This window comes from Alexandromys fortis, unplaced genomic scaffold (assembly GCF_014885135.2).
Source record: "Alexandromys fortis isolate MF-2015 unplaced genomic scaffold, M_Fortis_MF-2015_v1.1 scaffold_62, whole genome shotgun sequence".
In the NCBI taxonomy this organism is placed as follows: domain Eukaryota; kingdom Metazoa; phylum Chordata; class Mammalia; order Rodentia; family Cricetidae; genus Alexandromys; species Alexandromys fortis.
Genome location: NW_026067942.1, coordinates 6,186,210 through 6,241,734, shown reverse-complemented (window position 1 = coordinate 6,241,734; position 55,525 = coordinate 6,186,210). Strand labels below are relative to the sequence as shown.

The following is a 55,525-nucleotide window of genomic DNA, read 5'->3' as shown; positions in this document are numbered from 1 at the left end:
GGAGGAGGAGGAGGAGGAGGAGGAGGAGGGGTGCACACGCCACCATCACAACAGTCAGCAGGCTGTGGCAGGACTGAGTCTCTAAAGGCTGGGCTACATAGTGAGACTGTCTCCAAAAAAAAAAAAAAAAGAAAAAAAAGAAAAAGAAAGAAAAGAAAAGAAAAACAAACTTTACCACACAAATAAAACCAAAAACCAGAGGTAGAAAAGCTTGGCACCAGACAGGCAGGCATGTGGAGCGGTAGCTGAGAGTTTATATCTGATCCACAGGTAACAGGCAGCAGGGGAGAGCTAGATGGGAAAGAGCCAGTGACACAGCTCCTCCAACGAGGCCACACCCCCTAACCTCCTAATCCTTCCCAAATAGTTCCAACTACTGGGTACTCTAATGTACGAGCTTATAGGGGCCATTTTCATTCAAACCATACACACAGGATGAAGCAAGAATCTGAAAATTAAAAGCACCAAGAGCCATTTTGTTTAGCTTTTCAATTTTTATTTTTGATTGGGAAAGGGTCCCATGTAGCCTAGGTTGGCCTCAAATTTGCTATGTAGCCAAAAAAAAAAAAAAAATGGCCTTGAACTCCTGATCCAAGCAAGTGTCACCTCACCTGCTTCTTTTATTTTTTTTTTCTTTTTCAAGACAGGGTTTCATTATAAAGCTCTAATGGCTGGAACTCACTATGTAGAGCCAGGTGGCCTCAGACTCATAGAAATCTACTTGCCTCTGCCTCCAAAGTACTGGGATTAAAGGCCTGTAAGGGCTGTATTATCACTGCCCCCAATAATTTTTCCTTTCTTCCTTCCTTTCTTTCTTTTTCTTTCTTTCTTTCTTTCTCTTCTTTTTCTTTTGTCAAAATCACTATAAAGCCAAGGCTGACCTTGAACTTGTGGCTCTCTGCCTCTATACCTGAGTGCTGAGATTACTACCATGCCTGACTTATGTGGTGCTGAGACTCAGACCCAGGGCATCCCTGTGCAGACTAGGCCAGCGCTCCATGGAACTGCTTCCCCAGCACTTTAACTATTGTTATTGTCATTTATTGAGACAGTGTTTCTGTAGTTCAAACTGGATATCCTCCTGCCTCTACCCCCTCCCTCAGTGCCAAGTATAGGCGCGTGCCACCATACTCAGCTTCTGTTCGGTTCTATAGTTAGAGAAAAAGGAGTGTGGGAAGCACCCAGAGCCTGGGATTGAAGGGAGGAGGCCCAGGAATAAAGAAGCAAGACAGTGGGCTGGAAAGACTTAGCACAATCAGATGTGCAGAACCCATGACGGACACTGTGATGCCATCCCTGGCACCCTCCCCAGGGCACAGGATGGCTGTCCCTGTGGTCCTTCCCTGATCACAGCCTCACCTCATGGAGCTTGTCAGCTTTCTGGGTCTGCTTCTTCCGGCTTCTCTGAGCAGCAACCCGGTTTTTCTCTCTCCTTCGAACCTTCCTGTCATCGTCCTCGGGGCTCTAGGGGGGACACGTGGCAAAAGGACATGCTCAGTCCGCTCGGCTTTGCTTCCTGGGCTCTGCCATTTCACCTGCTGCTGTGGACAGTACCCCTGCGGCCCCTCGTCAAGGGGCCACCCACTGAGTGCTGGCAGTGCTGGGGCTTTGCTGTATGTCAGGCTCGGCCCCCATCCCAAGACACGTACAATGAGACTGTCATTTTAAAAAAGGTACCCCACCACGTTCGTGCAGGATATGTGAGGCCCTGTGTTCTATACCCAGGACCAAAAAAAAAAAAAAAAAAAAAAAAAAAACCCGAAGAGATGAGGAATAAGAAACTCAGGTTAGGGAAGTTCTCCAGGTATCATGGCCACATGGTGGTGAGTAGGAAGTGGAACTCAGGTCTGCTGGTCTCCAAACCAACGTTCACAAACCTCTACCCCCCCCCCCAGGGCGTTTGCCTGGAAGAGCTGTAGAGGCACTGCTCATCTGAGAGTGGGAAAGACCGGGGTACCTGCTCTCTGGAACATTCTGCACAGCTTTTATACTGCCATACACCGGCAAGTCCTTTTGAAACTGTGCAGACCAAGAACCATGCATTTATTACTAATTGCGACCACTCAACCCTACCAGGGCTCAGAGTATTTGGACCACTAAGGACAATATGCTGCCTTGATCAACGGCTGACATTTTCTTTCAGAGGCCAGGGTTATTCCAAATGCAAATTTGTGATGTATCTTGAAAGTTTTTACCAAATATCCAAAAATTCTTCATGGTGCAGGCAGGAAAATGCAGTGAGAGCTTATGCAGCGGAAAGGGTTCACCTACCACAGTGAGAGCTTATGCAGTGGAAAGGGTTTGCCTTCCAGAACTGCCTTGGAACCATCAGGGGAGAGAAAAAATATCCTTCAAGACAGGGTCCAAAAGGTGTCTAGAGGGGAAGGGAACTCGGTGATCGGGCTCACGTCCAACCTGTGTGAGGCCCAGGGTAAGAAAAGAGCATACACACAAGGGGAGTGGCCGCATGGAGATACTGTTCAGAACACGGAAGGGTCTTGAATTTTGTCTTCTAGAAGTAGTCTCTTTTTTCTTTCTTTCTTTTTTTTTTTAACAGAATTTCATATAGCCCAGATTGGCCCTTAACACTCCACCTTCCCTGTGCCTCCCTAGCTCTGGGATCATAGGCCTGCATCTCTGCATCCAGCAATCCAAAGAGACTTGATACATCAAGGGGGACAGGCTGCACAAACGACAGAGCTTCAGCCCTGTGCCCTCGCAGATCCTACCATAAACCCAACTCACCCATTCTTCCGATGTATTAACTAGGAATCTGCCACATACTCAGAACCCTGCTAGGCCCCAGGAACAACTGTGGCGGGCGAGGCTGGCCTGAGATACACTGACCTCACTCGTGCTTGACAGGAAATAATACCTCGTTATTCTCCAAAGCCAACAGGTCTCGGGGCAGGGGACAGCCTGCCTTCTGTCCTCAGGATCTGTCACTGCAAACTGGACATATCACCTCTCCCAGGTGACCACACCTGCCCACTCAGCAGAAATCTTGAATGGAGACACAAATCCTTCTTGGCTCACCTAATCTGTGCAAACACCCTCAGGAGTTGATGCTATAGGGTTCAACTTATAGATAGGGAAACTGAGGCTCGGAGAGGCAAAGCAAATGGTACAAGACGACTCCATCTAGGTGGCTCAGACTTCAGGGTCACCCTGGGACACAAAGTGTGAAGCATAGAATTGGGAGGCGGGGGACTAGGAAAGATAAGACCAACTGTTGCTAACGCAACTAGCTGGCTAAGAAGTGTCCCAATAGCTGTCTCAACTTCTTGTGGTGTAGCTGTGAGAGCTGGGGACAACGGAGGGGGCTGACCGAATGGGATCGAGGAGTTTCCACCCGTGCTGGGGGTGGAGTCTGCCCACTAGAGGCACAACCTCACACCCGCAGGCTGACCGGTCCCACGGTCCCTCGTTCCCCATGCGAACCTTAGCGGGTGGGTTGGATACAGGGACGAACCGCCCCTTTGGGCTGAATTCCCAGTATCGGAGCTCTGGCCCCCTCCCTCCAGCGCGGGCAGCGGGCAAGAACGCTGTGGCCCCTGGCAGCGCGGACCCACGTGTCTGGCGCCGGCGAGTCGGGAGGGACTGCAGTCTTCCCAGGCTCCCGGGGCGCACGGCGGGGACGCACGTCAAGGGGTACCCACACCCTCCACTCCCCTCCCCGTACCCGGCCCCCGTGTTGACTACCTGCGGCTGGTTCCCAGGAGCTGCCACACTCCTCTGCAGGACGCTGCCCGCCGGTGGCCCTTGCGACATGCCGCGCGCTCACCACACGGGGCGCCCTGAACGCGGGGCTCTGCTACCCGCGCTTCGCCCGCATCCCCGCACCTGCCGCCCCGCCCCGCCGCTTCCCGCTCTCCGGGCTCCGCCGCGCCCGCCTCCCCACCCCGCGCGTCCCGTCCTGTCCCGTCTCCGCCCCCTGCTCCTACCCCGCCCCCGTTTCCTCCTCTCCCCGCCCCCTCGCCGCACCTCGGGGTCCAGGATCCCACCCAAGTTGCTGTTTTCCGCTAGGGGCCCCCGCGCTTCGTGGAAATCACGTGGCAGCTCCGAAGCCCACCCAAGGGAGCGGACGCCGGGTGGGTGGGGCCGGGGTGCTGGGGAGGCACAGCCCCCGGAGTCCTCCGGCCGCTCTCGGGGAGTTCGGGTGAGAAGCACGAGTGAGTGGCTTCCCTGTCCCAGCGCGGGTCACCGGCGATGGGGGACTTTCTTCCGGGCAACGCGGCACCTGGACCGCTTCACTCCCTCCGCAATACCCGGGCAACGGGCGCCCTAGGGCTTCTCTACCGCAGCCTCGCTGTCTCGTCCCGTCCACTAGGAGGGAGGGGGCGGGGTGACTCGGAAGGTGAATTCTCATGGGGGGTGGGGAGCGGGAAGAGGAGGTCGTGAGCCAAAACCAATGAAAGACGTCCCAAGAATGTATCTGCCACGCTAGACGGCTCTCCTCGCTCATTCGGGGATCTGGGCAGACCATACTGAGGTTTCATGGACCAGCTACTATTGCTTCTTCATTAAGGAGGCACCTGGCAAAGGACTAAGCTACATGGTTGCTATGTCCATGCCAGACCAGGTACAGAGGCATAGCGCATCCCCCTTCACCTGCCTGCCAGTTTTAAAACTGCGAAGTCAAGATGATTGTGCCCAGCAAAGAAAAACAAAACAAACAACAACAAAAAAACCCCTAGCGGTGTCAGGTTTGTGGTCTGCGCCTAGGGGAGGAAAGCTAACCACGAGCTGCTGGTGGGTGGGAACCAGACAAGAGGGGCCTTCCTAGGGTGTTCATTTTGGCCTTCTGACTTCTGGGCAGTAGGGTAGGTGGCCTTTCTGAGTCCCAACCCAGTGTGCATGGGTCTCTGCCAGGATATAAGAGGAGCTCGCTGGAACCTGGCTGCCTGGCTTCGGGCACGAGAGATGTGTTAGTAGGTCGGAGGGTGGATAGTGTCCACGTACCTCACCTAACCAGCAGAGCCACACTCATGCTGGGTGTCCTACCAAGATTTCAGCTTTGACCCCCTTCCATCAACAACACCACACAGCATCCCGCGCTTTGTGTAAGGGGCAGCCCAGGTCCCTGAAAATGTAAAGTGACTCTATTGAGTGTTGGTGGCTCAAGAGGCAGGGTGTCCGTGAGTTCAAAGCTAGCCTGGGCTAAACTTTAGGCTAGCTAACGATATATATCAAGACAAAACCTCAAAACAACAGCAAAAGACTAGTAAAATAAGCAAATTTTTTTTGGGCAAATGGTCGTAACTTTCAGAAGCTTCATTCTCACACATTTAAAAATGGGGGAAATTCCTGGACATATTGCCCGCCCCCCAGGCCTTCATTCTAGCCATGGCCCCTTTCCCGTTCTTGCTAAGCTACACCACATTCTAAGTCCTCTGGGGGTGCTCCTCACAGAGCCTGGGGCTTGTATCCAGAGAGTCTACTGATGTGAGCGCTCTTTGTAGACCAGGCTGGCCTCGAACTCACAGAGATCCACCTGCCTGTGCCTCCTGAGTGCTGGGATTAAAGGCCTGTGCCACCACTGCCCGGCATTATATCTATTTATTTATTCTCATAATCCTATTATAGTGCTAAGCTCATTTGCCAGAATGCCAACCCTTTTCTGACCAGACCTATAATATACATCAAGTTCCAGGCCAGTCAGAGCTACCTAGTGAGACCCTAAAAAAAAAAAATCTGGGTGTGGTAGCACAGCCTGGTCTACATAGTGAGTTCAAGGACAGCCAGGGCTACAAAACAGACAGACCCTGTCTCAAAAAACCTAAAAAATAAACAAAATAAATAAATAAATAGGAGAGAAGGAGGAAAAGCAAATAAATGTCTCAAATATCTGTTTTTAAAAATGTATTTTTTTTCCTTGAACTGGGAAGACACACACATGATGTGTCCACATCCTAGTTATGTTAAGGTGGCCCCGATTCCGTCCCTAGGGGTGAGGGTGCTGTAGGTCAGAGCTGGGAGGGGGTGCATAGGTCAGAGCTGGGTGAGTGGCTGCTGGAGGTCAGAGCTGAGAGGGGGTGCTGTAGGTCAGAGCTGGGTGAGGGGGTGCCAGAGGTCAGAGCTGGGAGGGGGTGCGTAGGTCAGAGCTGGGAGGGGGTGCCGGAGGTCCCAGCTGGGAGGGGGTGCTGTAGGTCAGAGCTGGGTGAGGGGCTACCAGAGATCAGAGCTGGGTGAGGGGGTGCCGGAGGTCCCAGCTGGGAGGGGGTGCTGTAGGTCAGAGCTGGGTGTTTTGGTGATTCACTTCACAAGAAGAGGGTTCTGTCCAATACCAAGCGGCTTAGCTGCCTGAAAGTCCCGTGAGCCGTTCCCTCCTGCTGTTCTCTTTGGGAACCGCACCTTCTGCTAAGTGTCCTGTCATGGCTTTTCTCAGAAGACAATCCTGTGGGCTTCTGGGGAGACTCCGGGAGAGAACCCCAGGGGTAGAGAGACCTGCTGCATTCACCAGAGACTGGCCACTGTGTGTCAGCCACACCTTGGGGAACTCACCGTCCAGCTAGTCAGACATAAACACTGTGGAGTACTTTAGACGTGGTCTGCCCCATGATGATGCAGAAAAGCAAGGGCTGGCAGAGAGGGTGCACTGGAAGTAGTTTTAAAACAGGGAGCTCAAGCAAGGCTCCTGTGCAGGGCTGTGGGGACACCTGGAGGACATGGTCCAGGCTGCACCACACATAAATAAGCAAAGGCCTTGTGGAAGAAACTGCAGAGACTCCTGGGTCTGGAGTGGCTAGGGCGACGTGAGCGCCTGGCCCTGATGAGGTCAGAAAGGCAGTGGAAGCCCTTCACCCAGGGTGGCTTTGTATTTGGAGTAAGGTGGAAAGCTCAGGGCGTCTGAGCAGAGGTATGACAGGAACAGACTTCAGATGTTATGGGGTCAAGTTGGTCACCTCACAAAATAGTGCCACCAAGTAGACATCCAGCATCTGAAACAGGAGCCTGTGGGTGTCCTTCCAAACCAGAACAGTAACACTTGCAATGGGATTTTTAAATCCTAGGAACAAACGGAAGACAATAAGGTGAGGATCAGGATCCGAGAAAGCTGGGGTAGGGTTGGGAAGACTCCCAGGGCTGCAGGGAGTGTGTTGAATGGGAGGTTCCTGGTGCCTAACTGACCCTGTGTGGGCCTTACCTGTGTGTTTGCTGGTGACATGTGTTCATGAATGCATTGGTCACTTTTGCCACACAACAAACAAAATATCCATCAGGACAACCTAAGGGGTCTGGGGAGATGGCACAATGGTTCAAGGGAGAGGCAAACCATGGTGTTGTGGGAATTTGACCATTCGATCTTATGACCAATGGAATGACCGATGGTTGGGGTCTTCTTTGAGGATGCATGACCCTCTGAGAAGGGAGGAAGGTCGCTCTTAGATTCCCAGAATCCTTGTAAATTCGGAATGAGTGTGGTGGTCTGCCTGAGATCCAGCCTTCTGAGGCAGAGATGGAGAACAAGCAGGCTAGTGAGACTATCCATCTCAGGGAAAGAGTAACCAAGATTGATTCTCTCCATCAGCCTCAGGCCTTCCCATGCACCCACACACGTGTGCCCCACACATGCAAACATGCATACAAACACACACACGTGCACACCACAAACACTGACCAGAAAATGGAATAAGGAAAGGAAAAAACAGTGAGGGTAGACTTGTTTTGGTCTCCGAGTTCCAGAGGCCCCAGTCAGCCATGCCTCAGAAGACATAGAACAGTTCCTGCCACAGACTGGTCACATCACTGCAGAGAACACCAACCTGAACCTAGGGCAGGGCACAGCTTTCAACAGCCTTACCCTAGAGACTCAGTCTCACCAGTGTGACAGGACCTTCTAAGTTCCATAGCATCTCAACGTAGCGCCACCTACTGGGGAAATCATTCGTAGCAGGAGTCTGTGGGGGATCATTTCCAATGGTTAACATAGCTGTAAAATGAGATCTTTAAACCACAGATGGGTAAGACCATTGTTTCCTTTCAACTCACTATTCCATAGCCTCCTAGAATCTACAGGTGTTGAGGTGACTGCAAGCATCTGAAGGACCCCAGAAAAGAAAGGTTTAACCAGGGAAATCAACATGGAGATCTGTGAATGTGATTTACAGACACTTTGGTGTAGAGACAGGTTTTTTTTTGTATGACCTCCAGGAATATTTCCACTGTCTTCTGTGCTAAACCATGCAACAGCATATGTTCTGCTAAGACAAAAACACCTCCCACACATCCCAGCACCAGAATTATGTGGGCGGTGGAAGGGAAGTCAGATTTGAACCAAATGCCCCAAGCATCCAGTCTGAAAATTCTGTGTCATCAAACAGAAATCTTAGTTAAGCGTCAGAGTCCTTCTTGTTTACAGAGATCGCTCTTACAGAGCTTTAACACAAAAAGCACACACAAGCATAAAGCCCCTCCTGGTATTCTCATGTGTTTCTTGTTAACACAAGTGATACTTCACCAAGTTTGAATATGACTTAACCTTTTTATTACGATTTAAAGTGAATGAGTGTTTTGCTTGCATGTGTGTCTGTGCTTGGTGCTTGTGAAGGCCAGAACAGGCCATTGGATCCTCTGAACCTGGAGTTACAGGTGGTTGTGAGCCACCACATGGTTGCTGGGACTCAAACCTGCCCCTCGGGAAAATCAGCCAGTGCTCTTGGCTGCTGAGCCATCTCTCCAGCCCCTTGAATATGATATTTTAACTGTGATTTGGAAGTACATTAGACTATTTCAGAAAACAAGTTAACAGAGGTAGACTCCTGATCTGTCTGTCCATTTCTGACGGACATAACATGTGTCCTTAAATTATTTATATATTAAAGAACTGGAAAATTTTCAATGTGTGAAACCAAGGAAATGTAAAACAGAGACAACCAGAGGGAATTACAATCAGTAGACATGTCACACCCATAGATCAGTTATGAGAACTCTCAGGTTGTGCAAGAGCAAACTGTTCATTTAGAAAAGTTCAAAGATGATTGGCTGTGGGATGGTCCAGTTGCAAGGAAGAGTGGGCTGTAAAAACACAAAGGCTCACAGTTCTCCTTGCTGTCACCAGGAGCCCTCTCGGGTGAGGAAAACACCCTGCCTGAAAGCCACTGTTCCGGGGACACCAGTTCTCAGAAAGTCAACATGAGTCACAGGAAAAGAAACCATGAAATGTCCTGAAAATTACAACTTAGATATTTCAGGAAAAAAATGAACATGGACTTTTCCAAGTCTGCCAACTCTTACAAATTACACGATGTTTCCTCCACACACTCATGACATTACTCTACACAGAGAGAGAGAGAGAGAGAGAGAGAGAGAGAGAGAGAGAGAGAGAGAGAGAGACTTGTGGAGTATAAAAATTATCTAGATAGTTATTAAATTATCATGCAATTACATGGGCTGAATTATCTTTTTAGTTTCTGTGGAATGAATCTGTTGTACATAGAAACAAAGCAACTAGTTAGAAATGGATAAGAAGCCACCGCAGAAATACCATGAAGTTATTAAATACACAGGGTTTTCTTGATTTTATGGATTTGTCATCTCTTTAAATTTATGATGAGCTGTGCCTTTATTTTTATCCTCTATTATAATTTCTAGACTTATTTCGCTTGCACGTGTGTATGTGCACCAGGTGCACACCTGGTGGTTAGAAGAGGCATCAGATCCCGGGAGCTGGAGTTACAGACTGGGAACTGAACCCAGGTTCTCCAGAAGAGCAGCCAGTGCTCCTAGCCTCTGAGCCAGCTCCCCAGCAATCCCGCCAGCTGGGTTCCACATCCTTGCTGATTTGCTGTCCTGTTAATCCTGTTTATTTTTCTGGTTTGGCAAACTCGGTTTCATTCCCCTGTCGTCTTAATTTGCTTTTCCATGCATTTTTAACAAAACTGATCATGGAATTTAACATTCTCTTCCTTGATTTTACCTCTCCAAACATGCAGCTGAAGGTTTTCCCAGTATCCAAGGCTATGTGAACATGTCCATATGTTCATGTTCTGTGTTTACATGTGCGCACTTTCATGTGGAAGCCAGAGAGGTAAACCTCAGATGTCATTTCTCAGGTACCTTCGACTTTTTTTTTTTTTTAAGACAGAATTCTCAGTTTCCTGGAATTCACCAAGTAGGCCAGACTGTCTGGCCATTGAGCCCCAGGTATCCTCCTGTCTCAACCTCCTTAGTGATGGGATTACAGATTTAAGTCATCCTGGCTTTTTAAGGTAGGTGCTGGGGATCAGACTCTTTCTTGCAAGGTGAGCACTTATTCACCTAAGGAGCCTCTCCAGCCATTGTTAGTCAGGTTTAATCCTTTAAGTGAGCTCTGCTCCAGTTCACCTTGGGGCTTGTTTCCGCAGGGGCCTCGCGGTGGCAGCCCAGCTTAGTGGACCAGATCGTGTCACACCCCGGCATAGTGCAGTGACACACAGGTAAAAAGTCCTCATTTCCTGATCTGTAGATTTGTAACCATCTAAGGCCTCTCTCTGCAGTGTACTTTGGGCCTATGTAATTCATATGTGCCCACATGCTCTTCAAATGTATTTCCTCTTACTCTCCCTTCAGTGGAGGCAGCAAGGTACCAGCCCCTCTATCTGCCAAGAACCGTCAGAGAACTTTCCGGTCTTGGACGCTCCACCGAGCTCTCTCTTGGGATTTTGAGCCCGATTTTCCCGGTTGGCTGTTTCTGTCACTCAGGCGTTGCATCCGTGGCCTGTTTTTCCCAATAATCACTTTCCTGGGCTATTAGAAACTGGCCTCTCTGAAAGCCAGGTGCTCACCCTCTCTGACCTGGTTTAGGATCATCCTGTGGCCAGTTCTTGCTAAGCCTTACAGCCTGTGACTGAAGCATGGACTTCCTATAAGAGCCGCAGAGAACCACACAGGAAGTTCCCAGAACTGGCCAGTTTCTCAGTGAATGGGGGATCAAGAAGGAAAAGCAGTATAGATTTCCTTTTTCCAGCCAGGGCTCCTCCCAGCCATCCTGGAAAGCCCGGTTACAAAGGACAGACCAGGGTCCACGGGTTCCTAGGATGGGTGCCTAACAAGGGACATGTCTGGGGACCATGTTCGTAGAGAGCTCTGGCCACCAGCTGGGGTCGTAGCTCAGTTGGGAAAAGGCTTGTCTAGTGTCCTAATTTCCTTCCTGTTGCTCTGATAAACACTGACCAAAAATAACTTGGGGAGGAGAAGCTTTAGTTCATCTTATTCAGTTCATCTCCAAGGGAAGCCAAGGCAGGAACCTGGGGGTGGGAACTGAAGCAGAGGCCATGAGGAACACCTCTTACTGGCCTGCTCAGCCTGCTTTCTTACCTCCTGCCCCGGGCGGCACCACTCACAGGGAGCTGGTCCCACCCACATCAATCATTAATTGAGAAAATGCCCTGTAGGTTTGCCCACTGGCCAATGTGATGGGGGCGATTCCTCAACTGAGGGACTCCCCTTCTCATGTGACCCTAGTTTGTATCAGACTGACAAGGATCAAGCAGCCCAGCTGACATGCTCTCATTCCTGGGTTCCATCCCCAGCACAGCATAAGCCAATTGCAGCGCGTCCCTGCCTGCTAAGGACAGTCATGACAAGGGCTTCAGGGTCATTCTCAGCTACGCCACCCCTACTCCCCTCCCCCAAAAGAAGCTCTGGTTTCTTAGGGGCAGCTTGGAAGCTCCAGGAAGCTGAAGTTCATCTGCTCCCTCCTGCTTCCTCATTTCTTTGCGAGCCACTTCTAAATGTAGAGCCACTGGGTACCAGAGAAGTAAGGGATACAGCCGTGGCTACTGGGGCCTCAAACTGAATCCTGCCGGAGTAGCTGGGAGGCTGTGTGCACAGAGTCCTGGCAGTGCTGACTTGTGGATGGGACACCCAGTGGGAGCCCAGCCTTTGCTGAGGCACCTGATTGTCCCAAGTGGCCTTCCCGACTTTGTGGAAGGGGGTTCATTCATCTCTATTATTGTCTGGCTCTTGGTTCTCAGGATTTTATTTTACTTCCTCTACCTAGCTCACACCTCCTTCCCAAAACCCACAGTGAGCTTTTTGTGTCCTCCCACTATTCAAGAGGATCTTGAAACCACCTCTTCTAGGAGGTCCTCCTTGACCAGCCTGAATAGGAGACCCTCTAGGCATCGTATGCCTGACCAAGGCCTCCTAGAGCGTCCTGTTTCCACAGAGCGTAAATCCTGCAGTTTCCCTATTAGCTCATTGTGCGTCTCAAATGGATTACAAAAAGGCCCTGATCATAGAGACGACCTTCTGAGAGGCATGATGGTGCATGACTGGGTATGGGATGACCCCAGCATATCAGACCAGCAAGGCTGCTACTGCAGACGTGACTGCACAGATATCTGCTGTCACAAGCCATTTCCCCCCTAAAAATCATTACAGGAACCATCACCCTGGGGAGTCTGCAGGGAACCCCACACCCATAATTATGTTCTATTGACAGAACCTGCCCACACCCAATTAACTGTTATCTGTTAGCGGAACGCGCCTCACATTCCAGCTATCCAGGGAACCAGGTGTGGCAACTTGTGACTTCTTGGCCTACCTGTCCGTAACTTCCTGGCCTATGTGACGAACCTGAACCACGTGACCTGGAACACAGGCTATATAAACAGCAACCATGATCCTAATAAAGGGGGCTTTGACAAATCTGCTTGGCCTCATTCTTCTGTCCTAGCTCATTCCCTTCCAGGTAGCGCCCCTTCGAGACCCTGGAATAACTGATTGCAGGGTGGGTTACAACCCCTAGACTGAGTAACCCACCCAATGCAATCAACAATCTGCCAACACTTTGCCCATGGAACCACAAACTGCATTTCCAGCGGGCTGCTGCTCATGTGTGCAGCATGTGTGCTTACCTCGTGTTCGTTCAACGGGGGTCTGCGTAGGGATCAATGGGAGTCAGGCGTTAAGTGCAGGGGGATGAGTCTCAGTGAAACCTGGGGGGCTTATTTGTTGTTTGTTATTTTGAGACAGTCTGGCTTCAAACTTCTGACCTCTCTGCCTTAGTCTCCTGCGTGCTGGGAGTCATGCAACTGTGGCTTTTTCAAATTTTATGTTACACACATAGGTGTTTTGCCTGCATGTATGTATGTGTATCACATGCATGTCTGGTGCCTGCAGAGGCCAGAAGAGGGTGTTGGATTCTGTGGCATTTCAGACAGTTGTGAACCACCATACAGATGCTGGGAATTGAACCCAGGCCCTCTGAAAGAGCAGCCAATGCTTTAGCCACTGGTACTAACCTCTCTCGGGTACAACTCTCCAGGTGTAGTCTTTGAGGCTGTGGCAGAGGGCCGTGGATCTGGTGGCCACAGTAAGTCACTCTTCAGTATCCACGCCTTTGTGGATTTCCCTGCGTGTCTTGGAATATTAGCTTCAGATGTGCTGCTGCATTTGTTTATGCTGTTGGATATTTGTTTAATGATGTAAAGATGTGTTGCATTCTTTTATGTTGCATTTGTTTAATTCCATAAAGCTGTGTTATTTTGCCTGTCTAAAACACCTGACTGGTCTAATAAAGAGCTGAACGGCTACTAGCTAGGCAGGAGAAAGGAGAGCTGGGCTGACAGGCAGAGAGAATAAAAAGGAGGAAAACGCTAGGGAAGAAGAGCAAGGAGCCAGAAAAGGAGAAGGAGAGAGAAGAGAACACTAGGGGCTAGCCACACAGCCAGTTGTGGTGTAAGAAGGAAAGAAAGACATATAGAATAAAGAAAGGTAAAAAGCCCAGAGGCAAAACGTAGTTAAAGAGAAACGAGATAATTTAAGTCAGAAAAGCTGGATAGAAGCAAGCTAAGCTTGGCATTCATAAGTAAGAATAAGTCTCTGTAATTTTGGGGGAGAGCTTGTGGGGCCCCCAAAGAGTTAAAAAACAAACAAACAAAAAAACACAAAACTACACCTGCCTGGCCCAATTTTGAGTCTGGGTGGGCCTGTGATCTAACAGAACCGAGTGGGGCTGCAGAAATGGCTCAGTGGTAAGCTGCTACTGCATAGGACCTGCATTCCGTTCCCAGCCCCATATGGAAGCTCATAGCCAACTGTAACTCCTGCTCCAGGGGCTGTGACCCACTCTTCTGGCTCTGTGGACACTGCACACACATGCTTCACATACATAGATGTGAGCAAGACACGTAAAAATAAAACTTTACAAATAGTCTTGAAGTGAGGAGTCGTGATAAAGCCACCAGGCCTGGGTCTTCGGTGTCAGACCGGGCGAGAGGCGGGATGCGGGCCCGTGCCAGCCAGTCTTCACAGTTTCCGAGACTGCCCCGGCAGGCTTAACCCAGGAAGTGGACGGAAGTCGGCATGGTGTTCTCAAGGTGATGTACTTGGAAGACTGGTAACGATGGTCAGCTGTCCACTAAAATGATGGCTAGAAGTTTGGTTTCTCTGAAGAGAAAGGATAATTGCTGTGAGCCACAAGCATTGTACAGTAAAGGACAGCTGCCAGCTCACGAGACAGGCTCACGGGAGTAGCGAGGAACCGATTTGCAGAGCTCGGGAGCACCTGTCTTCTGGATAGTCTCCGTCAATTCTGTAGAGATCTTATGAAGCCATGGCTCTTCTCCCTCCCATAATGGGATTCATCCCGAAACACCCCAGCAGTGTGTAAGTATAGGAAGAAATCATTGAGATTTCTCCCTATACAGGCAACTGGATGACTCTTCCCTCACTCAGCCAAACCTTTGTTCTCATAGACAAATCAACACAAAGTTAGTCGGCCACAGTTATCCTTATTGACAGGAAAGGAGCCCTGAGCAGGAGCACTGAACGGGAAAGACAGTATGTCTGCACTTACCGATGGAAAGGTCTAGGTGGCCCCGAATTCTCTAACAGCTAGCTCAGGAGAGTGTAACCCACTGACCTTTGCTCTACCCTAACAAGCTATCAATATTCTGCACTTACCTTCACCTCTCATGTGACACAAGGTCTTAGTCGAGGAAATTAACTCTTTGTACCTTTACTCATAACATATACAGAAAAAAAGCTTGGGTCGCTAAACCAGCCCCAGAGAAAGAAATTCCTTCTTACCTGGGTGCCAGTGGATACAGCACCCTGATGCTTAGCCTGGGGGATAGGGCGGAGTGGGGAGACAAGCTCTATCCTAATCCTCCCAGTGTCTGCTGGGGAGCTCCACAGCCACGCCCCTTCTGAGACACAAGGGGCCTACTTCGTCAGTCTCATCCATCCTGTTAGTCCTAAGGAATGCATGCTTGGTATCACTTATTTACCAGAGAATTGTGACCTATGTCTGTGTGGGTCTATAAACTGGAAACCTTGTGTGATGGGAAGAAGAGCGAGGAACATCAAAAGACGAACATTGAGGAGACGCGTCGAAAGGGGCACTGAGGGCATGGGAAAGAATAAACGTGGTATAGACTTCTGCGAGCTATCTTGTTTACCCTCAGACCTTATGAGTCAGGTTCTCGTCTGCTATAGCGATCCTTCTGAATTCTGAGGCTTCGTGGGACTTACCCCAGCATAAACCTCGATAGACAACGGATTAAATGGGAGGCTTGCTCTGTTCCTAAAGTGTGATGGCCCAGTTGTCTGGAAATCACTTCGAAACTTGAATCAGTTCAGTGATTCAGAGTTTCTTGTAACGGGTGACTCCTCACATCCTGCAATGCAGCCAGCCTGGCTTTGGTGGCTGGTAGACCCCGAGCCACAGACAGCAAAACACACACGACCTGTTTTAAACACCGTTTCCTTTCACAGATGCCTCTACTGCTTTATATGAGCCATGCCTGAAGCCCAGGAAACTCAGAACTTGTCATTGTATGTTGGTATGTATTGCTGAGGAACAAGACAAAACAGTCCCGTGATGCATCACTGGGGACATCTGAGACCTGACTAGGCCAGACGGCTTTGAGCCTGCTCAGCTGCCTGCCGGACAGCGGCAAGGGGCTTAGCCTCTCTCAGCTCCATCTCCTCGCCATCACAGTGCGGGTGATGTTGCCCAACCCCAGGAGGTTCTGAGAATGAGAGATCTCAGCACATGGGGGAAGAAAACAGTGTGTGGGAACCACTGGCCTCTTGCTGTCCCCTTCAGTGAATAAACTGGAAATGAACTCAGAGGCAGGTGCCCACTCACTGTGCCCAAGGCCTTGGCTTTGATCCCTAATACCACAAAATTGAAAACAGGTCTTCAGGTGTGGTGGTGAGAGACTAGGAGTTGGACAGATCCCTGGCAGGAGTTAAGTAGAAAGAGGGGCCACAAAGCTATCAAGATGGCAAACGCCTGGCCCCTTCCTCACACTCCTGACCAGAGGCCTGGTGGGCTCTCTCCCCCATCGGTGGGCTGCCCCTGCCGTAGACTGGTCAGAAAGATCGGGACATGTTTGCTTCGAAGTCTTGGGCCTATCAGCTCCCTGTCTTTGTTCATATTGGCCAGCCCTAACTTAGGGGCTGAAGGTCCCTCAAAGGCCCTTAGAACCCCTCAAGGGAAGACTGGGTGTGGGGCTCAGGAGTCCCCCTTCTACAAAGCAGAGTGTCTTTGTGTGCCTTGCTGTGTGGGCCCTCACCTCTAATAAAGAGCCTTTCTCCACTGGCTGACTCTACCTGCCATGTCTTTACCTGGCAGGGAACACTACCCCAGGCTAGACCTGTAAACACTGAGTGACACACACCTCCATTCTCAGCATTCAGAGGGCTACATAAAAGCATCACCGAAGGTCTGAGGCCAGCCTCAGCTTTATAGTGAGCTCCAGGCCTGCTCAGGCTGCAGAATAAGACTTCGTCTCCTAATAAAATCAACGAAAACAAAAACACAAACTGAAATGGTTATAAAAAAATCTATTTTTGTACAATGGGTCCAGAGGATTCTAGCTAGATGCAGCGACCATGCCTGTGTTCCCAGATACTTGGGAGGCTGAGGCAGGAGGATAACTAGAGTCAAGGAGACTGAGATCATCCTTAGGCTAGAGTGAGGCTAGCACATGCATGTAACAACCCCTCCGGAAGCTGACAGGAAGATGTCAAGTTTGAGGCCAGCCTGAGCTACACAGCGAGACCCTGTCTCAAGAATAACAAAAACACCAAAAGATCAGTCTGGACAACATAACAAGGCCGATATAAATATCATTATTATTCATATGCTGCTTAAACAATGCTATTGTCTGAGCTCAGCGCCCAAGCGGTCAGGCAAGCCCTGTACCACTGAGCTGCATCCCCAGCCCAGCTCGCGCTGTTAAGCCCCTCCCCCACCCGGCACTGCTGGTGTTTTTTTTTGAGCCATCCTTTATTTTGAACAAACAAGACTAGAATCAGCAGGAGACCTAGTGGCTAGAGCAAATCTGTTCGCATAACATTTTCATCGGATTTCAGGGAGGCATGAAAGAGAAAGGGAATTTCATTAGGAAGTTCATATTTTCTGAGGATTCAGATACTGGGCTGCGGTATTGAGCAGTCTTATGCAGCACTGGGGGAGATCTCTGTGGGGGGAGCCATTTTCACAGATGACACCAGGTGAAGCTGGTTATGGGCCCCTGGCTACCTTACCTTGACATCCCGTCTCACTCCACTGGAGACCCCAGCACAGCCCCCCAGCTTGAAGCCACTGGTATCCCAAGGAGGGCAAGCCCAGGGGTGCTGGGGTTGGGCTGGGGACAGAGTCGTCACCCCAGGCAGGGGGTGTTTGTTTACAAATTTCTTCATGCTCTAGAAACAGATGAAGCCATTTCTTGCAAACATTTGATTCCACAGAAATTGCCAAAGCCCCAGTTTCAACGCCCACGTTCCCTCAGAAAGTCAAAGTGCAGGGGACTGTCTCCCTGAGATCCTACTACCCCACTAAGGGGTTCTCAGCTACCACTGATGTCCTGTGGTGTTGGGGACTGCAGACCCTCAGACCCTGAATTTTCTGTGACCCCTGCCTGCCAGAGTAAACAACTGGTTTTCCTGTGCTTGCAGCTGCTCTGGGCACGAGACCCTCATGGGTTCCTGATGGCAGGAGAGTGGTTTCTGGTGGGCTTGCAGCTGAAAAATCCTGAGAGCTAGGGCGTGGCCATTAGTCAAGGAGAGCCCCTACGGAAGCTGCCCTGGAACACAGCAAAGGGACATTCTTGTTTCAAGGATGACTCGTGTCTCTGTTTTGTGTGTGTGTTTCAATCTCCAGCCCCTTGCCTGACTTGCGAACTGTCCCATGGTAGACAGGCGGGACAGTGCACAGTGGAAGGAGCACACCAGACAGGTGGGGAGTGTTTGCACGCACAGGCGGAAGATCTCCACCCAGCCCCTAGTACTGCAGAGTCACTGAGTACGTGTGGTATAAAGGAACACACATGAAAATGACCACTGAATTCAAACTTTATTGTAAAACCTTCTAGCATTAGAAGCAAATTCTAGACTGGACAGCTAAGACTTGGTCACATTAGTCTTATCTATTGGGCGGGGACACACACAGTACTGCCAGGAAGCCCAGGCTGATGGACGGACACACACACACACACACACACGCACATACACACACGCACATACACACACACACGGTATTGCCAGGCAGCCCAGGCTGGCGGGGACACACACACACACACACACAGGGTATAAACAGGCAGAATGCCACAACAGTCGCACGCCAGTACTGATAGCGCTTCCCAGATAGGTCGGAATGGCGCAACAGCCACACCACCTTACACTACAGCTCTCCCCTCAACAGGCTTCTCTGCCTCAGGATGACTGGTCTGGGGCATCTGCCATCCAGGGCAGGTGCGGTGTCAGCTCACTGATGACAGCAGTACCCCCTCTCCCGACACACACACTCAAACACCTTAAGTTACCATAGGCAGAAGCGCCTTGGCCTTGACAAATGCTCCCTTGGAAGACAATCCTCCACTGAGAACTGTTGTACGTGAGCCCCGTCACCTCTCCAAGGTCAAGTCACATTCATGCCAGACATTTGTGAATCGTTCAAAACTCCTCTTGGTGCAGCCTCAGATCCTGAGAACCACCCAGCGGGACGCCTCCAAGCTCATACTCCCATTGGGTCCTACAGCACTCGCCCAATGGAAAACCACCGCATTGCCTCACAGCCTGGTGGCCCAGCCTTGCCTGCTTGGGAACTTCTGAAGTGAGATCAATCACAGAACAGCAGCCACCTCCTGAACTTGCCAAGTGATTCTCAGGCAAAGGTCAGTTCACTCAGAACGCAGAGTGCCGACCTGCTGTCTGGCGCAGGCTGGCACCAAGAATGCTTTGTTAGCTGGAGAGAGCACGAGCCAGGAATTTGGTCTTTATGTGTTATTTTAAAACACAAAACAAAAACATTGCTCTGTAGGAACACTAAAACAGAATCTAAAGATTCCATAAATGGCCTCACCATAAGGCTTTTTCAAATGAGAAAACCAGACAAACCAAGATGTGTATGATCATGGGGACATACCAAGCAAGAGTAATACAGAATTTCCAAGACCTTAGTACATTCCTCTGGAAACGGACAAAAGTGTATAGTCGCCAAAAAGGAAACAGGTGGTAAGCTAGAGGCCCTATCCACAATGCACCATGTGAGACACAATGCCGGCTCTGAGAGGCTGTGGCTAAATCTCAGAGTGTAAGTTTGCTGAGACCCTTTTAAGTCTGACACTATGTCAGATATCAAGGCCCTTAACAGGGGTAGCTCGCTCGGCCTAGATCTGCTGTACATGGCATGACAAACAATCCTAATGTATGCTTTGAACTGGAAGGATCTATTTGGAAACGAAAACTTTAAAAGAAACTCAGTTCCCAGTCAAGTTATATTAAAAAACCTACGGATATGAAAGTGTAGGCAAGAAACAGAGGCTCCAGCCTCAGGTTTGCTGTTTAAGAATATTCCCTGCATAAATAATAGCCTTCTCCTTTCTCACAAAACAAAACCCTAAAACTGTAAATTAACTGCCCCTGGAACAGAGCCAAGGCCAGGCCCGTCTTTGGTGCGCTTGCCTATGAACTGAACGAGCCATGCACACACTGCCGTGCAGAGCCACCCCAGGGCATCAGCCCACACCCCTGCAAGGCCTCAGCAGCTGCAAGGCTGCAGGGACCGATGGCATCTGAGGACATGGGCAGGGCTGTGCAAGCCTCAAAAGGTTTTTACCTAGAGCAGAAGGAGATCAAGGGCATAGAGAACCCGCCACAGCCCAGGACAAGCAGAGTGGAGCACTGTGCCTGCAGAGAGTCACAGGCAGTTGAAGTGACGTCCCCCGCGCAGCAGACTGTGACCCTAACGCTGAGAGCACTGACTTCAATTCCCCAACCCACAGCTTATCCATCGAGATTGATTTTCTTTAGCCGCAGTGGATAGCGCTTTCTCTCAGAGCAGTCCGACGGGGCGTGCTTTCTCTTTAGCACAATGTTCGAGGCTTTCCTGGCTGCAGTCTCGGTCGGCGTGGTTTCTATTTGTGTTATAGACTTGTCGGGCTTGGTATCTGCTCTCCTGTAACAGCTGGAAAAGACTTCCTGATTGATCCTCTGTAGCTGGATGACAGGCTGCATCTTCAAGACCTGGGAAAAGCCGTCTCCTTGTTCAATTAACGCAGGCAAAGCCTTGGGAAGGAAAATATCAGGTTCAAAGGTGAATACAAGACAAAGACACGGAATACACAGACACGGACATGCTGCACTGCAATTTTTTAGGTCAAGTCTATTTAGAACATAAAAGAAACAACACACAGGAAGTAAATGAATGATTCCATCTCTGTTCCAATTAAGTTTTGTTTATAAAAATAGGGCAAGCTGAATACCCAGCCCACCAACTCTGGATCAAGAATTGGATGAAAGCAAAAGATAATCAACTATCAGAAAAACATGGAATCCATACAAACCAAAAATAATGCCACAGGGCATGGCCATCAGAACTAGGGAGGCACTGAAATTTAAAAATCATTTCCATGTACCAGGAATTTACTTTTATGTTTAGGTAAAATAAATGTCCCAGTAGAAACCATGTTAGGATGACCTTGAGGTGACCCAGCTGTAGTGTAATAACTAGAGTGACGAAGAGCAAATCCCATGTCCCATGTCTAGAACACAGCTCGGGCACCATGTGATGAGCGTGTGCCAGACCTGGGTCCGAGCCTGGCACGAAAGCAGAGATGACAACAGACAAGTTCTGAAGCCAGAGCCTGGTTCAGGAACCTGGTTGGGCAAATGATCGAGGCTCTTAGTGCCTCGGTTTCCCTGTCTCTAATTCATGGGTTAAAATACTTATCCTATTGGGGTTAGTGTGACAGCAGACATAGAGCAGACAGCACATGCTCCATAAATGTCACCAACAGTCATCCCGGCACAGCTCAGAAAGTATAATCTCACTAGAGAAACCAGGGGTACACAGCTTACGGTAAGCACCCGCCAGATAGAGTACGTGGCACACAGTAGGCACCTGATAAATGGAACTCTGAATGTTATTGCTGCTTAACACACTCTGAGCCACGGAAGAGACTCCTGAGCACCCTCCTGCAGCCCAGACACGCCCGGCACCCACAGCAAGCTCCGTCTTTTCCACTCTACATACACAGCACAGCTTTTACCTTCATGGCGTCACTGATTTTCTTAGCTATGGCGTCCCCTCGGCATTTCAAACTTTCCACATGAGAAGCTGGAAGAAACCACCAACAGTATTTTAGGTTCTTTATATAATTAGCCAACCATAAAGACACTAAGATGCAGGTCAGGCTGGAATCTGTCAGGACTGTTCACCTTAGTCTCCTTTTTCTTACAGTACTTTGTAATCTACTGAAGTCAACATTCTATCCAATTTATCAAGACGAATAAGAGGACCAGGAGAACAGCAGAGTGCAATTCAAAGGTGTGCACACAGGCTGGATGCAGGGCAGTTCCCGCTGTGCCCCAAGAGCACCTGACATCCGTTCTATACACATTCCTGCAGCTGACCCCTCTGTACATCAAGTTAAGACAAGCGCAGGGTAAGACTTTATTTTTATTTAAACTTTAACTATTTCATGCACATTGGTATAATGATGTTAGATTCTCTTGAATTGGAGCTACAGACAGCTGTGAGCTTCCATGTGGGTGCTGGGAATTGAACCCTGGTCCTCTGGAGGAGCAGTCAGTGCTCTTAACCACTGAGCCATCTCACCAGCCCCCTAAGACTTTATTTTTAAATGATTCTGAACTTTATAAAAGCAAACACGGGCCAGTGAGTTGACTAGGCAAATGTTCGACCCCAGAACCGAGACAAGGTTGCAAGGCTGTGCTCTGCTGAGGATCCCTTCACTACTAGAACCCACGTCTCTAGGGCTTCAGTGCAGACTGAAGACCCACAGTGCAACCGAATTTCCTGGTACCCCAGCACCAGAATGGAAACTGAGTCAAGACTAGCCTGGCCTCTCCGTCAGGAGACAGCCACAGAACTACCCAGACCGCAGGCTGTAGGCCACCCTGGTAATACAGTCTCTCTCTCAAATCCAGAGAACCCCAACACCGCAACAACACGTTAGCATCCTTGTGCGCATGAGCCACCTTCACAATGGTCCACAAGGGCCCACTGCAGTGTGCACACTTGTACGCACACAGCCCTTTCCCTCTGCATGACTGGTACCTGACCGCTCTAACAGCCACTTCCACAGTCAAGGTGTTTTAGGGCTTCCGTCATGTGGGGCAGGGGGCACGCTCTGTCATGACATTGGGAGAAGCAAGTTGAGAGGTGGCAGGAGGCTTACAGGCCCATGCTGGGAGGAACTAAAGTCACTTCTACCAGGTTAACGACCCAGAAATCACAGGGATAGTTTATTGTTTTAGCTGTAACCACAGGTAACCAATCCAACATGAGAGTAGTGTACATTAAAGTTCTCAATAAGTGACCATCTAGAACATTCCAGTGGATCTAGAAGGCCAATGTGTTAAATGCTTGGTTGCCAGGCAAGCATATGAGAAGGTCTTCATGTTTCTGGGGGTGTTTCTGATACATCTTATTCCTCATTTCACTTTCTCCCAGATAAAATACTTCTAAATTTTAAGAAATAGGTTCAACAGTTGACATGAAGAAATGCAATGGACTATTTTCATCATGATTCCAGGATTTATGGAAACTGTTGTATTCCCTGTATACATGAAAACATAATGGGCGCAGCTGAACACGGTTTAAAATGTTTGCCATGTTTCTGGCCACCAGACACTCATATCTAGATGAGTGGTTATATACACATGTACGGATACATAACTTCATCAAGTTGTATACTCTGTCGTTCTATAACAAACACATATGCAACAATGACTCTTAGTTCTCTATGTGAACAAGGCAGCCACAGTCTTTACTGCTGCTGGAGCTTTTGTTAGCAGCAGCAGCCGCTGTCCTTGGCCTGAGCAAAACCTTCTCTCTAGGCTCCTTAAGTAAGAACTTAGCTTACAGAATGAGTTCTATCAGCTCCCAAATACCCCATGCCACCTTTTCTTCATCTTTGTCTTCCCAATGCCAAACAACACCTGTTTTTCATCTGTTGTACAAGCAATGGCAACATATAAGCCCAAGAGGGGTTTGGGCTTGAGTGTAAAATGGAGCTAGGCTCTAGGCTTGCATACTTAGATTATCACACCCAAGTATATGATGGGGTATCCTAAAACTGGGCCTGACACATAAGGCATTTAGTATTTCTGGCATGACTACATATCCCTTTTACAAATTTTACAAATTACACCATCCCTTACCCCCAAACATCCTCCAACTTTTTCAGAAGGGCCACTAGAGGGCAGTATGTACACCAATGAGAAGCCTGGCCTCTCCTGGGAGGAGGACTGTTCTCTAAGGGTGGGACCTAATCTAGTGGTGACCCCAGCACCTGAGAGCAATGCTATAACAGTGCACAGCCATGGCACCGGGCACTTCCTTAATCAAAGAGGGTGACACCAACTCACAGGGACCTGGTGCCAAATGGACTGACGATGACAGGGTCAGAGGATAGGACACACTTTACCCAAATAAGGAAATATATCAGAACCAGGAGAAAACAGGAACCAGGAAAGACAATCCACAACAGAAGTGAAGAAATTCCAGGATAATGAGAAAAGGACAGACAGGATGAAGGTTTGCAGCAGGAGAGGGCAGCTGGTGAAGGTTAGAATAGGAAGATGGAGAACCTCGTGTTTGCCACACCCACAGATTCACAGTTCTGGAAGGAAGCCAGAGAGATGGGACGGAATGCAGGGAGAAGCAACTGTCACGTCAGAAGGGCTGCAGTGACAGCTCACACTGAAGGATGTCATAGCGTAAGAACCCAACTGATAGTTTTCTACAGCAATGAGAAGATTAAGTGAAGCTAGTGGACAGCCAGGCACAGTGGCACACCCTTAATCCCTGCACTTAGGAGGCAGTGGCAGGTGGATGTCTGTGAGTTCGAGGTCAGCCTGGTCTACAGAGGGAGTTCCAGGACAGCTGGGACTACATAGAGAGACCCTGTTTCAAAAACAAAACAAAACAAAAAGTGAAGCTGGTGTGTGTGATGAGTCTTCTGAGGAAGTTCCGATGAGAGCAGAGCAGGGAGACTCCCCGAAGCCTGTTCTGCTGCAGCCACCACACATCCTGTCAGAGCAGGCCTCATGGCCGCCTCTCACAGACAACCCGAGAAGGGGAACTGCAACTGGAGAGTTAGAACTCACATCTGGAATCCAACGTGACACCCTAAGTATCACCCTGCCAGAAATCACACACTGTCTACCCAAAGATGTACATTCACAACTGGGAAAGACTGAGCATCAGGAGAATGGGTTTCCTGATACCATCCTAAAACTAAATGTTTAACTATGAATTTACAGTACCTCTTCTTTCCTAATTAAGTAAACTGAACCCTTTGCCTTTAAAACTAAAGGTGCCTGCAGTATGTGACGGTACTCGCCTTTAATCCAGCACTTGGGAGGCAGAGGTGGGTCATGGGCCTCTCTAAATTTGAGGCTAGTCTGGTCAACATAGTGAGTTCCAGGCCAGCCAAAGACACACAGTGTTTCAAAAACAAACAAGATAAAACTCAAGTTATCGATAATTCTAGAAATAGAACCAAAAAAAATATTTTTAAAACTAAAGACAAAAAGGGAGAAAGCACACACACCTCACAATGACCTCTACAGAAAGGAGACAGACACCTGGGACCTCAGCACCCAGAAGGCAATAGCAAGAGGCCACACATCCCAGGCCATCACAAAGTGAAGCAAAACTCATAAAAAATGTAGATCTACTGTAAAGACATAAAACTTATTTTCTGGGCTGGTAAGATGGCTCAGCAGGAAAAGGAACTTGCTGCCAGTCCTGACAACCTGATTTGATTCCTGGAACCCATGTGGTAGAAGGAGAGAATAGACTTCTGTAATTGTCCTCTGACCTCCACACACATACTACAGCACGCACATGTGTGTGTGCACAAACACACACCATAAATAAAAATTTTTAGGAAGTTAAAAACATCATTTCCCTACATGAATACCTGAAAAAATTCCAAAGCAGGAAGCTTCTTGCTCCCTGCCCACAATGATCCTAAGTGCATCTGCCATGTTTTATAACTGGGAAGAACACAGGAACGCTGCCTGAGGAAGTCTCCTAGTCCGTGTGAGAGATGTTGGGCTTCCCCAGAGCGTCCCCTGCCTCCTCCCTCACAGCCTCCATAGGAACAGCTCTGACCAATCCACACCTCAGAGGGAGCCTTCTAAGGCTCAGGGACTTAATACAACCTGGAAAGGATAGTGTTTCAAGTCCAGAGCCAAATTATCTGAGCCATCTTTACCGCCCTTCCCACCAGGTATGCCACCTTTGTGAGTGACCTTACATCCTTGTGGCCATTAGATAAATCCTTTGAAATGCACCAACTGAGAGATAAACGATGCTGTCCAGACAGCTTCTTTGTCACCACCGGCCTGACACTTCCAGCAATGCGTCAAATAGATAGCCCTGCTAATGATTCTCTCTATTGCTACTGTGAAACTCCACACTACAACATGAAACCTGCAGTAGGGCCAGGAGGTGCTGGTGCACACCTTTAATCCCAGCACTCGGCAGGCAGAGACAAGCAGATCTCTGTGAGTTCAAGGCCAGCCTGGTCTATAAGAGCTGGTTAGGACAGTTACAGAGAAACCCTGTAAGAAAGGAAGGAAGGAAGGAAGGAAGGAAGGAAGGAAGGAAGGAAGGAAGGAAGGAAGGAAGGAAGGAAGGAAGGAAGGAAGGAAGGAAAGAAAGAAAGAAAGAAAGAAAGAAAGAAAGAAAGAAAGAAAGAAAGAAATTTGCAATAACCTAAATCTGCACTCCCCGGCCATGGTCACTTATATTATCTCCAAAATAAAGTCTTTTCCTCCTTAGAGTAAAAGTTCTGCAGCCCAGACAGCAATGTGAGCACTGAAGTGTGGCTACTTGAGAGCACTACCACAGACTACTCCGCGGTGCCTGAGGCCAGACAGCACTGCCAGGAAACGCGGACTGCCAGAAGGTACTGCTCACAGGGCCAGCCTAGAACCCAGGCTTCAACTACAGGAGAACTCTGAACATCTCTGCCATCGCTGTGTAAGGCAGGGTAATGGGGAAAGAACCTCTTCATTTCAGGGGCTTTTCAAGGCTGCTCCTGACGAAATCTTATTGGTAAACAGTTAATCAGTGGATAGCTGGGGGGAAAATTGCCCTTACAAAATGTGGAAGTTCAGAACCTCTGAGAACAGTCTTCCCTGGCTGCTGGCTTTCTAAAACACGGGGAAATGAAAATGTGGAAATGAAAGATTGAGCAATGAGCCCAGTTTTGCTTCCGGGTCACTGCTTGACTAACAAGGGAACACGAACCTCCCAAGCCTGCAGACTCAGCAGAAACGCACCAGCTGGCAGCCTCACATCTACTCCCAGTGTACTTCCTGAGCACGGATAAGCAAGCGTGCTCAGAGGACGCCAGGCTTGGATCAGTTTCTGAGGAGGCAACCAGTGCCACCAATGCCATGAGTCATAAGGATGGAAGTCAGCATTTCTGCTGAAAATACAAACAGGCTACAAAGCTGTGCGCCCAAAGCACCTTGCCCTTCTACAGCACTGTGGTGCCAATCTTGCTGTGGAATAGGATTTTGAGAGTTGTTACATTTGTTTATGCTGTGGAACATTTGTTTTCAAGATGCAAAGATGTGTTTCATTCTTTTATGTTACATTTGTTTAACTTTGTGAAGCTGTGTTACTCTGCCTGCCTGAAACACCTGATTGGTCTAATAAAGAGCTGAACAGCCAATAGCTAGGCAGGAGAAAGAATAGGCGGGGCTGGCAGGCAGAGAGAATAAATAGAGGGAGAAAAAGAGGGATTGAGGAACAGGAGAACAAGGAGAAGAGGACACCAGGGGCCACCCAGCCAGTCACAGAGTAAGATTGAGAGTAAGATACACAGAACTAAGAAAAGGAAAAAGCCCAGGGGCACAAAAGGTAGGAAATTTAAGGAAAGCTGGCTAGAAATGAGCGAAGCTAAAGCTGGGCATTCACAAACAATAGTAAGTGCCTGTGTGTGCCTGTGTGTGTGCGCACACCTGTGTGTGATGATTGTGTGCCTGTGTGTGATTGTGTGTGCCAGTGTGTGATTGTGTGTGCCTGTGTGTGATTTATTTGGGAGCTGAGTGGTGGGCCCCCAAGAGTCAAAGAGCCAAAAAAGTTAAAACAAGCAAACAAACAAAACCCGACTACACAGTCTCCCTTGGGCCTGTCAAAGTCTTAACCCAAGGGTTTTAATCTGGCCTCAGCCAAGTATCTGATCTTATTTGTCAATTCTTTTGTCCCATGGACTTGAGTTCATTCCTCAGAGTTCTTCCTCTTGACGGTAACCATAAAAATTCCCATCTAACATTGCCACAGCAGCTTCCTTTCACCCAAGCACCTTGTTGCAGGCTCATGTTCCCCCACTCAGAACATGGTAATGCTGTAGACTAGATGCTGCTTCTGGAGTCGGGAGGAGGAGACTAGCCCTCAGCCATGGTGATGCTGGCAGGAAGGATTTCTTTGGAGCACCGACCCGCATAACCTGGCCAGGACTGCTTCATTATGCAACCCTAGCAAGGGAACAGTAGCTGCAAATCTGCCTCTCTGTAAAATGGAAGGAACCAATGTGCTCCAGCAGGGCAGAGAGTGGGAATTGTCAGCTTCCCTGGTTTAAACCCAGGGCTGAGATGAGCCTTCCTACTCTAAACAGAGACTGGAAAAACACAGTATGCCTCTTCCAAACTGGGAAACAAGAGTAAGAAAGTAAGGAACAGTGCATCCACACAGCAGGAGGAGCAAAGCAGGCCTGTAAGAAGGACTGGGATTGGAAGCTGGAAAACATGCAGGAATCTGAATATAAAGCAGGGCTCATCCACTGTGGCCTTCACTGCATTTATTAAAGACTGTATCTGAGCCAACTCAAGAAGTTAAACATAACAAAAATGGAGAAAACCAGGAGGACCACATTAAAGATAAAATCTGAAATCATGAAGACAGAAAACTAAGACAACAAAAGAAACCTACGGCAAAACTGAGAGAGAACTGAGTTCCTGTTAGTACAGGCAACAGCTGTGCAGCCGCACTCAGGAGCACCGACCATCTGTGTGTGTGACACTGTCAACACACACTCATCTGGCTTACCTGGGTCAGGGTCGCATCGCAGGTCCAACGGATGTACAACAGGCCGATACTGCTTCTAAACACAGCACAGATCCAAACATTAATTTAGACAGGTGATGGCCAGATAAATAGGCACATCTTTCAGCTGGAGTCAGCAAGTACACCAGTACAGTCAACAGTGTCAGCCCCAAGGCTCTTCTCTTTTTAGATCCTGAACTATGTAGGGGAAATATCCTTAGTTTTTAATAACTTTTTGTTTTCTCTCTCTCTCTCTCTCTCTCTCTCTCTCTCTCTCTCTCTCTCTCTCTGTTTTTCGAGACAAGGTTTCTCTGTATATTGGTCCTGGCTGTCCTGGAACCAGCTTTGTAGACTAGGCTGGTCTCAAACTCACAGAGATCCATCTGCCTCTGCCTCCTGAGTGCTGGAATTAAAAGCATGTGCCACCAGCGCCTAGCTGTTTGTTTTCTGAGACAGGATTTTTCTGTGTAACAGTCCTGGCTGTCCTGGAACTCAGAGATCTGCCCACCTCTGCCTCCCGAGTGCTGGGATCAAAGGTGTGTGCCACCACTGCCCGGCTCTGAATACCTTTTACGTACTGCCACCTGCTGCATACAGAGGAAATAGCAGGATGAAGATTATAATCAGAAAGGACAAAGTGAAGGCACGGTGGTGTCTAAACTACAGGGCGGTGACCAAAGTGTGACGGAAGGGTCACTCAAGACAAACGTCTGAGACCCAGAATTCCAATTTCCTCAGAAACTTCTTAAAAGCAGCCAGACTATCCCACAGTTCATTACGGTCCACACCTGCAGCACACAGGGCAGCTGGCTGTCCCAGAGCCAGGCAAACGGAGGGAGAAGGGAAATGTCCGTCCTACTTCCGCTCAATGGTAACCTGAGACAAAGGGTGAAAAGAAGGAGGGGCCAACCAATGCTCTCAGCTCTCTCTCCACCCCCACCCACTGTCGCAGGGTTTTCTTCAGGGAGGAGACACAGCAGTCAACACACATCAGGGGTTTCCTGAAGTCTAGCGAGGGCTGTGTTTAAAGCCAAATGCTGTGAGCCGGATGGAATGTTCTTGTGAAGGTTTTCCCATCGTCATGTGACTCTGGATGCTGAGAGCAACTGCGGACCTCTCATGCCCTGAAACACTGCAGGAGGAGGGACTACTGGAAGGCTCACATTTAAAAAGCTCGCTGATTTAAGAAAAACTGAAGGTATAGAGGATTGCACAAACTACAGCCCGCATATAGTCATTAAGATGGGCAGTCCAGTCCAGTAAATCTCCTCAACAGCCAGGAGACCCAGGTCTAATCTGCCAGTGCCTCCCCTGCATTTGTCCCAGTCTGCAACCGAGAAGACAAGCGTGTGACTGGCACCTACAGGAAAAAGCAGGCCTACGACTTTGCCCACCTGGAAAGATGAGCCAGCCAGGCGCGGTAGGGCACACTGTAACCCCAGCATTCCAGGTATGGTAGGGCACACTGTAACCCCAGCATTCCAGGTATGGTAGGGCACACTGTAACCCCAGCATTCCAGGTGTGGTAGGGCACACTGTAACCCCAGCCAGGCGCGGTAGGGCACACTGTAACCCCAGCATTCCAGGTGTGGTAGTGCACACTGTAACCCCAGCCAGGCGCGGTAGTGCACACTGTAACCCCAGCATTCCAGGTATGGTAGGGCACACTGCAACCCCAGCCAGGTGTGCTAGTTCACGCTGTAATCCCAGCACTCCAGGTGTGGTAGTGCACACTGTAATCCCAGCACTTGGGCTCGGGGTTGGAAGATCAGGAGTTCACGGCCAGCCTGTACTATATGAAAGGTAATCTAATTTTTTATTGAGGTAAAACACTGTGTGAGGACTTCAATGTGAACATCTCACCAGACTCTCGTGCTGTGCTTTCAAGGTCTTGATGACACTCTCAAGGATCCTTCTCGGGTACTGCCTACGTTTTGTTGCCACATCTACTATGAGCTCATCAAATTCATCTTCAAGCACTTTGATGTCAGCATCTATTTCAGAAAAGTCCATATTAGTATAGAAACATTATATACACTCAATTCACAAAATAATTAAACAAACATGGCAAACTAATAAGCCCCATCATTTCTGTACTGCTCACTTATTGAGTACCTACAGGAAATGAAAGATGAATGTAGTATGACCCCAAGAGACAGACAGCTGTAACCTGATAAATGCAACAGGTTTATAAAGACACAGGATACAGAGCAACAAAACACCACCAGCAGGAGTTAATGACCGAAAAGAAATAACATTTAAGTTGAAATCTAGGTGTAAACAAAGACATTGAGTGATGAAGAGCCAGGGAGAAACATCTTTGGGACAGGAAACTGTAAGGTCACGGAGCCTCAGCAAACAGCAGTGCTCTCCGAGGATAAACCAGGGACTGTGTGTGATGGGCGAGAACACACGCGCCACAGCATGCGTGCTGAGGTCAAAGAACAAATCTGGAGTCACTTCTCTCCTTCCACCTCTGCCCAGGTTTGCATAGCAAGCACCTTTCTGGGATCAGCCATCAGGGACATCTTCTGTGCAGGAAAATGGTTTCTTAGCGCCACCAAGGGGTAGAATTTGTAAAAGCACAATGTATAAACAAAGGGCAAATGCTTGATGTGTATTTATTTCTAAAAGCTGAGCTCTGCTCTCAAGGAACTGCCCTTCTAAGTTTGTCTGACCATACATCCTGTGACCAGAACCATCCGGGGCAGTCACAATGGGAGGGAAGAGGCCGCCTCACATATATGGTCTACCTTAGTTCCAGAGCGGTCCTGGGGCAGGAGCTCGTCGGGAACCTCAATTAAAAACAACAAAAAAGAACAGATTCAACCTCTGTCCCCCATGAAGCCTGCATTTGCTTCCTATATCTGTCCAGAGCAAAGCCTGTCAAACCTATTCACATAAGTCTCCTTACAGTTCTCCCCTAAGACAGATAGACATGAGTCTGTAGACTCCTTCACCAGCACTAAACACACACGCACACACCCCCACTCCTGTGAGTCCTCCAAGACCACGTGATAAAGTACAACTCCCTTATAAAGCCTCTGAGGCATGTGGCAATCTCAGCTCACTTAGCTTTCTTGACACATCTGCTCTTACTTCCCCGCTCATTGTGGCTCCATTCACTCCATCTGCCTTTCTGGGCAACGTTTTGTTTCAAATAAAGACCCACTGAAAAGCTACATGGTGTAGAAATTACTTCTGGCTACTTTTAAATATATTCCCTACTAATCAGCAATTATTGTGTTAATATTTTACAAAACAGATGCTGTTGGTTTGGGTTTATGTGCAAACCCCAAATCTATTTTGGTAATTGTAAAAAGACAACTAATATAGTCCCAGGTAATAGACAAGAAACTCTGGGCAGAGCCCTCTCTTATGGCTGAGAAGAAGTTACAGTCACAGAGAGTTGCTGGGAGCTCTGTAATCAGCTCAAATGACCGGACAATGTGAACACAAAGCAGTGAGTGTCATCAACAATGTCAGCCCTCAGTGATGTTACCAGACACACAGACGGCACACGTGGCTCTTGTCAAGGCCACCCTTCTCTGGACAGTACTGCAAATACAGAGAAGCCTCTCTCTTCTCAAACTGATCACTCCTTTCTACAGATGTTTCCTTCCTACTCTGACCTTTCTTTCTCTTTCTGTTAACACTTTTTTTTTTTTTTTTTTTTGGCATGCCAGCGCCATTAGTAAGGTATGATCAAGTCTAAGGCAGGCTTGGTAGCGCATGCCTTTGATCCCAGCACTTGGAAGGCAGAGGCAGGTGGATCTCTGAGTTTGAGGCCAGCCTGGTCTACAGAGTTCGAAGACAGTCAGGGCTACACTGTCTCAAAAACAAACAAAGGTACAATCAAGTCTTTGAAGTAAACTAACAGTCTTAAGACGCTGCCTACAAATTTGTAACACCCTCTGCACACCACTCACACAGGTTAACTTGACACATCAGAACATACCACTGTCCATTCTAAGTATCATCTAAGCATTGCAAAACCAAAAGCCTGGCTTATGAGGAAATACAGGTATTCTCTGGGCCTCTTTAAGTGAGGACAATTCTACAATAACTTCCAATAGTCTACTGACAGAAGCATCTGAAGATGAAAGACCTTTCAGGATACCAGGCAGGACACATCAAGGTACCCACTGAGCTTCTCTTGGGCTATGACTTCAGTAATCTACATTAGTTTCTTCTTTTCGTTCCACAGTAATTTAGATGTGTTTTAAAATAAATGATACTGAAGCCAGTAAGATGCTCAGCAGGTGAAAACACTTGCCACCAAGCCTGAACGAGGACCCGAGTTTGCTCCTGGAGCCACAACTCCTGAAAGCTGCCCTCTGACCTCCACAGGGTGCCATGGTTGCACAACTCCATCCAACAGATGAAATGTTGATAGAAGGAGAGTGTGTCTTAGTCACTGTTCTGCTGCTGAGAAGAGACACCATGACCAAGGCAACCCCTATAAAGGGAAGCTTTAACTGGGACTTGCTTACAGTTTCAAAGGCTTAGTCCATTATCGTGGCAGGGAGCATGGTGGCATGCAAGCAGGCACCGAAGTAGCTGAGAGCTACAAGCAGAGAGAGACTGGGCTTGGCATGGGCTTTTGAAAACTCTAAGCCCACTCCCGGTGACACACTTCCTCCAACAAGGCCACACCTCCTAATCCTACTCTAACAGTTCCACTCCCTGGTGACTATGAATTCAAACATATAAGTCCATGAAGGCCATTATTATTCAAAACAACCACGGAGAAACAATGAAAATAGAAATTACAAAATAGCATTCAAAATAAAGTTAGCTGCAAAAACAACCTGAGAAATTAATGACAGAGGAAGAGTTAAGCACATACCCATAAGACAGTGATCCGTAGCTTCCTGCCAGGCTTGTCCCTTGATGCTGACATTCTCCTGAACAGCGGACTCAAAAGTCTGCAATAAATTTACAGCAGTCAAGTCAGCAAAAGTGACTCTAAATACTGAATTCAAACATTTTAGCAAGACAATAATGGAATCTCTGTGGAACAAAATGAAAATTGAGAAAAAAAATAAAATCCAAGGTAACCTTTAGGAGAAAGCTAAATGCTCTTACCACACAGTGGGGACTGTGCCAGCTCTATCAGGGTCCACTCAGCAGCGTGGCCACATAAAAAACGAACAAGAACACAGTGGCAAACCCTGAGGAAGGACAGAAGGCTGAGGCCCCCCCGTGTTCTCCAAAACAGTGAGTTATTTCCAGAAGGGGTTCAGACAGATGGGCAATTCAAACAGGACTTAATACATGCTATGGTTTGTGAAATTTTAGTGAGCATGTCTTTTGTATCACTTATATAATAAATGACTGATAATTATGAGTCAAAGTTCATGCCCTATTCTATTCTACTATAAAAAGGGCTACAATACAGCGCTGCGAACAACACTTTGATGGTGTGAGCAAGGCTCTGCATCCAATCCCACGCACTAAAGGAGAAAAAAGACCTCATAGAAAAAGATTCTTATACTTTGTTAAACTCTCAGAGAGTACATGAGAGTACAAACTGTCTTTGAAACACTCACTGCCGCTTCAGCAATCACTAAGAACGTGCAGCTCTCTTATTCAGTTCTACCTAGAGGTCTATCATCACAGTCAAAACTCCGCTACAAAGTGTTACTTCCCATTCTAAGAGCTCATCCTCTAGGATGTAAGAAGTTAAGGCGCAGTTGTCTTCTGTATGTAGATGTTCTGAATATCTTAGCAATTTTCTAGAATGAGACAAACCAGTTCTCTTATTTACAGCTGTCTCCCAGAAGAACTACTAAAAATGTTATTAAATGTTTCTCCTCCTGCCTTGATTCCAAAAGGGAATAACAGAAAACTGGAATACAGAATTACAATCCAAAGAGGGTTTTCTCCTTATTCTTTCACTTAACCTGTCTCATGCATGTCACAAGAACACTTTTCACCAAGTACATCTCCAGCCCCTCCTCATTTTTGTTTTTTGCGGTGATAACCTCTATTTTTATCCTGCACTGCTGTCATCTGGTCACAAATGTGCCGCATTCCCAGACTGAAAGTTTCCCCTACATATGGACTGCGTATCTGTCCCTCAACTTCTAGTGTCCTTCCCCTGAAACCATCATCTTCAAGGTTTTGCAAAACATAGGTGAAGGGGGAAGTGGGTTATAAGGGTCAATGGAGTACGGGGCATAGGGTCTCTCTATGTCACCCTGGTTGGTCTGGAATTCACCGTGCAGACCAGACTGATCTTGAACTCGGAGATTTGCGTGCCTCTGCCTTCCAAGTGCTGGGCGTGCACTGCCATGTCCAGTTCAACTAGTGATCTTAGGAAAATTCCATTAAGACAGCTTCTTCCATTTTCAACTTAAAGAAAAAGGCTTTTGCTGCTCCATTCACACGATGCAACAGTTCACACGATTCACACGATGCAACAAGCAAGAGCAAAGACCCAAAACCTAGCCAGGTGACTGACTTCGAGGGTTACCGTATCCTGGAGAATTCCTGCTACCAGACAGTAAACCTGCGCTGGTCCATACAAGAGTCACTTTGTATTAAGTGAGCACTTAAAATATTTGGGTGCACTAATACAGCCTGTCTTTTAAGATTACACACGCGCTCGCTTCCCCTGGATGTCCAGCGGACAGGAAGCACCGGGCGGCACTGGCATCTAGCTGCCTTCCCTGACATGTCCCAGCCTAGCTCGGACTGCATTCAGTTTGTGGGGCTGGAGCCGGAGCCGGGCTGAGCAGGGTAAGGGTCGGGAAGGAACGGGGCCGGGCCCTACCCACTGCGCGTCCCGCAGCGCGAGGTCTCGGACGTCCTCCGGCAGCGCGGCCCCGAGCTCCTGCACGAAGCGACCGCATTGCTCCATCACTTCCGCCACGGCCCTTTTCAAGGTGCAGCGCACTCGGAAGTCCTCCGCGGGAGAGGCGGGCACCGAGGCCTGGGAGTCTGAGGGGGTCCGGGCGTCTTGATCCTGCGAGGCGGAGACCGGCACCGCTTCGGGATTACCCGCCATCTCCCCGGTTTGAATTGAGGCGGTGACGCTGAGACCGGAAGGACGTTTCCCTCAGTGGGACGCAACTGTACGCTTCCGGCCGGAAACTCAATCCGGCGCCTATGATTCCGCCTGGGCTTCCGTGGCCCCAGACTTTTCCTTCGGCTTCCTGCAGAAATGGCAGTGGGTTCGGGGCTAGTGGACTGTCACTGCCATCTCTCCGCCCCGGACTTTAACAGCGTATGTGAGGGCGAGTTGGGGGCCTGCGGGAGTCGGGAGGGCCGCGTCCTTTCCCGAAAGTTATCTTTCCTCTCCCCAAATCCTCAAACCCTACCTAGTCTATGGCGACCTGACCAGTTTCCCTTTGAACCTCCGTCGTCGTCCTGGTTGTTCTTTCTGATCTTAGTTAGTGGCAAACTATCTCCACGAAGCTTGTGTTTGTCCTTTCGACAGTCCTTTCTCTTATCATTCCTGAGATGTACTGATCCGTCCCCGCCCTTAGCAGAAGTCCCAGTTCTGGACCGGCAGAGGGACAAACAAGAATAACACGTGTGTGTAGGGATGGAAATAGGTTTTACCTGCTACGTTGGGAAGACTGCAGATGGAGGAGCAGCAGGTGTCTGTCTCTTAGCAGATGACGCTTATGGTGTAAGACCGCCGGCAGGTTATAGACACCCATACAGTTTGGAATTCAGCCTGTTTTACTTAACCAACAACTGGAAGCGATTAATAGAATTTTCAAAGATTGGAGAGATTTCCAGGGTATGGGAGAGGTAGGTTAGTCAGACATTCGGATTGCATTGAGTTTGCACTTTTCACCCATTGAAGTTTTAAGACTACTCATTTTAAAAAAAGAATATTCTGAACACAAATTTGCTGCTTTGTGGAAATGTTACGCCCAAATCCGCAATCCCCAACAAGCCCACAAGGAAACCAAGAGTCCAGTATGTAAATGCAAAGCGCCTTTAATTAAGTTTGCAAACTCGGTCTCCCCGCATGTCCAACGTATTGGAATAACCGGAGAGCCCTGAGCTCAATTAGAATAGGGTTTTATAGTAGTAAAGGTGGGGGTGAGGTGTTTCTGAGGTTTTAAGACCCCTGATTGGCTGACATTCATCTAGGGTTTCCTAGTGATTGTGAGCTGCAAGTGTTTCAATCTACAGTACTTGGAATAACAGGAATTCCCTTTGAATAGTCTGTTCTTGGGTGGGGGTCGGGTGATCTCAGCTTGTGGTTCCTCCGGCAGCCTGGCTTCGTCTCAGGGTAAACAACTGAGACTCCAGCCTCCACTGAAATTCATGGATGGCCAGAGTCCCAGGTGATAATGGTTGGAGGAAGTAAAGACTTAGATTATCATGGCTGGCCTTTACAGCAAAAAGGTAAAGGAGAGAAAGCTAGGCCTCGTAAGAAGTCTCAGTACAGACAGGAGACGGTAGAAGCTAGGATGATATTGTATCAGAGTAAAAGTACTCAAGGTATTTTAGAAATAGCTCCAACAATACATGCCGGGGACTTGGCTGTGAAGCACAAGGGGAAAGGAGGACTCGAATGTGCTTACGTTTCTGGTTTGTGCTGTAAGGTGGTGATACCCTTTGCTGAGATGAAGACCATGGTGTGGGATGGGAGTGGAGAGGCAGGCAGATAGAATCCCTAGTGGGGACATATTGGTAAATTTGATCTCATCCAGATGGAAAGATTATATAGGAATTAGAATATGAGTCGTGGGTTCAGAGAGAGTAAAAACTGAGGTGAGTTGGAGATTCAGTGTGCTACCTAAAACCACGAGAGGCTGAGGATGTAGCTCAGCGGTAGAGAAATGGCATGGCGTGGCCAAGGGTGCTAAATAAGTAGACAAGACAGATGAGATCTCTTACAGGTGCAGAGAGAACCGAAGAGCTTGAAGTCACAGAGGACAGTCAGTCAAGGAGACTGGAGAGCAGCCACCAGCGAGACAGTGAAACTGTAAAAGCAAAGTGTGTGTGTGTGTGTGTGTGTGTGTGTGTGTGTGTGTGTGTGTGTGTTTATAGAAGTTGCTGAGGGGTAAAGAGGGGCAGAACTTCCTGTGTATTCAGCAGCAGAAGTTTCTGTTGTGCGCGATGCGTGTTACTGAGGGTAAGAGAAAGCAGGAAGCCGGTCTGTGGAGACATTTTACCTTCTGCCACCCTGTGGCAGTGTTGTCCCTTATGGTGTCCCAGCTGCGTATATGGCTGAAGAGCAGTAACTACTCATGTAAAGTAAGCGTGGTTGTTTATGTTCTTGTAGGATCTGGATGATGTGTTGGAGAAAGCCAAGAAGGTAAGTTAGCATCCATTATTGCCCCTCTTCTGTTCCCGTCCTGTTTCGCTTGGCATATTATGTCCAGGTACTGTTTAGACATGTTCTATGTTTCCAAGGTCTATGCGAGCCACAGAGCTAAGCCGTTCCTAACGTCAGCTCGTTTAAAGTCTCAACACCTTCTGAGGAAGTTGCTTTTTTATAATCATATATTCTCCATTTGACAGACGAAAGTTCTGATGTCTAAAGGTTAGTAGCAGGGCCAAGACACAGTAGTCTGGTTTGAAAACATGTTCCTACAGCCACTAATCACTTCCTAAGCTCACATTGCTTTGGAGATCCAGGATTTAGTACAACAGTCTTCTGAAACATTTTGATTTGTTAGGGAAAAGTTAGCAAGGACAGGAAAGATGGCTGAGAGTATAGAAGAAGCACTCCGCAGAGCTAGTGTTCTGAGCTCGGCCCTTGGGGCCACGGTGGAAGGACAGAACAGTGTCCTGCAAGGTGTCTTCCAATTTCCACGTGCTTCTGTGGCTTACATATGCCTGCGCATGCTCGTGCTCCTGTCACACACAGAGAGAGGCTAAATAAAATTGAAAATAAAAAATCATGAAATCTTGGAAGTATTTATGAAATTAGTTCCACACTGTCATTAGCAGCTTACTTGACGAATGGGCCTTAGAGTCACGTCAGCCTAAGGGCCTTGATTTCCTTCCAAAATGCCGTCTCTGTCCAGCGAATTAAAGCAATGCCTACCTTTGGTCTGTGTAGGTTAATGAGGTGACATTTGTATTCACTGAGCATAGGGCCTGAAATAAATACTCAGTGATAGTCATTTGGATTATATTATTGGGTCCTGGTAAAGAAGAAGAATAAAATATATGAAAAACTTTAACATTTCCCTCAATTTATATTAAATGTACAAATTGTTTGGAATTCTGATCCTTTTTTTTTTTTTTTTTTTTTTTTAGGCTAATGTTATAGCCCTTGTGGCAGTGGCTGAACATGCAGGAGAATTTGAAAGAATTATGCAACTTTCAGAGAGGTGTTGTTTTTCTTCTTCTTGATGTGTATGTGAGTGTGTGAGAGTGTGTCTGTGTCAGTGTGTGGCGCATATGAGTATGTGTGTGTGTGGTGAGTGAATGTGGTGCGTGTGGTGTGTATGAGTGTGTGGTGCATATGAGTATGTGTGTGGTGTGTGTGGTGTGTGAGTGTGGTGTGTGTATGTGGTGCGTGTGAGTAGGTATGTGAGTGTGTGTGTGTTGTGTATGTGGTGTGTGTGGTGAGTGAGTGTGGTATGTGTGAGTGTGTGGTGTGTGTGTGGTGTTCACATCTGTGTACATGCATGTATGTATGGGCATCCAAGGTTGATATTAGGTGTCTTCTTTAACAGATTTCCTCTTTATTTATTGAGGTCAGTTTCCTTACTAAACCCAGAGCTCACTGGTTCTGTCTACTCACACTAGAGTGACTCGCTTCTAAGATCCCCTGCCCCTGCCTCCCAATTGCTGAGTCATCGGAAGCCACCATGCCTGCCCAGCTCTGGAGCTGAACTCCAGTCCCTAAGTTTTACCTGCTGAGCCACCTCTCTACCTCTGGCACTACTTCTAATTAAGATTTGTAATTTATGCTGCCGAGACCAGTCTTGAACTCATGAACTCAAGCAGTTCTCCCACCTTAGCCTTCTTAGTGCTGAGACCAAAGTGTACACCCTACACTTGCTCCAATGAAGATTTTAAAGAGTTGCTAAGAAAGATAGTTATGTCCAATTTAAATAATATCAAGGAATTGTTTTTTTAAAGAACGAGGAGAGCCAGGCATGATAGCATATGCTTTTAACCTGGCACTTAGGAGGCGGGGACAGGAGAATCCCTGTGAGGTTAGCCCAGTCTGGTCTACATGGTGAGTTCCAGGCCAGCCAGTGCTGCACAGGGAGACTCTGTCTCAAGGGAAATAGAAAGATCAGGGAGGAAAGGGCATGTGACGATAGCCCGAAAGCAGAGCACTTCCTTTCTGTCCTCAGAGAGACACTGTGGTCTCCTGGCCTACTCTTGCTTCCTTAACTTGTTCTACATTTTTAGATACCCTGGATTCATCCTGCCATGTCTGGGAGTTCACCCAGTTCAAGAACTTTCACCAGAAAAATCAAGAAGTGTGACATTAAAGGTAAAAGTCATGTAAAATGTGAGAGCCATAAAAATTGTCACTGCTGTCTCGGTGGCCACCCTCACACCACTCTCTAATTTATAGGCTTTGTGATGTGGGAGGAGAATGCCAGGGGTTAGACCGAGGGCCTCAGGCGTTCCACGCAAGCATTCTCTCACTGAGCTGTAACCTCAGCTACATTTTTATTCTGAGACAGGGTTGCCCTGAATTGTCCAGCCTGACCTTGAACTCACGATCTCCTGGTTCGGCCTCCTGATTTGTATTAATAATCCCACAACAGCCGAGTGGTGGTGGCACACACCTTTAATCCCAGCACTTGGGAGGCAGAGAGGTAGGTGGATCTCTGTGAATCTGAGGCCAGCCTGGTCTATAAGAGCAAATTCCAGGAGAGCTAGGGCTTTTCCACAGAGAAGCTCTATCTCAAAAAACAAAATGAAACAAAACAACCCCAACCCCCCCCCAAAAGAAACAGCACCTTCCATCAAGTCAAGATTCTATGACATGATGATACAGTGGGGATTAAGGATTCCTTTTTTTCATGTTTTTTAACCATGTCATGCTGCTTGTCCATTAAAAAGTGATAGAGGGCTGGAAGGGGACTTGCCCACCATGTATGGAGTCCTAGGTTCAATGCCCAGCTAAAATAGTGGAAGTCCAGGGGCCAGGGAGACATCTCAGTGGCTAAGAAAACAGAGGCCTTTGCAGAGAGCACCCAGGTTCGATTCCCTTCACTCTCACTGGGCAGCTTATAACCACATGTAACTTCACCCCTGGGAGACCCAGTGTCTCTAGCCTCTGAAGGCACCTGCATACACACAATTTAAAATAATGAAAGCCCATAAAATACACTTGTATGCATTAAATAAATGTGGGGGTTTGAGAGAAAATGGCCTTCACAGGGAATGGCACTATTAGGAGAAGAGGCCTTGGTGGAAGAAGTGTGTCATTGTGGAGGTGGGCTTCGCGGTCTCAAGCTTCCTTCAGTGTGACTTTTAGCTGGCTTCCTGTTGCCTCTGAGTCAAGATGTGAGACTCTCAGCTCCTTCTCCCGCACATCTGCTAGCATGCTGCCATGCTTCCTGCCGTGACAATAACGCCGAGTGAGCTACCCCAGTTAAATGCTTTCCTATATAGGAGTTGCCGTGGTCATGGTGTCTCTTCACAGCGCAGAAACCCTGACTGAGACAGCAAGTAGTGTGAATCCGGTCATATAGTCTCAGTCTTGCGTCTACCACTTGACTTGCCAGAAACCTCCCAGCTCTTTCACTGGGTTTGAACTGGGGTCCCCTGCAGGTCTTTGCTGCTTTTCTCATAACTCCACACTGTAAGGAGCTGCATCTGACCTTCAGCCTCCTTCTGAATCAGACTTTCTGAGTGAGCGATTTCTCCCTCTTCTCCAGGGCCCCTGGTCCCAGAGGTAGATTGTGTGGATGCCCGCTAAGGATGGAGCCTTGTCTGACAGCCATCCAGATGTTGCCACCAGCTTGTCCGCTATGCAGGGTCCAACACTTCTGGCTCTCCTGGGGAGTGTGCATACTTCTTGACCAAGTCTGCTTGATATCTTCCCAGGGCCTTAATTTACTCCTCTTGGCCTCCTCCTCCCTCTCTTCATGAGCACACACCTCTTTTCCCTCCGTCATCTCTTCACCTCCTTCCCTTGGTTCTCTCATTCTGATTTTCTTCAGTAGAAGACCTTTACAGTTTACATATTCTGAAAACAATCCACAGAGTGATTTAAAGAGTTCTACAGGGAGTTGAAGAGATGGCTCAGCACTAAGAGCACACACTGTTCTTGTAGAAATCACAGGTTGGGTTCCTGACACCAGCATCCAGGTGACAACCACCTGAAGTATCCAGTTCCCATGCCCTCTGACCTCCTCAGGCATTTGCACACACATGGTGCATGTAACTCACTGAGACAGGCGCGCGCGCACACACACACACACACACACCATAAGCCAATCTTCTGAAAATTATCTACAAGTGATTTCTAAATTTTGTCTTTGCCTTAGAAGGACACCATCATAGGTCAGATTCTCTTGAATGCAAAAGGCAGTACCACTGATATTAAGGGTCTGCCACTACTTCAGTAGTTCCCTGACAAGATTATATGTGACATGCATTGTTTATCTTGCTGAACTCATATTACAGTTAGAACAAGCAGGATTATAAAGACAAATCAATGAAAAAAAGAACAAAGGGAAAAAGATGGAACTACCACTATTATAAACTGAGACCACTGCTTAGGAGAGGGCAAAGCCATGTGTGTGACGACCACCCACGTCTTCTTACCCCCTCCAGGAACTTAAGCAGCTTCTTCTCCAGGTTCCTCCAAGCCTGTAAGGAAACATCTCCTAGCAGAAGGCCAGTTGTAAGTGGAACTTTTGTGGGCCTGCAACCAGAACCTATGCAGTTAGAGTTGCTGACGTGGTAGAGACGATGATTCCTGTGTCATAGGTTGGTTAAACGGATTCACTTGTGTGCAGTGTCATGTGGCACAGAACCTGGCACATAGTACAAAACGAGGAACTATTATTCCTACTCTTGGCATTAACACATTTCTTTTCCTTGCAGGATTTGGATGTAGCTTTGCCTATTATTGAGAAATACAAGGATCGGTTGTTGGCAATTGGAGAGGTAAAGCCCTTTGCTGATCAAATGGTGTCTAATCTGGATCTCCATGGGATAGATGCAGTAACCAATACTAGTGATTATAGCCAACTTGGATAGTTATTTTCACCCCATTCAGTATGCTAATAACTTGGTACTATTGGGAATGAAGCAATAGAAAGCCTTACTCTAGACTTACTTTAATAGGAGAAAATGATGAAATAATATTTCTAAAGACTTTACTTTTGCTCTAAGAAGCTAACACAGTCTGTAGAGGGAGGGCTGGTGAAAGGGTCCAGCAGGTGGAAGCCTTCGCCAACAAGCTTGGGGATCTGAACCCACATGGGGAGGAGATAACTGACTCCTGAAAGCTGACCTCTGACCTCGCGTGTGCGCCTTGGCATCCATGTGTCCCTCCTCCCAACAACGGCGGTGGTGGCGCATGCCTTTAATCCCAGCACTGGAGAGGCAGAGACAGGCAGATCTCTGTGAGTTCAGGGCCAGCCTGATCTACAGAGTGAGTTCCAAGGCTGCCAGGTGGTTATACAGAGAAACCCTGTGTCAAAAAAGCAAAACAACAACCAGCCTTCATAAGGCATACTTTAATCTTGAGTTTGTAGTGAAACACCATGTTACTTAAACTATTAATAATGGTAAAGAATTTTTATCACAGTAAAAAAAAATACTACTTCCTACTAATATAGAAGATAAGAAAACACTTTCTGAGTAGACGTCATAGAATACATGCCCAGGTAGCATCAGTAGGAGGTGGTCACCTGTAGTCTGTGCTGCCCAGCGCAGTGACCATGTGTGACTTTGGAATACTAACAGTGTTACTGCACCAAACTGACGTGTGTGACATACACAATGAGTCTTAGAGTTGGAGGACCCCACAAGAGGAATATAAAACAACTTAGACGTTGGGGTACGTCAAGTATACTTTTAAGTTAATTATATGACTGTGGCTAATATTTTAATGTGGTTGTATATGGTCTGTGTGCTGACCAATAGTCTTTTCGGGCTCATGGAGATGCGGTTATCTTCTGTCTTTCTGATACAGGTGGGACTAGACTTCACCCCCAAATTTGCAGGCACTGATGAAGAGAAGGAAGAACAAAGGCAGGTCCTGATCAGACAGGTCCAGTTGGCCAGAAGACTGAATGTGCCTTTGTAGGTGAACTGCCCTTCTGCTCAGAACTGCAGGGCAAATTCCCTAACAGCTGGGCCTCTTAAAATGAGTTCTGTGTCTCCTTTCATCTGAGTTATCTTTTAGTTCGCCTGCATGTATGTCTGTGGACCTGTGTGCGCAGTGCCTGTGGAGGCCAGCAAAGGGCACTGAACCCCCCCCCCCCGGGACTGGGGTTACAGTTAATAACCAGCTGCTGCCATGTGGGTGCTGGGACCCAAACCTTGTCCTCTGCAAGAGTAGCTGAGCCATCTCTGCAGCCTCCTCAATTATTTTTAAAACAATAAGAACAGTACTTTCCTATTTAAAAGACTTCAAAAGAATTTTGCTGTTGTCAAACAGAAACGTGCACTCACGCTCAGCAGGAAGGCCCACCATCAGCCTCTTACGTGAACAAGGTACTTGTCTTCCTACTTCTCACAGTCGCAATTCCAGCTGAGGGTGGAAGGAGCAAGTGTGTTCCATCTGATTCCTTAAAGAGAAGAGAATGCATCAAGATGAGAGAGAGTCCCACTGGGATGAGTTTATATGCCAGGCTAATATTTACAAGGTTGTTTTGTGCAATTATGTATTTAGCAGGCTCGACTCTAACAAATGGAGGCTTGACGCTCCAAATTTTTATTTTTCTTTTAGATTTATTTGTTTTTCTTTTATGTGTATGAGTGTTTTGCCTGCGTGTATGTATGTTCGCTGCATGTGTGCCAAGTGTCCTCAGTCGCCTGAAGAGGGCATCAGGTCCCCTGGAGTGAGAGTTACAGACAGGTGTGCCATGTGGGTTTTGGGAACCAAATCCAGGTCCTCTGCAAGATCAGCAAGTGCCCTTGACCACGTAGCCATCTCTCCAGCCCCTGGCTCTGATAAGAAAGAGAAAATAAGGAAAAAGACTGTCTTACTGATTACTGTGTTCTTTTACACGTTTTCTATCTGTTCCTTTTGGGGCCTTGTAATAGAGAGGCTTGTCACAACCTTGATGACCAGAGTTCAGTTGTCCTCTGACTTCTGCCATGGCACATGGGTGCTTGCACAGGCACATATGATAAATATATGAAATAATAAGTGACTGACAATAGAAAGCAGTACTGTGCAGACGGTGGCCCTCGTGTGACTTTCCAGACACGAACATAGCTTACAGCATTCTTCTCTGAAGTTTAAAATGCCATCCACAATAAGAAATACAACTTGTTTTTAGACTCCTATTTGCATAAAAAAATCCTATTAGACGTTTAACAGTACATGTACGTGTATGTATACAAGTGTGTTTAGTCTACAGTTGTGTATATACAAAAAAAACCCACATTGGTTATTATGACCTATCAAATTTCACATTTTTATGATCATAATGAAGATTCACACTAATTGAAAAAACAGCTACTGAAGTAACGGAGCTACCTGCCAGTAGAGGTGTGGTCGCTGATGAATTTGTCAGCAATACTGAGGCCTTCTGGAGTCACCAAACACATGATTTTATCCAGGCTGAACAATTCCCCTTTAAGGGCTGGAGTTTGTGTGAAAGAATGTACCTTAGTGCTAGGGGTATTGCCTGGTATGAGTAAGGGTCTGGATTTAGTCCTCAGCAACACACACACACACACACAAACCACAACACAATTACAAAAAGAACAGGGATTGGTTTTATGAGCAAGGTCTGTTTGACTTGTGAGTCCATTTTTTTCTACCAGCATGTCTGTTAGGAAAACAGTTTACCTAAAACCCTCCTATTAGAACCAATAATTTGACAATTCATAGATGTATATGAAGATCTAGTGTAAATAGTTCTGATTGTTTTTAAAAATTGCATTTCAATGTTATCCATTTTATTCTGAAGATTAAAAACGTATTTTCCCCCCTTTGAACACTGTATGTTTATTGAAACTTCAGAAGTTATGGAATCTGATCTTTATATCATGTTGATAAATATTTACTGAAAATTCAGATCTGTTTAATTTCACTAATGGGGAAACCCTTTGTTATGGGACAAACCCTCTGTAATGGAACTCTGATTTCTTTCGTTTGAAAGGTGCTGAACAGGTCCTACTGCATGCCTTTGATGGTCGGCCGTCGGTAGCCATGGAAGGAGTAAGGGCAGGTTACTACTTCTCGATCCCACCGTCCATCGTAAGAAGCGGGCAGGTAAAGGCCTTTCATTGTGACTCGCTGAACACATGTGACACAGTTAAAACCTAAGCTTTGGGATGAACTGGTGATGCTTCTATTTCAAAGTTAATCTAACTCTCTACCAAAACAGCAAAGTATCTGAGGCTGGGCAGTGGTGGCGCACACCTTTAATTCCAGCACTCGGGAGGCAGAGGCAGACAGATCTTTGTGAGTTTGAAGCCAGCCTGGCCTACAGAGCTGTCGCGGCCACCCTCGTCCCGCAAGGATGACGCAACCACCTGAGCTCTTCTCACTGCAGTTTATTCCAGGACTTTATTCACTTTCTCTCTCTCTCCCTTCTCTCTTTGACCTTTCCCTTTTCTTTGACCTCTCTCTCTCCTCCCCTCTCTCTTTGACCTCTCCCTTTTCTTCTCTCTCTCCTTCCTCTCTCCTCTTTTCTCTCTCTCCGGGCAAACCTCTCCCAGCCCTTAAGTAGGCATGGGCTGCCAACCCCGAACTGCCAGGTGGGCACTGCCCATAGGTTCACGCATATGCAGGCAGCTGATAATCATTGCGTGATCATAGCATAGGTCAGGCCTTAGCCATCTCAGTTGATTATACATCTCCATCAGGTGTGACACCACGCAGCTTGCTACACAGAGCCAGTGCCAGGACAGGCTCCAAAGCTATACAGAGAAATGCTGTCTCAAAAAACAAAACAGGACAAAACAAAACAGAAGGCACTGAGAGGGACTGGAGAGACACGGCTCAGTAGGAAAGAGCGCTACTGTGATGCTGGACACGGTGGCACACCTGTAATTCCAACACTGCTGAGGCAGGGGCAGGCAGATCTCTGAGTTCGAGGCCAACCTGGTCTACATAGTGAGTTATAGGAGAGCTAGAGCTACATGGTGAGACCCTGCCTCAAAAAAATAAAATAAAAGAGCAAAAAGAGTCAGAGGACTTGAATTCTGTCCCCAGCACCCATGTCAGGTGGCTTAAAACCAACTGTAACTCAGCTTCAGATAAACTGAGGCCCTCTTCTGTGTACACACACACAAGCTCTCTCTGTCTCTTCCCCCCTATACACACACAAATAAAATCAATCTTTTAAAAAAATGAATCAAGACCTAAATGTAAGAGCCAGTATTTTTGTTATTGTTGTTCTTGTTCTTGTTTTTCAAGACAGGGTTCTCTGTGTAACAGCCCTGGTTGTCCTGGAATTTGCTTTGTAAATCAGGCTGGTCTCAAACTCACAGAGATCCGCCCACTTCTGCCTCCCTAGTGCTGGGATTAAAGGCGTGCACCACCACTGCCCAGCAAGAGGCAATGTTTTTAAACTCTGGACTTTTTGATCCTGAATTAAACAGTGGTTTCCTAGAGATAACACCAAAACCACAAGTGATCAAAGAAAAAATGGTGAAATTAGGCATCATTAAAATACTAAATTTCTACAGAAAAAGAAAATAAGACTATTATATTTCAAAATATACTATCAATAAAATAAAAAGAGAACCCACAGGAGGAAAAACTACTTCCAAATTGTGTCCAGTGAGGCCGTGGTGTCAAGGACATGTAAGTGCTGCTACATTTCAGTAGTAAGAACTGGGCCTGACCACAAAGCCGGAAAGGATGCTGTATAGCCTTGGCTGTCCTGGAGTTTCATCTGCATACCAGGCTAGCCTCAAAGTCAGAGATCTGCCCACCTCTGCCTCCTGAGTGCTGGGATTAAAGGTGTCCATCACCGCCTGGTGCATGAAAGGGGTTAAGTAGATACATCTCTAAAGAAAACTTTGAATAATTTTTGTAATTTTATGCAATATTTTTTTTTTGAGACATGGTTTCTCTGCCCTGGAACTCTCTCTGTAGACCAGGATGGCCACTTCCAACTTGCCAAAGATCCACCTGCCTCTGCACCCACCCCACATGCTGGTTATCAAAGGTGTGCACCACCACTGCCAGACTGACTATTCTTACCTGAAGTAGAACGCTGAGAGCATGGTAGCTGTCTGGATAGCTCGGCGACTTAGCGGTAACAGTGGGTGTTAGAGCCCTGCAGGCCAAGACTTGTCCATATGTAAGTTAATGCTGTCCCATCCCCCGTTTAAAGCTCGCTCTCTCTTCTCTCTAAGAAGCAGAAGCTTGTGAAACAGCTGCCTTTAAGCTCTATCTGCTTAGAGACAGACTCCCCTGCACTGGGACCAGAAAAACTGGTAAGTGGACCTCTGGTTTATGGGCACAGATGCTTCCTATGGGTACAGGGCCGTGCTGGCTTAGCTGGGACTCTCTGTGATACGCGGATGCTAAGTGGAGACCTTGAAGAGTCTTTTTCTTTTTGGTTTGGTTTGGTTTTGGTTTTTCAAGACAGGATTTCTCTGTGTAACAGTCCTGGCTGTCCTGGAAATCACTTTGTAGACCAGGCTGGCCTCGAACTCACTGAAATCTGCCTGCCTCTGCTTCCTGGGTACTGGGGATAAAGGTGTGCACCACCGCCGCCTGGCTGGAGAGTCTCTTTTGAATACTGTTCTGGTTCAGAGAATATCATTTGACAAGAAGCTTGCTTTCAGTTGTGTAATAGTGAGTGTCTAGACATGTCTGGAGCTATCGAGACTTCCATTCAGCCCCTTCTTAACAGTTCAGGACGTGATTGCCTGACTGGAAAAGCTACTTCATTTCTCCAAGGCTATATTTACCTGTTTGATTATCCATCCGTTCATCCATTCTTTCACTGAAACTGAGACATATATAATACAGGCTGGCCTCAGACTCAGACTATATAGCTGAGCTTGGCCTCCAGCTCCTTTATGTTTGATTCCTGAGAACTGGATTATTGGTATGTACCACTATGCCTACCTGACTTTTCAGTTATGAAACATGGGTAAAATAGCAAAATATTTTATAAGGTTTACATGAAGAAATTTATATGAAAGTACCTGGCAGTAAATGAACAGTCTTTGTTATGTTGTCCAGGCTGTTCTGGAGCTCACTGTGTAGACCAGGTTGGCTTCAAGCTCACAGAAATCTGTCCACCTCTGCCTCTTAAGTGCTGGTTTGTTTTTTGCTTTGTTTTGTTTTGTTTTGTTTTTCCAAGACAGGATTTGTGTAGCCCTGACTGACCTGGAATCATTTTGTAGACCAAACTGGCCTCGAACTCACAGAGGTCTGCCTTTCTCTGCCTCCCGAGTGCTGGGCTTAAAGTCATGCACCACAACACCCATCTTCAAGTGCTGGTGTCAAAGCCACCATTATCTTTTTAAGATATCATCTTTCCTGTGAGCAGTTTACTGTCTCATAGATGTTAAATGAGACATTCCAGGAAGGGAATGAAGCCTTATTTGTGAAAAAAAAAAAAATCTCTAGGTTTAAGGTCTCTTGTCCTTCCAGATCATTTATTCATATACAGATATATTATATGTATATATGATCTGTAATTATATATATAATCTGTAATTATGTATATAATTTTATTCCTCTAGTTATTATCCCAAGTATTCACGTATTAATAATTATAGGAATGTTTTTCACTAAGTCTATATGCGATTGCTTGCAGAAATACTGTTTTTTCTAGAGAGGGTCATTAAGCAAAATGCCTATTTCACGGGTATTAAGAGTCAGTCAGTCAGATGGCGAAACCTAATCGAGCAGTCTTTCCGGTCCTTGGGCATTTTAAATAATACTGGGCAGGTTGCCTGTGAAGGGAGAGGCCAAGGAGAGTGCAGTGACATTTCCCAGCACCTGTGTTTGCAAAAGCACAAAGGCCAGCTAACCTTGAGACAAGCTGCCCTTGCCGGATGGTAGACTTCTTCGAACACTGTGGGCTCAGGGCTTCACCTGCAGATACCACTAGGATCTCTCCTGAACAGCATAGGTAGAATCAGCATGTAGCACGCCCTGCCAAACTCATTCCCCCATTTAAAAAGCATTAATAAAGAAATGCCGGTTCCTTCGGAGTAGCAAAGGTGTCATCAGGTGTTTGACCTGCTCGTTCTCGTGTGCATGTCCTAGCTACAGTCCCCAGGATCTGTAGACACTGAGTGTTCCACTTTGTTCTCTCGCAGACACGGAACGAACCCTGCAACATTTCCATCTCAGCAGAATTCATTGCCCAGGTGAAAGGGATCTCAGTGGAAGAAGTTCAAGAAGTGACGACACAGAATGCCTTAAAACTGTTTCCCAAGCTTCAGGACCTGCTCCAGAAATAGCTTCGAAACCTCCTGCCCATGGCCAGGTCAGCTCAGGACAGCACTGGGGAACAAGTGTTTGCTTGAATGGTCTCAAGTGAAGAAGCCACTTATGTGGGCAGCAGTCAGTTTTACAGAAATGTTTCTTTTAAAAACAAACTCTGGGCTGGAGAGATGGCTCAACCATTAGGAGCGCTCTGGAAGAGAAGACTCCCGCAGTTCCCTGAACCCACACTGGGTGGCTTACAACTGCCTGCAACTCCATCCAATTCCAGAAGATGCAACCCCCTCTTCTGGCCTCTTCTGCCACTAGCACACGTGTGGCATACCCCTAAACAGACACACATAAACATAAATAAAAAAAAATAATAATTTCTGAAAACTTTTTTTAAAAAAAAATAGAGGAGTTTGACGTGGCTACTGAAACTCTGGGTTCCAACTTTCAATCAGCTGATCCAGGAGTAGACTGGGAAAACCCCACAAACACACTAACTTCTGGACTGACTGCTCACTTAACGGGAGAAAGCCTCAAGGAGCCCCCAACCCACTTTCCCCCGCTTAACAATAAGCTTATAGAGGATCCATGGATTTTTTTACTTTGAATATGTAATAATTAGCGTGTGCATGGAGAATTCGATACACTTCAGATGTGGTCACTATGCCTCTGGCGTGATTCCTAGCCAAGGTGCCCACGCAGGAGGTAACCAGGTCTGATTTGTGCAGGGAAGGGGGCCTTTTCCAGAAGAAAGAGCAGCTGTGAGAGCCCTGTGATACCCACCCTTTAAAGAGACAAGTTTCACTGTGTGGCCTAGGCTGACCCAGCTTCCCAAGCAGCTGCACCTGAGCCCTACACCGCAGCACCTGGCTAGTAGTAAAAGCTTACCTTCGAGGACGTGAGCAGGCCTCTGTGACGCAGGCTGGAGATGTTGGCTGTTGATGGAGAAGATTACAGGAGAAAAGAGACTGACCCAGCCTGTGCATACACCTGTTAATTGATCCTGGAATCGGGAAGCCTGTCATCTGTGCTTAAGCACTGAACTTAGGGCACCATGATTTGGCCTAGGATGATGGGCTGGAATGGGGTGATGGTAGCCATTGTGATATGGTACTAGTCCTGGCATCTGGGTGAAGATATTTTTAAGACTGTAATGTTTATTTCATCTGCTGCTTGGTCACAGTGCCTGTGGCAGTCATTCTCACAGGTGCTGACAGGCATCCGGCAGAGAACACCGTGAACCTTTAGGTAACACGCTTCCAAGTTCCAGGACTTCTCATCTGGGGGAGTGAGTTTACATCAAAGGGTATTGGTAGCCACTCATCCCACTCCCCACCCTCCCCTGCCTCTTGCCTGTGAATCGGAGCCTGACTACGGGCTTGTACTGTGAAACCTACACTTCTGCGGGTCCCAGTTCCTCCTTCAGAGCCCCCACCATGTTATCTGAACTTTCCTCAGAATCCCTGCCATGCTGTTGTCTGTCCTGACATTAATACCCCTTTTATTAACAGCACCGGTCTGTCCCAGTGTCCCCGTGAACCCCCATTCAAGACCTTTCGTTATTCTAGAGACACTTGTACTTTCTCCTTTTGGTTGGCTGTCAGAAATTAAAACAAGGAACTAGAATTTCTCCAGAAATCACAAGCTTATAGAAAAGAGACTTTAATCTGGTGCCAGCTGAAGGAGGAACTTTCTCGCAAGAAGAGATTATACAGGTCTGACAACTTAGCAGGTCGCCTTCCGGGACAGATCAGAACCTGGACACTGATGTGCCAACCGTGGCTGACAGTACCTCTCGACCAGGATGACTTAGATATACACGCCCCCTCTGTTTAAATCTAAACCCCACACACATATCCTGGTGATGACCTCTTGACTTCCTCCCAATGTGGCCACAGCAAATTGTTTTTCATTTCTGTCCCCCACCCCCAACCCCCTGAAAGCCTGGCAAGCCTGAAACTCACTATGTACACCACCCAGGCTGGCCTTGAACTAACAGATATTCGTCTGCCCCTGCCTGCTGAGTGCTGAGATTAAAGATGTGTGTTAGCACCCAGCCTGGAACAATGGATGAGGTCCAGACTGCTCTGTAACTGGTCTCACAGGCTCCTGAAGAAGGAAGAGCCTACAAAAGGGGGTTATAATTCCAAAATTCAGCAAAATCTCTAAGAGAAATATGCAGATTCTCTGGTCTCTGCTCCTGAGTGGATTCTCTTCTACTCAAGGAAAAGTACAAACGAGTAAGGGCTTTTATGTCTGAGTATCCTCACACAGCCCATTCATGCTGAGGAATCAACCCAGGCCTTGTATTAACCCGGGCCCTTCTTGTCCAGAGGCCTCCTTAGTAGGTCACTGTCTAGTTGGTTTTGTTTGGCCTCTGGCTCTGCCATCCCCTCTCTCTGAGCACACTGCGGTGCTGAGAAAGGACATGTAAGTCTGTCGGAGCTTAGAGAGGAAGTTCCCGCTGTCCATGGCTCTAGTTACAATGCTGCACCACTAATGTTCATCCCAGAGAACTGGGGAAGCAGCAGGAATCCTGCGTGCACGTTAGTAGGCTGAACTGAGGGCCCGCAGGAAGCCAGGGCAGAAAAGAAACGCCTGTTACCACATGCTGACTGAGGGAACACTGACCTAAGGGAGCACTCCAGGGAGATGAGAATGTCTGCTGTTTCAGGTAGGGTCAGAGTTCAAATACAACTGTACTTCTTTCTGAGTTTCTGGCTTTACCTCAAGACTGCTATAGGGTACACAGGGCAAAGTAGAAGTGTGTAATGGGAAGTGTGTAATGGGAAGTGTGTAATGGGAAGGGCTAAAGGAAGGTATTAGGAAGGAGGTAGGATTTAAACCACAAGAAGGCAAAGGAGCCAGAGAACTGCAGCCAGTTCTAAGAAGGCAGAGCCACACCTACAGGAGAGGCGGGATGGGGCCAGGGAAGGGAGGCTGTGTGTAACCTGGCATTTGTGGCTCTGTGCTGGCGCCTTAAGAATATTGAGCCTTGTCATCTCTAATGGGGCTGCTTAGGGTACAAACTGTAGGTCTGGCCTCTCGTTCCTGTCCAGGCAGGGAACAGAGGCTCTGATAGTCTTGGTACCTCAGAAGACAGAGATAAGGTCTCCCTCTGGACCCGAGGTAGGCCTCCTGACCTCGTACAATAAAGATAAAGTCTCCTTATCAGCAAAGGCTTGGCTGTTTATGCTCAGCAGGATCCTCTACTGTGCAACCCGAACCTGTGTGTCTCTACCTGGAGCTTTGCCTAGCCCTGAGGGCCCTGTGGCAGTGGGCTGGAGGCCAGAGAATTAGCTAGAGCCAGAGTTGTCTTGCTGTGAACCAAGAGTTTCATCTCTTCTGTCAGTACCCAGGTTCATCAAAGTAGGAGGCTAGCTTTCAAGGTTCTTGAAACCAGCCATTTACTGTTGGGAAGAGAAAGGTTAGCTTTAGTCTTATTTTGTTACACGTCTCCAGCCCTTTTAGGGACAAGGACCTGAGATATGACCCCGGCTGGCCTGAAATTCACTGTCTTCCTGATGTTGAGGTTACAGGCATTCACTATGACACCAGGTCAATTTCTTTTATAGTTAGTATTTCTCAGTAATTCACAGACATTGAAGATTGATGGAAGAGAATTTATTTGTATGTCTCTGGACATGTACTTTATCCAAATATGGCATTATCTGAAAGATAAAAAATACATTTATTGGGCTAGTGAGATGGCTCAACCACTAAAGGCTAGCCTAGCAAAACATCAAAAAGATACATTTCAGTAATCTAATCTGTTGCAGTTTTTAGAATAACCTGAAGGGCAGAGACAATCATTACTCTTTCACTTCATTCTCATGCTGGGATTAACAGTGGACACACACATACGCAGAGAGACAGACAGACACACATGTACACACACAGAGGAACAGACAAACACATGCATGCACACATACACAGAGAGAGAGAGAGATGCACACAGAGAGACAGACAGAGACAGAAAGACAGGAAGAGGAGCTTGTGCCAAGTCCCTGAGGCGGGAGCTAGCTCGGCATGTCCCAGAAGAGGAAAAAGCAAAGCGAAGATACCAGGCAAGCACGGAGATATGCACCTGGGACTGTTTGGGAGAGTCAGGCGGCACGGGGGGGGGGGGGGGGGGGGGGGGGGGGGGGGGGGGGGGGGGGGGGGGGGGGGGGGGGGGGGGGGGGGGGGGGGGGGGGGGGGGGGGGGGGGGGGGGGGGGGGGGGGGGGGGGGGGGGGGGGGGGGGGGGGGGGGGGGTATCCTCAGCGTGGTAGGGAACACAGGAGTTGTGTGTGGCAGGTGGCCCGTTCTAAACAGTTCGCTCGGGCTGTCCTGGGAAGTAAATGTGGGAGCAGAAAGGGTGCAAGCTGGGTAGCCAGAGGGCCAGTGTGCTGGCAGGGTTCAGATTCAGCATTGATTCTGGAGAGGGGACAGATAGGACTCGCTAACACTCTGAGCTTGAGGACAGAGCTCCACTCTGGCAGCTTTCCCGGATGAGAAGGTAAGGCTGGTGATCACAGGAGTTTGTCTCAGCAATACTAAACTGCAGTTTAGTATTAAACTGACCTCACGTAGAGCAGCAGTGTGAGGATGGACAGCATCCACAGCTGAAGGTCAGAGAGGTGAGAAATGAAGATACGGGTTATCAGAAAAGAGACTGAACGGAGGGCCTCTGGCAGGCACGTGCATTGGAACACGTTCACGGTGCTGGGGACATTTAGGGGATGTGGTCTTGCCAGAAGAAGTGTGTCGCCGGGATTGAGCTTTGAGAGGTTAAGGCTTCACTCTCCCTTCAGATAGTGCTCAGCGTTGTGGTCCAGGTTCAAGATGTAAGCTCTCAGCATCCTGCTCCTTGCCTGCCGCCTCCACCTGACATATGTACTCTCACCCTCTGGAGCTGTAACCCACAGTGAGCGCTTCCTTCTATAGGCTGCCTTGGTGACAGTGTCCTATCACAGTGACAGAAAGTAACTCACACAGTCTGCCAGCTGCTTGCATGAGGCTCCCTGAAAGGACCACAGGGCCAGCCTTGTCCCTCCTCACCCTTCAGCACTCATGATGGAGAGCACTGTCTTCCAAAGAGAGGCTCTCACTATGTAACAAGTGATGTGTATAACTTAGTATTTGCTGAAACCTACCAAATTAATACCTTTAGCAAACCATAGTCCCAGCTCCTGATTTAGCAAATGATTTTCTCTGCACCTGCTGCCCCCCAGGCTCGCTCTCTCGCTCTCTCTCATTTGTCCCTCTCTCAACCGAGAGCAGCAGACCTCAAGTTCTGCTCTGGGAATGGCCACTTGACTTCTTTTTAGTGAGCTTCTTCAGTAAAGGTCTGTTTTCTCAAAAAGCCAACATTTTATCTCCATCCCATTTCTCAGTTGATCAAAACTCAAAGCAATTTCTAAATATGAAAGAGTTAATGTTTGGCGGTTATTAGTAATGAGAGTTGCGGGATGAGATGTGTGACTCTGTGTTGTATGAAATCACGCGTGGTGGG

The 55,525-nt window shown here is 47.7% G+C and overlaps 3 protein-coding genes across 6 annotated transcripts in view; 1 reads left to right on the top strand and 2 right to left on the bottom strand.

Moving 5' to 3' along the window:
- Batf3 (basic leucine zipper ATF-like transcription factor 3) overlaps positions 1-3,877 on the bottom strand; it is an 11,751-nt gene extending 7,874 nt beyond the window's left edge. The window contains exons 1-2 of the mRNA XM_050148212.1: positions 3,703-3,877; positions 1,360-1,464 (exon numbers count right to left, since the gene is read on the bottom strand). Of these exons, the coding sequence (XP_050004169.1) occupies positions 1,360-1,464; positions 3,703-3,771 (174 nt within the window). The 5' untranslated portion in view covers positions 3,772-3,877. The remainder of the gene's footprint in view (positions 1-1,359; positions 1,465-3,702) is intronic.
- A 14,399-nt stretch (positions 3,878-18,276) lies between these two features.
- Nsl1 (NSL1 component of MIS12 kinetochore complex) lies at positions 18,277-35,642 on the bottom strand. Its single transcript, XM_050148184.1, has 6 exons — positions 35,313-35,642; positions 33,384-33,462; positions 30,398-30,528; positions 28,538-28,592; positions 21,492-21,559; positions 18,277-20,508 (listed from the first exon to the last, which is right to left on the bottom strand). Exons 1-6 carry the CDS (start codon positions 35,544-35,546, stop codon positions 20,227-20,229), a joined length of 849 nt encoding a protein of 282 aa, XP_050004141.1. The 5' UTR covers positions 35,547-35,642; the 3' UTR covers positions 18,277-20,226.
- Tatdn3 (TatD DNase domain containing 3) lies at positions 35,610-53,854 on the top strand. Of its 4 annotated transcripts, none has more exons than XM_050148188.1 (10): positions 35,610-35,765; positions 37,788-37,820; positions 38,771-38,844; positions 39,881-39,965; positions 42,539-42,601; positions 43,635-43,744; positions 44,103-44,158; positions 45,778-45,890; positions 47,993-48,067; positions 49,913-53,854. In XM_050148188.1, exons 1-10 carry the CDS (start codon positions 35,703-35,705, stop codon positions 50,054-50,056), a joined length of 816 nt encoding a protein of 271 aa, XP_050004145.1. In that variant the 5' UTR covers positions 35,610-35,702; the 3' UTR covers positions 50,057-53,854. The 4 variants fall into 4 exon arrangements, with proteins under 4 accessions (XP_050004145.1, XP_050004143.1, XP_050004142.1 ...); XM_050148186.1 differs by having other exon boundaries at positions 47,990-48,067; positions 49,913-53,853; XM_050148185.1 differs by having other exon boundaries at positions 35,611-35,765; positions 47,987-48,067; positions 49,913-53,852.
- The last annotated feature ends 1,671 nt before the right edge of the window (positions 53,855-55,525 follow it).

What these genes read in the sequence shown, in the direction of transcription:
- Nsl1 (XM_050148184.1), bottom strand. Translation starts at nt 35,546, where the DNA reads ATGGCGGGTAATCCCGAAGCGGTGCCGGTCTCCGCCTCGCAGGATCAA. An exon ending in TACGGATCACTGTCTTATGG is followed by an intron (nt 30,529 to 33,383) that starts GTATGTGCTTAA and finishes TTTCTGAAATAG; the next exon opens with ATGCTGACATCAAAGTGCTT. An exon ending in AAGCACAGCACGAGAGTCTG is followed by an intron (nt 28,593 to 30,397) that starts GTGAGATGTTCA and finishes TGCTGTGTTTAG; the next exon opens with AAGCAGTATCGGCCTGTTGT.
- Tatdn3 (XM_050148185.1), top strand. Translation starts at nt 35,703, where the DNA reads ATGGCAGTGGGTTCGGGGCTAGTGGACTGTCACTGCCATCTCTCCGCC. An exon ending in TGTTGGAGAAAGCCAAGAAG is followed by an intron (nt 37,821 to 38,770) that starts GTAAGTTAGCAT and finishes TTTTTTTTTTAG; the next exon opens with GCTAATGTTATAGCCCTTGT. An exon ending in CAAGAAGTGTGACATTAAAG is followed by an intron (nt 39,966 to 42,538) that starts GTAAAAGTCATG and finishes TTTTCCTTGCAG; the next exon opens with GATTTGGATGTAGCTTTGCC.